The 51,801-nt window shown below is 37.2% G+C and overlaps 4 protein-coding genes and 1 long non-coding RNA gene across 10 annotated transcripts; 3 read left to right on the plus strand and 2 right to left on the minus strand.

Moving 5' to 3' along the window:
- Window positions 1–14,117: 14,117 nt before the first annotated feature.
- Window positions 14,118–17,167, plus strand: LOC113338951 (pentatricopeptide repeat-containing protein At1g08070, chloroplastic-like). The gene is made up of 3 exons (XM_026584344.1): window positions 14,118–16,114; window positions 16,314–16,387; window positions 16,499–17,167. The coding sequence occupies exon 1, from the start codon at window positions 14,194–14,196 to the stop codon at window positions 15,991–15,993; it is 1,800 nt and encodes a 599-aa protein (XP_026440129.1). The 5' UTR covers window positions 14,118–14,193; the 3' UTR covers window positions 15,994–16,114; window positions 16,314–16,387; window positions 16,499–17,167.
- Window positions 17,168–17,977: 810 nt separating this feature from the next.
- Window positions 17,978–20,909, plus strand: LOC113338948 (serine carboxypeptidase-like). Of its 2 annotated transcripts, none has more exons than XM_026584338.1 (8): window positions 17,978–18,460; window positions 18,972–19,140; window positions 19,261–19,380; window positions 19,505–19,648; window positions 19,736–19,886; window positions 19,961–20,043; window positions 20,138–20,396; window positions 20,496–20,909. In XM_026584338.1, exons 1-8 carry the CDS (start codon window positions 18,141–18,143, stop codon window positions 20,780–20,782), a joined length of 1,533 nt encoding a protein of 510 aa, XP_026440123.1. In that variant the 5' UTR covers window positions 17,978–18,140; the 3' UTR covers window positions 20,783–20,909. The 2 variants fall into 2 exon arrangements, with proteins under 2 accessions (XP_026440123.1, XP_026440122.1); XM_026584337.1 differs by having other exon boundaries at window positions 17,980–18,460; window positions 19,955–20,043.
- A 370-nt stretch (window positions 20,910–21,279) lies between these two features.
- Window positions 21,280–21,663, minus strand: LOC113338593 (GRF1-interacting factor 1-like). The gene has a single exon (XM_026583977.1). The coding sequence runs from the start codon at window positions 21,661–21,663 to the stop codon at window positions 21,280–21,282; it is 384 nt and encodes a 127-aa protein (XP_026439762.1).
- A 498-nt stretch (window positions 21,664–22,161) lies between these two features.
- On the plus strand, window positions 22,162–26,244 carry LOC113338949 (U11/U12 small nuclear ribonucleoprotein 31 kDa protein-like). 5 transcript variants are annotated; one of them, XM_026584342.1, is made up of 3 exons: window positions 22,162–23,330; window positions 23,672–23,816; window positions 25,182–25,741. In XM_026584342.1, the coding sequence occupies exons 1-2, from the start codon at window positions 22,664–22,666 to the stop codon at window positions 23,776–23,778; spliced, it is 774 nt and encodes a 257-aa protein (XP_026440127.1). In that variant the 5' UTR covers window positions 22,162–22,663; the 3' UTR covers window positions 23,779–23,816; window positions 25,182–25,741. The 5 variants fall into 5 exon arrangements, with proteins under 5 accessions (XP_026440127.1, XP_026440128.1, XP_026440125.1 ...); XM_026584343.1 differs by having other exon boundaries at window positions 25,191–25,741; XM_026584340.1 differs by lacking the exon at window positions 25,182–25,741 and adding an exon at window positions 25,941–26,244 and having other exon boundaries at window positions 22,165–23,330.
- Window positions 26,245–30,864: 4,620 nt separating this feature from the next.
- Window positions 30,865–32,090, minus strand: LOC113338707. Its single transcript, XR_003354822.1, has 2 exons — window positions 31,875–32,090; window positions 30,865–31,174 (listed from the first exon to the last, which is right to left on the minus strand). It is a non-coding gene; the product is annotated as an uncharacterized LOC113338707 (long non-coding RNA).
- Between the last annotated feature and the right edge of the window lie 19,711 nt (window positions 32,091–51,801).

Consider the following 51,801-nt stretch of genomic DNA (forward strand, 5'->3'; position numbering starts at 1 on the left):
AAGGGATTCTGTGTCGAGCCTCAGTTCCCAAGCGTGAGTTATGTGGCTCTATCTCTATCCGTAATGGTTTTTGCCATGATGAAGCTCTGGAGAGCAACAATGATTCTTGGCAGCAACTGTGATCATAAGAGACCGACGGGGAGAGGCGTGGTATCTACTTGCACAAACTTAGAAGTCTTCATAGAATAGTAGAGATCGTCTCATTATTAGAGGGAGAAGCTGATGATGGAATCGATAGCTTCCTTGATGTTTCCTCATGGAATGGAGAAGAGGGAGACAGTCCCCTGCCCACGAGTATCTATTGAGCTTTCAACTTGATAGATGCGCTGGGTTTCTAAATAAATAATTTGGAATAGAGTTGGAGTTGAACCCAATGTTGATGAAGATCGTACGAGTTGCTGATCATGATATCGTCTTTGCGTCTATGTTGCGTTTCATAGACGTCCAGGCATATCGCTGGTCTTTGACAATACTTCTGCTCTCTTGAGTATGTCCTCGATTTTGGACACCTTGGAATCATAATGATAACTCGCTTGCATATTTGAGATAGGTAATGTTGAGCAGTCCCCAGCCACACTCCTTTGCCTTTATCATCTTTGGTTCGTGTCTTTGAGGAGTAGGGAAGTTTCCTTATGCGGATGACTTAACTAACAGGTTGTGAAAATATGAAGAAGCTCTTGACATGGAGAGTTCGTATGTACCTCTTAAGTCCAGGGTGCGACCTCCTTCGGTAATGCAACTACTTCTTTTACGGGAGACGAAATTCTGAAAGCGTCTCTCACCGATTTTATTGCCATCAAGACAGATATGGTATATCTCAGACATTGTTTTATCATTGTGATAGTCGTACATGTGGTACTGAGGTTGGAGTAGGCGGTTTTGGACGCGCAGGATGTTGTATCTTGGTGGTTTTCCTCTTGCTTCTTCAGTGAAGCTGCTTACAGAAAGCTGAAGGTTGTATTGCATGTTGGTGAGATGTATGCTTCCACGAATATCATGAGGCTCTTCATTCCTGGCAGGACTGGTTCTTTCTAGCAGGGCAGGTGCTATTGTATCCGAGCGTTTAACAGCTTCACGAAGTTCAGAGGATGTCTAAAATTGCAGATTCTCCAGCATAGCACGATAGATGGGTACCATCCTATTAATGCATAATTTCACCAATTATTGTTCAATCATATTTGGATCGTGACAATCCGATGCCTGGATTTTGAACCTCTTGACATAATCATTTGGATGCTCATTGTTTCGTCGGAACATCCTCCCCGAATCTGAAAAGGTGATTTTCTCAGGTACGAAGAAATACTTCTTGTAGAAAGCAGTTACCATACCACACCAGTTGGATACACTATTTTGTGCAATGTTGTTGTACCAGGTGTACACTCTCCCGGTAAGTGACTTTGAGAAATCTTTCAAGCGGATGACATGATTGTATTCGTGCTCTCCTAACGACTCCAGAAAACAAGAGATGTTTTCACGAGCATTACCAGTTCCGTCATAAAGGAAAAATTGAGGAGAGGAGTATCCTCTCGTAAGAGAAACTCTTTGCACATCAGGAGGATAAGGAGGCTTATGTTGGTGCAGGTCTATTGGGTTTTCCTTGCCTCGATGCTGGAGAAGTCGTTCTAGATCCTCACGCGTGATGAAATTGAATGACTGATTCCTTTCCCTTGAGCGATCAGGAGCAACACGAACTTTTTCATCTATGAATGCACGCCATGTTGAAGTTCTTGCGCCGAAAGTGTTGAAAGTAATCCTCATTGGTTCTATGGGATGACGTGACTCTTGTTATAGTCACTCCATTAGCGTCTTGAGGAAAGTGAGTGCCTCTTTCGGAGTTGTAGCCATGTCCGGCTGAGCCTTAGCGAGAACTTCTCGTCTTTCCATCAAATCAACAATGGTGATAGAGGGTTAGCCTCCTCTGGATCCTTGGGTCTCTCATCCTGATGGGGAAGTAACAGTATCTCTAGTAACGACCGGGGGCGTTACGCTCGAAGAAATATTGGTGGCGGCAGCGGCTCTGTCTCAGGTGATTGGAGGTGTCACGCCTAAGGGAGTGTCTTTTGTGCCGCTGATGTTGGTGGTTGAGGATGTAGTACCGCGAGCTGCGTTAATCGTGTTGGTAGGTGGTACATTGGTGTCACCGGTAGGAATGTGGACACCAGGGCTGTTGTCAGCGCCAGTAACATCAGGATTTGTCGCTGATCCAGACCTAAGATCAACCATCTTAAATTTTGAGAAAATTGAAATGAAATCGAAAATTGATCTTGCAACTGAGAGATTAACCTCCCACTGTGGTCGCCAATTGTTTGAGGGGTGTGTTGATGAGAAACGAATCTAAACCCTAAATAAATGCACTGCACGGGAGTACTTTAGATTCGAGAGATCAATATGTACAATTCTGGCTTAAACCAAGAAATAGCCATTCCAGACTTGCTTCGGTCACAAAGTGAAGGAGAAGGGTTGATCTTAGGGAGGGAAGCGAAGAAGGTGTTGAGATCAAAAATATTGAATTTTGAAGGTGTGGCTATTTACGACTTGTATCAGAATGTGGAACTGGCTTTCATAATGTAAGCTATCAGTTTTGGGTGTTTTCTGGATACTGTGTTAACAACACTTGTGTTCCTCTGTTGTTGAAATAGGTTGAAAACCTATTTATACAAGTCATTTGAGCGCAACCATGATCTCGTAGGAAGTGGAGTAGTGGGGTCGTGTAAGAAGTGGTGATCATCACGTGGTCACATATTCCTCCACTACTCTCATCATTGTCAACCGTCCGTCCTTTCCTGACACATTCTCATAATGGGCGCGTTGCAAGCCGCATGTTGTAAACCGCCAGACCAATACCCCAGTAAGTATCCCCCAGTTTGTGACATGTTTGATGTCTCGAGTAAGTGGGACAAGTCGTGGGACTTTCCGCAAAGAATAACATACAGTGTTATTAGGTGAAACAACTAAGTTGTTTTGTGAGGCCGACGTAAAATATCGTATGTGTTCGATGCATGTAAAACATCGCTTTTAATCAAGCTTCTCAAGACAATCGACGTGCATGAAGCATAGTTGTCTTAGTGCTTATCAAATAAGTTTTGGATTGATCATCTTAAAATAGCATCATGTTCGACCACCTTCGGGTGATCGTTTGAAGGCCGCCTGAATGAGCCATCACTTGTATGATTGTTCCCTATGACAGAATGGAGGCCGGTGATAATTGAGGTACCTCATTGATCGCCTAATATCTAATCCAAACTGTCCGACCAAGCTGGCAAAGTTGTACGTACGAGATGGTTTGCGGCAGATTTTGTCGTCGTTGATATAATTTTAGGGTTTAGGGACGTGCGGACGTCCCTTCTTTGGATAGTCGAATCCAAGCACTGGGTGCTAATTCGAACGTACCGATTTAGCATGCGTGGAGACGAGCCGCCAGCGTGCATGCCTACATCTCTTGATCCATCAAAATCGGATCTAGGCCACTCTATTCGGTCGGCGAAGATGAGTGTCCACGATCAATTTGCGACAGAAATATATTATCGCAAAGCGCAAATTAGGGTTTTGGACAGCCGCGACTACTCCAGTTCGATCGAGAAATTCGATGCTTCATTGACCTCCTACAGGTAAGTCGATCGAACACGAATAGAGTTAGGCCAGCGGTGAACTCGTGTGCACTTCCCTGATCGTCCAAGATGCAATCTAAGCCATCCAAACAGGCTGGCTAAGTTGGATGGTCGTGATCGATTTAAGACGCTAATGTAATTTCGCGACCCAAATTAGAGTTTAGAAGCATAACGCCCCATAGTTTTGGCAAACGATTTATTGCCTTATGGTCTTGTCGTGGACAAACCGATCGAGTAGTGGGAAAGCTGGGCCGCCGGTGTGCGTGCTAGCACTTCCCTAATCACTCGTGGAGTAATCCAAGCCGTCCAACCAGACTAGCAAAGTTGGACGGCTGTGACGCTTTTAAGACTGTTTTAGACAGTCTATGCTCATTCGAGCTTCTTTCAACAGCGTGACCATCCTACTTAGGGTTGGCGTTTGACAATGCTGGGATGGTTTTAGGCAAGGTCCGGTCAGTTGGGGCGTTGGTGGTCTGCCGACAGTAATCATGATGGTTTCCTATTTACGCCGGGGCTTGGCCAGGCTTTTTGAATTGCGCGGACAAATTGTGTGGTCGTGATCGTTTCTGAGACTGATATGGACAGTCTAGATTCCCTTTAAGGAAATTAAACATGTTTGATCGAGCTGTCTTTAGTTAAAAACGTTGATACGAAAATCTCTTTGTCAGAGAGTGATGTAGCATGTGTGGGTATTTTCATGCAGATCTCAATACTGGCACTTCGGGAGATTCATGCTACTCTACTGAGAGTGAACACTTAATCGTCATGTCATGTAAATAATGAGGGTTCGGCTGGGAACATAGCATATACAAATACTAGGCAAGTCATGCATTAGTTGGTAATGCTGGAAAAAATAGAATTCACATAATATTTGGGAGTGCTAATACGGGAACCATTCTGAGTGAATTTCATATATATTGAATTGCTCAATGAGCGAGGAGGGATTTTTTCACTTGTCACTCTTCAAATGGCTTTACCCCTTGCAGGGTGATAGCGCATTAAATACCGGTTTTATAATTATATCTTTGAACTAAAAACCACCATCAACAATCGGTCATACCAGTTACAAGGATCGGTTCCATATACACATGGTATTACTTGTGATCGGTCACATACACACTCATGATCGGTCACATCAGTTACTAGGATCGATCACGCCTGTTAGAGAATTGCTCGGTCGAACTCGCAAGCATTGCTATCTCAATCTTGTTTGTCAAGTTTAGTTGATCAAAACTATAAGTCTTGATTTCTGGTTTATTTATAGCTATGTCTCGGATTAGGATAGAATGTGTAGTTGAGCTTTAGACTTCATGGCGTTCATTGATTGAAGACGAAGATCTACTAAAGAGAGCTTAGAGGAACTTCATCAAAAAAAGTTATGTGGAGACTAAAACTAATCTATCACTCAGAAGTCTATTCTATTATATCTCTTAATGAGACTAAGTCGTATAGCTATATAGACTTTTATATTTTACATATTTGATATTTCGAGCCGAGTTTATCTCGCTTATATATTTATCGAAATATGTGTTGGAAGCTTTTTGCTTTATCTACATTCATAATTATTCTTGACGAGTTTAGTTTGAAACAATTTATTTGTCGGAAACTAAATAATAAGTCAAAAGATCATCATGTGGAAATTTCCTTGAAACATCTTACATGATTTGTGTGAGACAATCATTTGATGTCGACTTGGAAAGTTTAGTATTGATCATTCGATCACTCGAAAATTACTTATAAGCTAATAGTTTGTGTGAGACATTTATTGTCGTCTTCTAAGGATGTTTCAATGATTGAAATGGGAGTTTAGAACAAAAATCTTTGTCTGGATACATCACAGTATGCGCACCTAGTATGCAAACTGTTTTGGTATGGTTCAGGTCCGGGAACCTTGTTTGATACTTAGTATGCAAACGTTTTTAACTGTTAAAGTCCGGGAACCTTGTTTTCATACCAGTATGCGAACGATTCTACCTGAGTTAGGTCCGGGAAGGATGTTTTCGTACCCGTTTGCAAATGGCTGGACAAGACTGAAGTCCAGAACTATAGTTTGCATACCAGTTTGCAAATTTAGTGGTTAAAAGTTCCAAAATCGATTATGTATGATTTTCATTGTTAGGGCATTGCTCGGTCGAACTCGCATGCGTTGCTATCTCAAGCATGTTTGTCAATGTTAGTCATCAAAACTATAAGTATTGATTTCTAGTCTATTTATAGATATCTCGGACTAGGACATAGATAGTGTAGTTGAGCTTAGATCTCTCGACGTTCATCTCTTGAAGACGAAGAACTACTAAGGGGATCTTTTGGAACTTCTTCGACAAAAGGTATGTGGAGACTTGAATTTATCTATTACTTGGAAATTATATTTCTACTATCTCCTATATTGAGACATAACTCGTGTTACGGTATAGTTTTCTCTATACACATTTGAGATTTCGAGTTGAGTATATATCGCTTACATATTTCTCAATATATGTGTTGGTAAGCTTTCGCTTCGACCAAGTTCATCTTATATCATGAGAAAATTTCCGAGTAACATCTTACATGGTTTGTGTGATACAATCATTTGATGTAGGCTTGGAATGTTTCGATAATGATTATTTCAATATCTTGAAAATTGCTTTGATGCTAATAGTGTGTGAAAACGGGTATTTCATTATAGAAGAATGTTTCAATGATTGAAATAAAGAGTTGATTATGTAACCATCTTTGGATATAAGCATATATAGTGTGTTCGCATATTAGTATATAAATCCATAAACCGGAAGCCAAGAGTATGCATATGTGTGTATACAAAATTGGTGAAGGAGACAGGTTAAGTATGCGTACCCTTACGCATACTGGCGCAAGTTCTCGAACCGAGAATTTCTGCTGAGTTAGGTTTTTGACAAACTCTTAACTAGTCATCTTAAGTATGCGTACCCGTACGCATACTTAAGCTGGTTACTTTGTTAATCGGTCAGTACATGGACTTAAACATTTAAATCATAAGGAATGCAATCTTTGCAAACCGTGGATACAATGTCCATGATTGATTCAAGTGAATCAAACCGATTTAGTTTCAATTGTGTTTTCTAAACAATTGAACGACTCTTTAACTAGTTTCATTTGAGTCATTTGAACTAGTTATGGTTAAGATGAATCAGGTTGATATGAGAGTAATCATATGGCTAACCTCGGTTAACTATTTGTGAACCAACCTGGTGTACACGTTTAGGTACGGTTACATAAACCTAAATGAGGGTACATTTCATTTGTATGTAACAAGCTAAGTTCGATCTAACAGTTGAAAGATATTAGCTTGGTTGAATCAGGTTTTTCATCAAACGGTGAATATTGAATGCATTGTTACCAAGGTAACTTGGATTGCAAACCCTGATTTGAAAACTGTATAAAGGGAAACTCTAGCAACTGGGAAAACTAATCCCCACACCTCTTGTGTGTTGCTAGTTTCATAACTATAGCCGATTCTCCTTTAACCTTAGGTTTCTTCTCGAGACCCTGTAGATTAACGACTTGAAGACTTCATTGGGATTGTGAAGCCAGACCCAACTATTATCTTTGTAGTTGCGTGATCTAATCTTGATTTTTCTATCATGTTGAGTGCAATTGAAATAATTGGCTCGAGATTTTATATCTCCGATAGGCAAGATAGAAAAGTATCACAAACAAACTTTGTCTCATCGTTTGTGATTCCACAATAACTTGTTTCGCTAGTCGATTAAGTTTATTGTGAGGTGATTGATAATACTAAGTTGTTAATAGGGAATATAAGTCCGGTTTATCAATTGGTTCCTGTTCACCTTGATTTATCAAAACACGGAACAAAAACTCTTGGGTATTTCTGTGGGAGACAGATTTATTCAATTCTAAAGACTTTTCTGTGTGAGACTGATTTTTCTATCAAGTCTTCGACTTTGGGTCGTAGTAACTCTTAGTTGTGGGTGAGATCAGCTAAGGGAATCAAGTGTGTTGTATCCTGCTGGGATCAGAGACGTAAGGAGCGCAACTGTACCTTGAATCAGTGTGAGATTGATTAGGGTTCAACTACAGTCCAATCCGAAGTTAATTGGTAGTAGGCTAGTGTCTGTAGCGGCTTAATACAGTATGGTTTTCAATCTGGACTAGGTCCCGGGGTTTTTCTGCATTTGTGGTTTCCTCGTTAACAAAATTCTGGTGTCTGTGTTATTTATTTTCCTTATTATATTTTGCTATATAAATGAAATATCACAGGTTGTGCGTTAAGATCAATCCATTAGAATATCCAACCTTTGGTTGTTGATTTACATTGATTGACACATGAACATTGGTCTTTGGTACCGTGCTTATATTCAATCAGGCTCGCAGATTTCTATTTGCTGATTGCGGATTAAATTAAGAGTTAGAGATATTTAACTCTTTGATATAATTTATTCTAGATTGTGTCTGTCCGTATAGTTGATTCTCTAGAAAGTGTATTGGAGTAAGTCCTTTCAGATTTCCAAACGAATTTTTGGGTGTGGTTATTAGACCCCCGCATTTTCAATTGTTATCAGAGCAGGCAAACACATTAAAGACCTCATAAGTCTGTGTTTGTAGCGATCTGATATGGACAAAGGTGATATCTCTATAAACGTACCACCAGTCTTCGATGGCTCTAATTACTTGTGGTGGAAAATTGCTATGCGTGCCTTTCTTCAAGCGCGTGATTTTTCAATCATGGGTTTATGTAGTTAATGGCTATGATGCTCCCGTTGTGGTAGTAGGGAATGCAAGCGTTCCAAATAACATTGTTGAATACAATGCTGCTGAGATACTTCCTGCAAAGCAAAAATCCGACGGTTTGAACGCCATCATACATGCCATTACCCTAGATATTCAGCACCACGTGACTACGTGCACTCGGTCTAAAGATGCGTGGGATATCTTAGAAACCGTATTCGAAGGAAATACCAGTGAGAAGGAAGCTAGGCTTCAAAACCTTAATTCCGATTGGAAAAACCTTTGTATGGCAGATGAATATTCATTTGATGAGTTTAATGACAAAGTGTCTGAAATTGTTAATGCATCTTTTGCATTGGGTAAGACTATTCCTGAAAAGGATATTGTGATGAAAATTCTCAGATCGCTACCATCTAGATACGATTCTAAGAAGCATGCCATCATTGAGGGAAATAACCTTGATACTCTTTCCAGAAGCACTCTTGTGGGAAAGATTAAATTACTTGATCTTGATCATAATACAGTCAGAACCTCTGCGTTCAATGTTGTAACCATTGCAAGTAAAGCTTCTAGCTTGTCATGGGCTGATGAATGTTGTCCTAATCAAGTTGATTTTAATAGATCACTGATTACACAAAAGATCAAGGACATGGCAAGGAAAATGAAAAGATCCAAGAGATCATCTTCTCTCTCTATTACTTCTGATGATCCAAGTCAAGAAAAAATATCACAGTATTCCAATTCCTTACATACTGTAGAAGTGAGTATGGAAAGTTCAGCCTTCTCGGCAGAAGATCCATGTAACTCAATTTTCAGTGAATGCGAGTCGGATACTGAAACCCTAGAACTTCTGAATAAATATGAAGAAATTCATCAAGAGAATATTCAACTGAAAGAATTGTTGAATAACCTTGAATCATCACTGCACGTGAAGACTCTTGAGGTTGACTATCTTAATGATGAATTCTCCATATTCTAAAAGAAAAAGAGATCAATTCTCTCAAGTGTGAACTGTAAAGGTTGTCAAGAAGCTCAGACAAAATTTCAGCAATATTATTTGGTCAAAAGGGTTTTGGAAACACACAAGGTTTAGGGTTCAAAAGTAAGACTATATGCACAACAAACTCAACCGGTTCTGGAACAAAAGATCTCGAGCGTTGTGATAAACAGGAGTCATCTTCACAAAGAAAGCCTCCTCTGCTCTGCTTCTTTTGTGGAAATTCAAGTCATGTCCAAAGTAAGTGTTGGAGATTCAAGAGAAACTGTAAAAGAATTACCAAACTTCAAATGACATGCAAAAGATGAATCTGACTCAGGGGAAACAGTCAGAGACGCCTGGTCACAAGAAGAAATCCAAAAGAATTAGAGCGAAACGAGGTAAGTCCGTTTACTCAACAAACCTTGAAACGTCATTCGGTGACACAAGATGTGAACACTCTGTTCACTCCATTACTATCTAAACCATAGTAATAGATTGTATCCTTATTTTTTGACTTGAAAAATAAGGATTACTTCAAGGTTGATTCAAGTCTTGTAAATCTTTTGTTGATTTTTCTGTTCTATTTTGAGAAAGTAAATATCTTTTTGTTAAAAAAGTAATAATGGATCATGAACCGTGGATACTTTTTCAGGGTTACTATCCTAGAGTCTATTTATATTCACCTGTGAACATTACTGTTCTTTACATTCTTATCTAAAGATACAATCTCATGGCTCTTATAACTAGAGGTGCCACGAAAAGAGATGCTATAGAAGCAGTTAATGTGTATCTGTGTAAAGGAATTTCTTCCGGTAAAGAAAATGAAGGCGAAGAACACAAATGATAATCCAGATTCCTCCTCTAACTTCCTATTGTAAGTTTGTCATTCTGATAATAACTTTAGGGGTATGGTGAAGGATTTGATCGGGAAAAGAAATGATTTAAAATCTCGAATTATTTCTTCTATAAGAGATATCTTTCACTATGAACAAATGTTGTCTTTAACAAAGAACACTCTGCGTGAACTGAAAAGAGAACTTAGTGAGTTAACTGATATTTATGAAGATTTAGAGGAATTGAGTGATCCCATTATCAATATCTTTTTCAATAATGAGAAGGAATTCTCTGTAGATGCCCTGAAAAATATCTACAGTGTCTAGTAAATCTTCTTTGTTATGTGTTTAGAAGAATAACTAGGGTTTGGAATAGCCATTATTGTGAGTACACATATCTATGTCCAATGATTTTTCATCTTCATGTTTTTAGATTTATTTATTTCAATTCTAAGTTTTTTGGAAGATGATTTTTTCAATTCTAATCTTTATGATTTTATATATTGCAAATTGTTATGGGATATGTTGTTTACGTTCGTGAACCTGTGACTGTCCCATACTTGTTCAAAATTTATCTCTATTATGTCTATATGAATGTATTGATGGAAGATAGAATGAACTTTTGGAATTACAAAAGTTAAAGCCTTTTATTTAATATTTTTATGGAAGAAAGGATAAAACTTTTGTTTACAAGGATGAAGCCTATCGTATGTCATTGTGAAAATAGTGATGGAAATAGAGATTTCATCGCTCGATGGTCTTTTCGTCGCTCGTTGGTCAGTCAATCGCCAGCGCTAGTCAAGTTGTCGCTCGCTTGTATGGTTATCGCTGATTAATTCATCACCCAACAGCTACAGTTTTCCACCTCTATAAATACCTAATTTCAAACTCATTTTAACTCACACAAGAATTTCTAAATCTCTACAGAATTTCTCAATTTCTCAATCTTTTTCAAATCTAAAACTATCTATATTTTCTTGTGAAATGGATTCACAATCTCAAAGTCAAGGGAAAGCTAAAAAAACCCGAGTCCGTGGTGCAAAATACACCATGGCAGAATATGAATGTATTTGTCGTAATTATGTTTTTTTTACCCAAGATTGTATCAGCGGTGCACAAAAACATGGTAACACCATGTGGGATAACATATTTAAGAATTATGAAGAACAAACCATGAACATCAATGGTCGTGATGCGAAAGGATTGTTAGAACAATTCATTGTAATCAACAAGGAAGTGGCCGCTTATGTTGCATTAATAATGCAATACAAGAGAAAAGGCGAGGACAGTGGTCAGACTGATGTTGATTTTGAAAGAGAGGTTCGTACAGATTGGCAACGAAGACATGGTAAACAGTTCGCTTTTGAAAGTTGTTATTATATTTTGAAGGGGTTGAACAAATATAATCCAGAATACTTGTCAAATAATCAACAAGTACCTGAAAGGTCACCATATAATTCTTCTCCCTCAACACCAAATTCTTCACCATTTTCTTCAGGTCCATCAAATTCTTCACCAGATACCCCAACAATCTCAAATGCCAACAAAGTTTTCAATAATTATGTTGAGGGTAATACTAAGGGAAAACTTCCAGGGAGGAACGACGCAAAACTGGCTAAAAAATTAGCTCTAGAAGGAGGGAGTTCGGAGGATTTAACATGGCAGAGTTTATCGAACATCAAAAGACCGTCGAGAAGCAAAGATCAGTTGATAGAAAATTTCAAAACCGGGAAAGTAATAAAAGTCGTCTTTCCCAAGAAAAATTTGGGTTTGACTATGACAAGCATAACATTCTTCAAGCTAACACTTCAATTATGAACGCCCAACAAAAATATGTATGGCAAATCGAATTTGACAGGATTCAAGCACATATTGAAAAGCGAGCTGGATATACTAACAACCAACTCAATGATGATGATGATGGAACTGATGATGAATGTGATGTAGTAGTTCCTCTGGATGATTAATGTATGAGTTTAAGTTCTAATGTTTTAGTTTAAATGTAGCAGTTTAAGTTTCTTTCCGATTAATTAATTAGAAATGTTTTTTAATTAAGTTTTGCTTCATTTAATAATAATAATACAACTTCAGGGGAAAAAACATAACTTAAATAACCTAAAGATTAAAAATAAATAACTAAAGAAAAAAAAAATTATTGTCTTCCATGCTCTTCCCAAAGATTCAATCTCAGATCATCTCTTAATTGGTCATACAAATTTCGATTCTGAATATAGTTAGTCATTTGACCATAATTCCTTGCAGGGAGGCCTCTTTCTGGTCGAATCTCCGGCCTCAAATATTCATCTTCATAATTAATCCAATCTGAATCATGATGGGTTTCCTGAATTACCATATTATGAAGAATTATGCAAGTGAGCATAGTATTGTGCATTTCACGAGGACTCAACCCACGATATGGGCCACAAACTATAGCGAACTTCCTCTTCAAAATTCCAAAAGCGCGTTCTACATCCTTCCTCAATGCCATTTGGGCATCGTTAAAATGTCGGTATGAACGACCCAATGGACCAACAGGAGGCTGACGGTAGCATTGAACCAAGGTGGACCATTTTGGGTAGATACCATTCGCAAGATAATAGCCATGAGGGTACTGATGGACGTTGATCATGAAACGGACAGATGGAGAAATTCCATACTTCAAATCTTCAAACAGGGGCGACTTGTGCAAAACATTAATATCATTTGTGGACCCGGAAGACCAAAAAAAGCGTTCTATATCCAACAATCATAAGAAGCAGCAGCTTCAAGGATAACTGTTGGTTTTGCATACTGACCCTTATATTGACCGGCCCAATGTACAGGGCATCCTTTCCATACCCAATGCATACAATCGAGACTGCCTAGCATTCCTGGGAATCCCCTGTCCTCATTCTCCCTCAATATTTGTCTAACATCTTCGTCGATTGGTTTTCGTAAATATGTTGGACCAAAATGATTAATCATTACTTCACAGAACAATGAAAGGTAAGTGTAAGAAGTTGTTTTACCCATACGAAGGTACTCATCGTTCGCATCCGCTGGAGTGCCATAACCTAGAATCCTTAAAGCCGAAGTAACTTTTTGTTCAGGACTATGACCTCTAATAATCAGTGCATCAAACTGATAATTGAATTGAAGTTCTACTCGACAAAGCTCTTCAATAATATTTTTCACCAGATGACGAGGCATGCAGAATCGACCTTGACAATTTTGATCAGAGTACACACAATTTGGAAGAAAATAATCGTGCGTCAGCTTTTGGTGGTAAAATTCCCCCCTCGATACGTATATCTTCTTGATAATACTTTTTTGGGTTATGGAACTCTTGGTATTTGGCCCGTATGTACAAGCATCAATATTTCGATTAGTTTATTATCTTCAGCTTCCTCATCATTAAGTTCTTGCAACCTCTTACGATACCTTTCTTGCTGTAATCTGAACCGATTCATAATAATATTCCTCTCTTCATTGAATCTCGACATTGATGATTATGAAATCTAAAATTCAGAATATAGGAAAGGAAATTGGTGAAATATCTGTAAAAGTATGGGTGAGTTATCTGGAAAAGTAAATGGGTGTATATATAGGAACCATTGGGGGGAAAATAGCCGTTGCAAAACAACTACTGATCGATAATCATAATATCGCTAGCGGTATTATTTAAATCGCTCGAGAGAAAGAACATCGCCAGCGTTACAAACTATATCGCTGGCGATATTATAAATATCGTCCGATAAAAACTCAATCGCTTATTGGTTTTCCCATAATGGCGCAAATGGTTTGCCATGCCACCTGATATGCCAAACACCATTTTTATGGCATGTGCATATGAATAGGCCTAACTGCAAGTCTTTAGCAGTGAAGCTTGTCTTTCTTGGTTTGTTTTTCTTCGTTTTCGGATTTGCATTTTTTTCTTCTTTCTTTAACATTTTATATTTTAGTTGATGTAAATTGTTGGTCTTTGACCATGATTTTTTGGCTTGGTCGCCCCCCACCCCACCGCGTGCGGTCATCCAGTAGTATGTCATAGTTTTCTGTCCCCTCCTTCTTGAAGACTATCTTTTCAAAAATGGCTGTCACAAGAGCTATCTTTTCAAAATCTAAAATTCTGAAAACTCAACAAAATCTCAATCAACCACCCACTTTAAGTATATGGAAGGAGTATATTCCACCAGAACGAGATCATGAGACTTTAAAATTAAGCCATCCAATTCTACAAGTATTAGAATCTTCAAACCCAACACTAAACCAATTCAATCAAATCCATACCCAGCTTATCATTCTTGGAATTTTTCAAAATTCTCTTGTATCCAGTAGAGTTATTAAGAAGCTCTGTTCATCTCCTCATTTGGTTTCACATGCTTTCACTGTTTTTTCACTTCTTGATCAACCTGATGCTTTTCATTGTAACACTATAATAAAATCTTGTGTTAATTTTAATAAACCAGGTATTGGTCTTAAATTTTATTATGAAAATATGTTTGCAAAATGTATATCACCTAACCATTATACATTCCCTCTTTTAGCTAAGATATGTGCAGAAATGGGTTGTGTTGAACAAGGAGAAAAGACTCATTCTCGGATTTTGAAGTTTGGGTTCGAGTCGGATTTGTTTGCTAGGAATACTTTGATTCATATGTATTCTTGTTTTAGGAGGATTAAGGATGCACGTAAGTTGTTTGATGATGCTAGTTTTGATCATTCAGACATAGTAACTTGGAATTCAATGATTGTTGGGTATGTGAAGAATGGTGAAGTTAGTGTTGCTCGAAGACTGTTTGATGAAATGCCGGAAAGAGATATTGTTAGTTGGAATTCGATGATTGCTGGTTATACTGGAGTTGGAGATATGAAATGTGCTGAAGAGATTTTTGATAGGATGCCTGTTAGAGATGTTGTTAGTTGGAATTCTATGATTGATGGGTATGCAAAATTGGGTAGTGTTTCGGCTGCTTTAAATCTTTTTGATCGGATGTCTAAGAGAAATGTGGTTACTTGGAATATGATTTTGGCACTTCATATAAGAATCAAAAGTTATGAAGAGTGTCTTAGATTATTCGATAGGATGATGATAGCACAAGGAACAGATGTAGAGCCAAATGAGGCAACTCTTGTGAGTGTCTTAACGGCGATAACGAATTTGGGTAGTCTCGAGAGAGGTATACTGGTTCACTCCTATATAAAAGAGAATGAAAGGATTAAACCTGATATCTTATTATCAACTACTATTTTGACAATGTATTCAAAATGTGGTGCAATGGAACTGGCAAGAGAAGTCTTCAACGAAATGGAGGAGAGGAATGTTGTGTCGTGGAATTCTATGATAATGGGATATGGGACTCATGGACATGGTGAGAAAGCCCTAGAGATGTTCTTGGAGATGGAGAAGAATGGGCCAATGCCAAATGATGCAACATTCATATGTGTCTTATCGGCATGTACTCATTCTGGCATGGTATTAGAAGGTTTGAGGTATTTCAAAGTAATGCAAAAGGTTTACAAAATTGAACCGAAGGTAGAACATTATGGGTGCATGATTGATCTACTTGGGCGTGCCGGATTGGTGAAAGATTCTGAGGAACTTATACAGATGATGCCAATGAAGGCAGGGCCGGCGTTATGGGGAGCTCTGTTATCTTCATGCCAGATACATTCAAATTCTGAACTTGGAGAACTTGTGGGGAAGAAACTAATTAAGTTGGAACCAAATAATGCTGGAGCGTACGTACTTTTATCTAACATATATGCCATGGCAGGTAAATGGGTTGATGTTGAAAAGGTGAGGAAGATGATGGAAGAGAAAGGCTTGCAGAAAGATTCAGGATTTAGCTTGATTAATCTTGTTAGCCCTAATGACACTTGTAAGTAGGTCTTCCTTTAAGGAGATGGATCACTGCATAAGAAGAATATGATGTACTCTATGTTAAGAGAGTTAGCTTCTCAAATGAAGATGGATCAAATTTAAAGAAGGTCTCCACATTAACCTCAAGGTTGGTTACTAGGTTACAACCTTAGGTACTACTTGAAATAAGTTATTCCTTTATGCCACTGGCTCGGTAAGTTTTTGAGGTTCACAGCTACCTCTGGAGAGTTATAAATGGTCACACATCCTCACCGAGTTGTTTCTCCTTTCATAATAAGGATTCAATCTGATTACCTGTATTCATACCGGTCTTTTGTATGGGGCAGGGGCAGGGAACTCAAGGTGGGCCATGAAATGGTCCGGTCAGCAAAATTGTTGTTCCTCCACTGTTCCATTTGTGGTAGGTGATCTCGTCAGCTTCAATTTCGGTTCTGAAGTTAGACCTGACTAACTAAATTGAATTGATAAATGACTGAGACGTAAAAAAAAAACATGTGTATATTCTATACAGGTTCATGATACTGGTCATATGGTCCCCAATCCCCATGGATCAGCCTAAGGCTGCTTTAAAGATGCTGAGAAGATGGATTCATGCAAAACTTGTCAGAAGAAGCTGAGTCCGATGATGGAGTGGTAGCAGATTTGTAAGTACCACCAGAGAGCAATCTCTATCTGAATCTCAATCTTATGTAGTGTCGTTGTCCCTTTGGACCAGGAAATCGTTTCAGCTGTCGATCAAATCTCAAGTTTCTTATGGAAACTCAACTTTCGTGTGCTTGTCTTTTATGGTATGTAAGGTAACCATATAAGGATATCACATGCATAATACATGAATGAGGACACATTTTCGCCATAAAATTCGAATTCCATGCTTGTACATGTTCCTCTGTTACGTTAGTTTGGGCATTTAGTTTCAACTTCAGAACTCGGTGAAAAGATGCAACAACTTCGACTTCGTAGGGAGCTGGACAATGTACCAGGGGATGATATCTCTGTTTAAATTCAAAGGACAAAAGTTATAAAAACAGACCACATTTTAGCATACTTCTGAATTGATTCCATGTTTCAAATTTACCTGCTTTCTGAAATCCATCCTTTTTTTACTTTTCTTGAAGACTAGTGAGAATTCTCACATAAACACTTGTACTGCTCATAGTAATTATTATGTCTAATCTCTGTTTCAAATATTTTATGGTTTTGTTACACTCGAGCCCATGGATCTGTCACTGTATACAATGCAAAGGGGGACACTAAAGGAAAAATATCGCAGCAGCGCGGCACAAAAAAAGCAGGACCTGCCCTGTTTGACGGGATCCCAAAAGCCACTACCAATATACGGTCCCTTGACATTTTCCGTGACGGAATTCTCCTCAAATTGTAGTACTTGTACATCTCAATTATCACTTTGCCTCAATTCGGCAAAAATATGAAACCAACAAACAGCTTCATGTCAACCTCAAAGTGTTGTAAACTTGCAACTCACAACCACTATGTCCCGTGATAATAACTTGGCTGTATTCCCTTGAATGACAATATTAATACTCCATTCCTACTTTCTTCTCCCAAAATGTAATCCTACACCTGTTTTTGCAGCTAGTAACTTTTTCCAAGTGGCTATCACCATCCACTGAATTGACATCCTCATTCTGAAAACAAATTTCCGTCACAAGTAAGTTCTTATATTTTTAAGGTCTGAAAAAGTAAAGAAAATATCCCCCTAGAAACAGAAAACAAGTCAAAAAAACCAACAAAAATCTGAAATTATTCTCAGTGTGACTGTGAGGTCTAGAAATTCCCACATACATATCGAATCAAGGGCAACCAACTGCCAATTCATCCTTCCTAGAGGTCCCATTTTTAAGACTTTTTTAATAGTGTACAAGAATTTCCTTTTCCTTTTTTTGCCTTTTTTCCTACCAAAAAAAACAAGAAAAAAGATTACTTTTTTATTCTTTCTTCTTTATCTACTAACTTTGAAGCTTCCCTTTGATTCAAAAAATAAAAATTCACTTGAAAAATACTCTGTCTCATTACCTTATCTGCTAAGTCACTTCTTCTTCTTCTTCTTCTTCTCTATATAAACCAAACAACTTTCATTCCAATTCTTATTCTAATTCTCTCAGTCATTACAAAAATAACAAGTGAAGATTACAATGAAGCAGTGTCTTAGTGGTTTTGTTCTTATTCTTTTTCTTCAATGTTTCTTTGGTAATTCTAATGCAAACCCAGTAAACTTAGAAGCTGAAAAGTTAATTAGGCAATTGAATTTATTCCCACAAGATGCAAAATCTGAATTCATGGAAGGATTGAATTACCAAGCGAAAAACACAGAGAAAATTGTTGAGAAGAAATTTAGATTTCCTAATCTTATTGAATCTTCTACCTCTTCTTCTTCTTCTTCTTCTTCTTCAAGTGTTCAAGATTTGGGTCATCATGCTGGTTACTACAAAATTCAACATTCTCATGCTGCAAGGTATTATTATCTCTCACTCTCTTTCTCTGTTATTTTTTTTTTCTGTTTTTGAAATTTCAATTTTATTATATAATAGAGAAATTTAGATACCAGTGCAAAGGCCATGGATTTTTAAATTGTTCAGTTCATAATCATCAAAGAAGTATGAGTTTTTTTTTAAAAAATTCTTGTGTATTTGTTTATTTACAGTTGGATTGTGAAAACTGAGGTGAATTGAATGAATGTTTTGCCTTTGCAATCTCAGATACCAAGAAAATCTTATAATGTCAGGATGTACTGCAAATGATTACTTGTTCCAATCAGAACCCTTCATTTTTTTTTTGATGGATTAGATTTGTGGGACCAAGAAGGTTATCATTAGACTGATATTTCAACCCAAGTTATTGTTGTGTACTAGTTTCAGCCCATCAGATGTCATGTTTCTTTTCTTGTGTGTACATCTTCACAGTTGTTTTTCTTGTGTATGTACAGCTTTTTCTTGTTTGTCATGTTGATTATTTGGATCTTGTAGGATGTTCTACTTCTTCTTCGAATCGCGAACGAACAAGAACGATCCGGTTGTGATATGGTTGACAGGAGGACCAGGTTGTAGTAGTGAATTGGCTGTGTTTTATGAAAATGGACCTTTTACTATTGCCAACAACATGTCACTCATGTGGAATGAATTTGGCTGGGACAAGGTATGATTCATTGTAATCACTTTGGATTCTCAAAGAAACAATGCAGAAATTTTGTTTCATTCACTTTAGTTTTCTGTTTGTATTCTGAACTACAAATTTCATGTTTGTGTCCCTGTGAAGGCATCAAATTTGTTGTATGTCGATCAACCAACCGGAACTGGGTTCAGTTATAGTTCAGATGAGCGTGATCTTCGTCAAAACGAAGAGGGTGTTAGTAATGATTTATACGATTTTTTACAGGTATATGTCTCTTCTGATAAAGTTGCACTTGATTTGTTAGATTTCATATGTACTTCTTCTTTCAGGGTCTTTACAAGTTTATCACACAGTACTTAGTGTAACTTGGTTTTATATCTTATAATAGGCATTTTTCGCAAAGCATCCACAATTTCAAAAGAATGATTTTTACATCACCGGAGAGTCATACGCTGGACATTACATTCCAGCATTTGCCTCTAGAGTGCACAAAGGAAATAAGAATAAAGAAGGAATCCATATAAACTTGAAGGTATTTTTTGTATTCAAGACTATTTTGTATTTGGATTCAGTGATGTTTCTGCCTCACTTTCTCAGACTATTATGGAATCTTACACAGGGATTTGCCATTGGCAACGGTCTTACTAATCCAGCAATCCAATACAAAGCATACACTGAATACGCATTGCAAAATAAGCTAATTGAAGAATCTGATTACGAGGAAATCAATCAGAGACTTCCAGAATGCGAAAGGACAATACAAGCTTGTGGTAATTCCTTGTTTTCTTCGTAGTCTATTAAACGTATTCCATATGTCTCATATTTACCTCATTTTCAGCTGTAGAAGGCGAAGTCGAATGCCTCAGAGCTTACTCCACGTGCAATTCGATATTCAATAGTATCCTCAACATTGCTGGAGATATCAATGTAAGGATAGCCTTTTGGTTTGATAATTGCGCTTTTGCTTTCGTTTGTTGTTTCACTGAATTTGAACTTGATGAATGTTTTTATTGGTCTTCAGTACTATGACATAAGGAAGCAATGTGAAGGGAGCCTCTGTTATGATTTTTCCAACTTGGAGAAATTTCTGAATCTGAAATCTGTCAGGCAAGCTCTTGGAGTTGGCAACATTGAATTCATCTCATGCAGCCCTACTGTGTACTCCAAAATGCAAGCTGACTGGATGAAGAATCTACAAGTTGGTATCCCAGCTCTTCTTAATGATGGCATCCAGTTGCTAGCTTATGCCGGGGAGTATGACTTGATATGCAATTGGCTTGGTAAGTGCCCTATTGTGCTGAACTCAGAATTCCACTTTTTGTGACTTTTAATTGGAAAAGTATCACATTTTGAGTAACACATCTCTCAAATTTGAACAGGGAACTCAAACTGGGTTCATGCCATGGAATGGTCTGGTAGACAAGACTTCATTCGAGCAGCCAACGCTTCATTTGTAGTTGACGGTGCCGAAGCAGGGAAATTGAAAAATCATGGCCCTCTTAGCTTCCTCAAGGTTCATGATGCTGGTCACATGGTTCCAATGGATCAACCCAAGGCTGCATTAGAGATGTTAAAAAGATGGACTCAAGGTAAATTGACTGCAGAAGCTGCTGCTGCACCTGCCCAAACACAAAATCATCCTCACTTGTTCCCATCTGTGTTGTAAATATGTTCCTCATATTTTTAACATTTTTCCTATCAAAATGGGATGATATTAAAGAAAAAGTAACATGATGTAATAATCCCTTATTGGGTTCTTAATATGAAAATTCAAAAGCATACAAACACTGAGATATTATTGTGTGTATACACCCTGAATCCCTTGGTGTATTGGGTTTCCGCCGCTTCCCCAATGACGGCCTTGCTTGTTGCGGATGATTCGCATCTCTTCCTTCTTTTAGTACCTCTTGATTTGACCGGTTTTTCCTGAACCTTTTCTGTTCCTCCACTTTTAGCCTTTGTTGCTTTGCCAGAATCTTTCAGGTTCTGCGTGTGAGGAATTGCCTCATTCGAAGCACATTTCGGATCCTTGTTATGATCCCAAAATTTGTTTAAGGTTGAAGTATTAGGGTCATAGCGGTAGAGTCTCGTGCCACTCGAATCAGGAAACCCCATTGACCCATCTCCTAATTCCATGCCTCTTTCAGTAATGCGAAGTCCATACTAGTTACCATGTATGCGTCCTTCCGTATGTATCATACCAAGTTGGCTATGCAGCTGTTGTGGCGTTGCGAACATTGGCTGCTGAGCATACAACATGGGGAAACGGGCAGCCGTTGATAACTGTGGTGTCAGTGCATGAGCTTGTTGGTGTTGCATATAGTGTGCACCCTGCTGAACCGCATTCAGAAGCTGAGTACGCGTGGTGGGTTGTTGGGGTTGAGAATAAGCAATAGCATTCAGGTATGCAAGATTTTGTTCTGCAAGCTCGCTGACATTTCCGGTGGTCTGGTTCTCAAGAATCTTGATAATCAAAGACTTGTTCTCATCGAGATACTGTTGGATTTGCTCCGATGTGAGGTTGTTGGGATTATAGGCTGCTGCCATCATAGGTTTTTTTTTCCCTCTCTGGCACTCACTCACTCACTCACTCGATTTCTTATTTACTTCTCTGCTCTCTTCTTATTGTGCTCAGATACAGATCATTTCTCATTTACACATCTCTAGATTCAGTGATTCATCCTTGCAGTAATAAATTCTTAAGATTTTGGGAATCAAAATTAATAGGTGTAAGATATTAACCGATATAATACAGGCTTGTTTAGGATCTCTTTACATGGTTAGGTTGCTATTATCTTGACTAGTGCCGCACGTGCTTGTGTCAGTGGTAATTAAAAGTTTAAAACACCTCTCGTAGGAAGGTACGAAATATGGACAGATACACCCAAATTACATAAATGCCCCCGATATATTTATTTGGGGTATGGAAAATAAAAATAAAATCATGGGTACAACGGGAAAGCACAATTTGCAGCTTCATTGCCTGTTGCAATGAGAGTTGCTTTTACATAATATATATATATAGATATATTTGCACTATTTTTTTGCGGCACAACTAATTACAAGCCACTAATTTATTTCGTAACTTTTATTTTAAGTGTGCACTTCAGAGACTCATTAAAAATCAATACATTTGGATACTAGTGTATCTATTTGATCTCAAAGCCATCTCGGCAGCTAATATAGCACCAGTTTCACCGCCAAGCTCAAGCAAAGCAGATTTCTCAGCTCAAGTAGCAGAAGAATCATTTTCCAGTTTTCTCAAAACAGCCGAAGAACCAATCGGCGTAAAAGGTGTACTCTTTCCAATCAGCAACCATTGCTCTGACAATCGATAATGGGCTTCCACTAGAATCAACAACAGCTGGGAATTTATCAATCTCGCCATCATCAATACAGGTGGTGTGGGTTTTGAAGAACTGTTGTTTTTGATTCGATACAAGGGTTTCTAGAAAGTTGACGACTTGGAAGATTTGAAGGTAACGTTTTCAAATCTGGGTTAGGGTTAGGTTTCGACCCATTGTTACTTCTTCTTTCCAAAATATAAATGGGGAAACATCCAAGTGATAGCGATGAAGACGAAACAATCTACTACCGTTACTCCTCCACCGGAACCCCTTCATCCTCCACCTCAAACCCCCAATCAAAACCCCAAAAATCCGGCAGCGGAGGCTTAGCCCCATCAAAATCAACCGTCTACGTATCCAACCTAGATTACACATTGACAAACTCCGACTTATTCACAATCTTCTCAACATTCGGCAAAGTAGCCAAAGTTACAGTACTCAAAGACCGTAATTCAAGACAGAGCCGGGGTGTTGCGTTTGTACTGTTCGTCTCTAAAGAAGATGCAAATAAAGCTGTGAAAGAGATGCAAGGTAAAATTCTGAATAAGAGAATTTTGAATGTGAAGATTGCTAGTGATAACGGAAGAGCAGCAGAGTTTATTAAGAAGAAGGTGTATAAAGATAAGAGTAAGTGTTATGAGTGTGGCGAAGATGGGCATTTGAGTTATGAATGTCCTAAGAATCAATTGGGGAATAGAGAGAGACCTGTGCCGAAAAGGGTGAGGGGTGGTGGCGGTGGTGGTGGTGGGAATGGATTTTTGAGATTGGGTGGTGTTGGTGGTGGGGAGGAGGAGGAGGAAGAGGATGGGGGGAATGGTGGTGAGAGGTTTGAAGATGATAATTGGGCATCTGTTGTTGATACTAGAGGTGTTGAGGAGAGATTAAAGAAAGAGGAAATGGGGTTAGTGGAGAAGAAAGCTAAGAGAGCAAAGAAATCGAGTTATTTTAGTGATGAAAGTGGTGATGATGATTAGTTCTGGTTGTGGGGGTTGCGAATTGAAAGCATTTAAAGGTATTTTTCGATGCAAAGTGCATTTGGTTTAAATTTTGGTTGTTTAGCTTTGTATTTCGGTGTAACTTTGATATATGTTGTCCACTGGTATATTATTTAACTTGCATAACTTTCATATTTTGGTTCTGGAAGTACTGGGAAAAGGTTAAGTAAATTTGAAGAAGGGCTTACATAGGTTCTAGTGCGTTAACTAGAGGTGTTGAGGAGAGATTAAAGAAAGAGGAAATGGGGTTAGTGGAGAAGAAAGCTATGAGAGCAAAGAAATCGAGTTATTTTAGTGATGAAAGTGGTGATGATGATTAGTTCTGGTTGTGGGGGTTGCGAATTGAAAGCATTTAAAGGTATTTTTCGATGCAAAGTGCTTTTGGTTTAAATTTTGGTTGTTTAGCTTTGTATTTCGGTCTAACTTTGATATATGTTGTCCATTGGTATATTAGAGAACTTGCATAACTTTCATATTTTGGTTCTGGAAGTACTGGGAAAAGGTTAAGCAAATTTGAAGAAGGCCTTAAATAGGTTTTCTAGTGCGTTAACTAGCTTAATACAATCCACCAGTACATATTTTGCATACTGGTAAAAATCATGAGAAATTTACATGCAGCTTGTTATTTTGGGTTTCAAAGACAATGATACATCACTACATAACTCCTATACCGGTGAAAAAAATAGATTATGCTAGAAAAAGTCATGAAAAAGTAACATGCAGCTTGTTATTTTTGCTTCAAAAGACCATGACCTACCAGTACATATCTGCCATACTGTTATATTTGAAATAATCATTATGCTGCTTGTTATTTTTGGTTTATCAGACAATGATACATCATTACGTACCTCCCATACTGATGAAATAGGCAACTTAAAACAATTGTTTTTATTTACTTGTTTAGTTTGCGGTTTGAATTTGATATATACTTCAGTATCTGTAATTTTGGTTGTTCATCCTGTTAAGCTCAGCGGTAATTACTAGGTTGATGGATTCATGATGGATAAATATGTAGAATGCCTATTGTAGAAATAAAATGTGTTGGTTGGAATGCATTCCAGCTGCCCATTTCTTTAAATTATGTTTATTGCATCAAATTAATGGTTTTTGGGTTAAAATCAACACTTCCACAAATAATTTGCCATGAGATTGTAGATCTGAGGATATACTAGTGTAGTGCTGGTTGTACATCACTTTCGCAACTCTTTACCACTGCCCACATCTCTTTGATCTCTCAAGCCTTAGGCCTTAACCCACCTTTACACTAGCTATAACTGATACCATCTTAACTTTTCCATTAAAACAAGTCTAGGACAGACTTAAGAATGTAATAGTTCTCTAATGGAGTTATGTAATAGTATACCAATTCCTTTGGCTTACCGCTGCTTCTATTGCTATGATGGAGTTATGGTTTCTAAGAAACAAAAGTGTTTGAAAAGGCTAGTGCTAATGTGGAGGTTATGAAAAGAAGAATTCTTAAGTTTACTGGAGATTGTGAAATAGAACGAAAGGGAATATGTTCAATTCTCCATATGACCTTCAAGTTCAGAGGAGTTTTGGCATGAAATGTATAACAGTTCATAATGTAAGAATAGTTGAATGTTTTTTTGGTTTGCCAAGGGAACACCGTCGTCTTCTTTGCTGTGACGGTGCATCCAGAGGCACTCGTGGAATTGCAGGCTATGGGTTTTTGGTAGAAATAATGGTGGTGATTTTGTTGTAGCTGTTTCAGGGGTGTAGGCATTGCCTGTAAGTATTTGGCAGAGACTAGGCAGTTATATGTGCTGGTGAATGGGCTCTCATTTAGCATTTCAGCAGTGTTTGCTTCAGGAATGACTCTGGAGCAGTTATTTCAGCCTGCCCTTCTAAGAAATTACCTTTGTGCATCATCTCTAGATTGGACTGCTTTTGCATCTGTCAAGTGTTACTTTTGTGCATAGCTTCGAAGAAACAAAATTTCTGCTGATAAGCTCTAAAAGGGGATCTGGTTTATGCAGAGGAGATAAGATTGCCATTTGGTTAGGCCTCATTTTTAGTGCATTGGAGTCCCGTAATCAGTCTTATTATTCTGTTGGAAATTTTGTTATTTGTATTTGAGTGCGCCCAGGTTATAAGGTTGCCCTGAGCGGAACTCCTATTCTTTTACTTGTGCTTTTTATCTTGTGGGTGTCTCTTGTAAAGTTTTCGGTTGTTGATATATTGCTGAGCAAAAAACAACTCAGTACCATATATGGCAATTCATCTAGAAATTGCTTCAAGTATTTTCAATGTTCCAATTGTTGTATGAAAATTATAACCTTGTCGTACTTGCTATCTTTGTGTAGAATCTTCACCTGCATATCAACATTAGGGAGCATTGGTGTCATATAAACAGTTTGTCCTTGGTTACTTTACCTATGAGTTTTCCTACCTTGATTTACTCTTCGCTTTCTATCTTCTCTGTACCTAAAGGTTGTAACTTTCTTTTCTTCTTTTTTTGCAGAAATGACAAATGTAGATCTAGAGGGAAAGTTAGAATACACATCCTGTAAATTTCTAGGCATATGTAGCAGCAGAAGGTATAATGTACGATGACAATTCTCTTGATAAGCATCCAATGGTGCCTCTTTAACCTGGAGGAATAAATTTTTACTCTGAATGTAAAATGTGTAAGATTTTTTATGGTCTGTGCACAATCTCTCTCCGTATCGAATAACATGGATAAACCTGTGAAAAAACAAATAAAGATACTCTGAGGCTCTACTAAGAAAGAAATCTATGCAAACATTAAAGTTGGAGTCACAATTTTTGGCATACAATTGACACCCAATTTTTGGCTCACAGTCTCATGGCTCAAGTTTTCTAATTGATTCATAGCATTCAGTGGTGCAGTGGGTCTCCAGAACACTAGAACCTTTTGTAACAAGAAATGCTCACCAAAGTAGACCAGCCTGGCTTATAGATTTGTTTCTAAATTGTGTCGGACATGCTTCAATTTTTCCCGGTTACACCATTTTTAATCAGTCACAAGTTCAAGTGGCGGCTAGCAGCTTTGTTTTGTTCCTGACATACTTGAATAACTTCCTACCGTAACAGAACCAAATTCCATGGGATCTGGAAAGTTGAGTGACAATGGAAATTATAGAATATAGTGCTCAAAAATAGAAAATCTGAAGGTTTAAAGCCCATGTTACAGTCGCTATGTCAATAATTACTGTTAGCTTTATGAAGTCGAAACTAACAGTAAGTAAAATTATGGTTGGCTAATTACCAACAAAAACCAACCATAACCTTTTTCTTTTTTTTTTTGAAACTAAAGAAATGAATTTATTAAGAATGGTTGATTACATAGTTTGCCTCTTCCTGCACTTTCGCAGATACTTCATCAGGCGGATTTAATAACCAGACACTACTTAAACGATCTACTCTTACAAGTTTAGATAGTCTACCAGCTACTTGTTTTTACATTTTGGCACATAAACACATTTCCAGGATTTAAACAACCTAAAAAGAACTTTAAACTCTAGAATCAAATTTCTCAATCTCCAATCGATGTTGAAGTTATTATTAGTAATTGCGTCTACCATTATCTTCGAATCCATTTCAAAAACGACTTGATGTAAATTCTTCTCTTGCGCCCAGTTTGTAGCTTCCCATAGCGCTTTACTTTCTGCATGCTCTGCACTTGACAGCCTCCTCAAGTAGATGCATTTTGAACCACAGTGTGCACCTGCAAAATTACGAATGATTAGTCCAACTCCACCAGTGTTATCAGATCTTAAGTAAGAGCCATCAACATTTATTTTAAAGAAGTTTCTATAAGGAGGAGTCCAATGCAGAATTTCTGCAGAGTGAATACGAGCCAACTGGTTTGGCATTAATATCGCGGTTTCTTGCTCTGCAATCTCTTTCCTGCATCTCTGAATGAGTAGTTCTGGAGAGGTATTGTTGTTATTAAAAACCTTGTCACACCTAGTATTCCATATGCACCATGCGATGATTGCTATCTTGCATATTAATTTCTTTTCTGTCTGATGAGCTATAAGACTGTCGAACCAGCCACAGAACCAGTCTTCTAAGACTGCAATATTTTCCGTATGAAGACCCAAAATAGCATACCATACCAGTTTAGTGAATGAACAACTTAAGATACAGTGCGCAAGTGTTTCAGTTTCTTGTGCACGGAAAGGGAAAGTAGAATCTCCATCATGAATGATGTTTAGCAACTTCTCTCTAGTTGGGAGAATGTTTTTGATACATTTCCATGTGAACTATCTTACTCTAGGAAGGACTGGTAACTTCCACAGTTTCTTGAAAATGCCTTGCATTCTTGTCCCAACTGATTCATGAGCAATTTTCTCCTCCATCATCTTCATGTATGTAGACTTAACTGAAAAACTACCATTTTTCTCAAGCAACCAGATCAGTCTATCACTTATATTTTGGTGCACTGAAATTTTCAGAATGAGTGAAATAGTGGGTTCTTCAAAGAGATGATTGAGAAGGTTGACATTTCATCCTCCAGTTTCAGTATCAAAGAGCTGGTGAACAAAGATGAAGTCTTGATAGTTTGTTGCTTCATTCCTTGGTGCTGGTGGTGTATCCATCTCTTCTATCCATTTGTCATACCATATTCTGATTTTTTTACCATCTCCCACTGACCATCAACTAAACCTTCTGATAAAGTGGAGCTCAGAACTTATGCTTCTCCATGACCATGTGGAATTAGAATTATCCTGCAAGTTAAAGAGATAACCATCTTGAAAATATTTTGCTTTGAGTGACCTGGCACATATAGAAGAATCATCAGAACTAAGTTTCCAAGCTGATTTAGCTAAAAGAGCTCTGTTAAAAACTTCAAGATCTCTGAAACCCAATCCACCCTCTTCTTTAGGCTTGTTAACATGTCTAAAAGCTATGTAATGCTTGCCTTTGTTAGATTTCTTATTTCTCCAGAACATTTGTTGTGTTGAGTTCATTTTTTTGATTGTACTGTCAGGAAGCTTAAAGATTGTCATGTGATGCACAGGGATGGCATTGTTGACATTCTTTATCATAACTGACCTCCCTTCTTCAGACAGATTAGTACCATCCCACTTTGAGAGTCTTGTTTCCATCTTTTGAATAAGAGATGAGAAAGGTATTTTCTTTTTTCTCCCCTATAAATAATGGCAGACCAAGATACTTCTCATCAAAAATATCCAGCTATCTGACTTGAAGAATGCCACTTATAAGCTGACAGTTTGAAGGATGCATGTTGTTACTGAAATACACTGCTGACTTGTGAAAATTGATGAGTTGTCCAGAAAAATCACTGAATTCTTTTATAACATGAAACAGATTATTAGTATGAACTTGATTTGCCTTGCAGAAGAGAAGATGATCATCAGCAAATAGTAAATGATTGATTTTTGGAGCTGATCTAGAAATCTTCATACCTGTTAACTTGTTCTTTGTTTCATAAACATTAAGTTTCCTTGAAAAATCTTCCATGGCAAGGATGAACATATAAGGGGAAAGAGGATCCCCTTTCCTAATGCCTCTTGTGGGTGTGAAATCTTCTGAGGGAGATTTATTTACCATAAATTCAAACTGAGTAGTGCTAATGCACTGCATGATGAGATGACAAAATTTCTCGCAGAAACCAAAATTTCTCATGACATCCATTAGAAATGACCATTCTAGTCTGTCAAAAGCCTTGGACATGTCCATCTTTAGAGCTAGATGACATGTTCTTCCTTTTTTTCTTTTTCATAGCTTTAACTAGTTCTTGAACTAAGAATATGTTCTCAGAGATTAGTCTTCCTGGTACATATGCAGATTGCATAGGAGAAATAATGTTTGTCATATGTCTTTTCAGTATGAGAGCAATAACTTTGGATATTAACTTGTAGATTGTGTTGTACAAGGCTATTGGCCTAAAATCTTCTGGTTTTTGAGCTGAAGTGGTCTTGGGAATCAAAGTTATTCTTGTATGATTTAACTTCTTGAGGAGAAAACCAGAACTGAAAAATTCTTCATAGTACTGCAAACATCTTCTTTAAGTAATTGTCATTGAGATTGATAAAAACCTGGTGGAAATCCATCAGGTCCAGGAGAAGTCCAAGGCTCCATTGACATTAATGCTTTATAGATTTCATCTTCAGAGGGTACTACAATCAGATCTTCATTATCTTGTGCAGAGATGCAGGAAGGGATGGACTGAAGAAAAAAGGTGTTGTCAGTTGGTTGAGAAGTAGTACTCATTTTTTTAAAATGTGATACCAACAGTGCTTCAATGGATTTTCTTTCTTGACACCAAGTACCATATGGTGCTTGTAGAGAGTTAACCGTAACCTTGACTTGAGCAATTTAGCATAACTCAGGATCTTTTATGATTTAACAAAAAGCAAAAAAGAAACGTATCAAAATTACGGTTGTTTATTTTAAATCAAACCGAATCGTAATTAATTTTAAAAACTTCAAAATGTCGTTATTCAAGAATATATAGGGTTAGGTTTTATAAGGTTCGAACCCAAAGTATTTACGGTCAGTAAATTGAACGTATCTAACCATAATTGGTTCTAAAACCTAATTTTCTACTTATTTCAGTAAATCAAACTATTTCAAACACAAAACTGGAAAAAAAATAGATGAATTTATGTCGAGTCATACCTAACATACCATTAAGTGCGGTTGAGGAGTTTGAAATTGTACACCGACTTTTCTTGGTTTTCTTGATTGGGTTGTTGAATTTCTTTGTTGGATTATTTTCAATTACCATCACTACTTTGATGAGGAGAAGAGATGAAAGAAAAACTGATTTTGATTTTAGTTTTTTTTTTTTTTTTGAAGCATGTAAAACAAATAACAAAACTAGACAGAAATTACACGTTGATATCTTGTACCCACTGAGTCTTCTGAATGAATTTGTCTGACAAAAATTGGGATCCTCTGGTCCTAAATAGTTGTCGATAAGTTTCCTGCTTGGCTTCTATCAGCTCCGTAGTTTGCTAAACCATCTGCCACATGATTTCCTTCTTTGTAGTTGTGCTGAATAATACATTGTGAAATTTGTCGCATTTTTTGTTTGATTTCGGAAATCGTTTCTGCAATATATCATGGGGCTTCTGTGTCGGTTTTTATGAAGCGCATCAAGCTTTCTGAATCTGTTTCGAAGATAACCTTTTGCTAGAGCTGCACAACGGGTAGGGTGGGTAGGATATGGCTTATTTCGCCACCCTACCCGCTAAATGGCGGGTAAGAAATTTTTTACCCGCCACTAAATGGGTAAGACCCTACCCGATCCATCAATTGGCGGTTCGGATAGGATAGGGTAGCGGGTATAACCGTTGTTTTTTTTCTTGTATGTTGTGGTTCCTACTTCCTACTATGTTCTGGACTTTCTGGTTAATATTTACTACCTTGACTGTGTATACAAAAAGTGCTTCCCAAAAAGCAAAAAAAAAGAATAATCTTGCAACAGCCTATCTAAATATGTACCCAATGGTATTGCCAATATAACTAGGGAAAAATGAACAAACAAAAACATCCTGCCAGGCACAAAGCCATTTATAGTCTCAAGAAACAAGAGTTCCATTCTTTTCAAAATCGACGATGAATCCCAGCATAATTTCATGTTCTTCACGTAACCTTGTTCTTCATATAGCAGTATCATCACCAAAAGATCTTCGTATGACCTTCTTCTTCAATCATCATCTACGAGGATGGAATACGTACTAAGATCACCAAATAAATCTGCATAACAACAGTTGAAACATGAGTGGTTAAGGCTAAGTATTCATAGTTAAGAGAGATTCTAATTTTTTGCATTGTATACACTGCAGCTTATCCAAAAACCAACAACAACAAGAGGCTGAAGCAAGGGAAGAAACGAAACACAATGTGGAAGTGATTAATTGTACAAATTGCAAAAAAAAATTGAGACAGTAATTTTGACAGGGTAGGCAGACCTGCAAACTTCTTAAGGAAGTACAGGAACTGCAGACTAATGTTTACCAATGTTCTATTTCGCATTATACTACGTGCATGTTGCCTGTTGTACGCTAAACTAGCATAGGGGGAAAAGTTTAACTAAATGTATGGGGTAAATCCCCTGTGACTAGGGCTGCACATGGGTCGGTTTGGGTTGGGTTTGGCCTCACCCACAACCCAACCCACTGATGGTGGGTAACAGAAGTTGTCATCCGCAACCAGCCCAATATTATAATGGGTCCGTTTTCACCTGACCCACATTACGGTGGGTTGGATTGGGTGGGTGGTGGGTTACCCACCATAAAATACAATGAACATTACACTACAGTTACAGTATTGCAGCTTGCTGCGAAGAAGAAACAAAATTGAAATAAGAATTAAGAACCCAATCGAAATAAGCCAACCAAAATCAATATTAGGAAACAAAAACCTAATTATTAATTACAATGATTCCTAGACTCACCTTCGGTTGTTGGTTTGATACTGGTGACGTTGTTGATTGATTGTTGTTGGTGATGTTGTGATTTGATTTACAAAGCGAAGAGAAAGTGAAGAAAAGACACTGAGTCTGAGAGGGAGAGAAGAAGATGCCTCTGAAGGGATTCAAGGGAACTTAAGAGAAGTTAGCGATAATTAGGGTTATGGCATTATATATCATTACTTCAACGGCTGTGGTTCATCTAGGATAGGTAATCTAAGGGTTAGAATTAACTTAGAAATAATTAAGTGGGTGGGTGGGTTGGGTCGGATGAGGGAAGCTGTCACCCACAATCGACCCACCATACAATGGGTTTTGATGTTGTGACCCATAGTCGACCCGCTCCTAGGTGGGTTGGGTCGGGTGTGGATAACTTCAGGCGGATATGGGTTGGGTGGGTGGGTTGAGTCGGTTTTGTGCATCCCTACCTGTGACAATTCATTAAAATCCAGAAAAACAACTATTCATTAGATGTATAAAATGAAACCCCTCCGGTGTAAGTTCGCACCCGCGTGCTTCAAGAAAGGTCAAGGACTGTGCACACCCTAGAGATCCAATAACTGTTATATTGCTACATTGATCAATATTAAGCGAACTCAGTTCATAACAACATTCCAAGTAAACCCATTTGAGTTCTCAATATGATTTACAATGTGAAACAGATGGTTTAAATGAATGAATTGAGCAGTTGAGAAAAAATGTACGAGTTTATTTGATGCATATGTATCTTTGATAAACCCTGAAACTACCATTTGACAATGAATATGATTAAATGCACTCAAATTCATACATTTATTCAGACGGGCTTCTAAGATTGATACATTTATTTAGATGGCGGAACTAAACATTTATAAAGTCATTATGTGAAAAGGTGGTATGCAATCTACTAACAACAAGTTCCATACCTGACTCTAAGACGTCATCCTCCTTCTATTCAGCTCCAAATGTAGATGGATCCATATCAATTGGTGTCCTCAACCAGTTTTGTAGGAGAATCAATGCTTCTACATTTCGGGGTCTTAAAGAACTTCGGAAATGATCAAGTATTCGCTTTCCAGTACTAAAAGCGGATTCACTTGTAACTGAAGAGATGGGAATAGCAAGTATATCTCTTGCTATAAATGATAGAATATCAAACCTTGCAGCATTGTTTTTCCACCAAGTCAATATATCAAACTTTGAACCTTGCAGCATTGCTTTTCCACCAGGTTGCTAAAATAGTCAAAATACATACATATATATGTAAACATTCAAACTAGCTTACATACACATATACATACAGATAATCAGATGAGATTCTTCAAATAATCCAATAACACTTGGTTAAGTTGAAAATCCATTGACACGGACAGATGAAATATGGTATTCAAAAGTTACCAAACAATATAGCTTAAAGAAAGCAATGATCCTTCACAAAAACAAGAATAAGAAACATACTCAAGACCTTTGCCCAGATATATGTTCAAGATTCACCATGGAATTATTGTAACCAGTTAGAAGTACAGGTTCACAGACTGACACAATCAAGAACATAGTCATAGTCATAGACCTAGATGATATATTCCCATAAATAATCAACAACCAAATAAATCCATGCCAAATTCAATATCATGTGACTAAATCATCCATATAACCCCACTTTACTCCTATCAAAGTGTAAAACTAATTCACTCAGACATGTCGTCAAACCGTAAAAAACCAAGAAAAAGAAAGAACATAACAAATTACCAGAAGGGACATGATTGAGAGTTATGCCGGTGCTAGAAAGAGCATGTTGAACAGAAGTAGGAATATGGTATGTATCACCATAAGCAGATATAAAAATGGGTCCTCTGTAATTCATTTTCTTTAGTGCTGAAGCTATGTTATGTGCTATCGGATGCGAAGAAGATGAATATGATGAAGAAGAAGATAACCCTCGAATGAGAATGAAGAAACGGAACAGGAAAGTTCTCAATATCTAAGCTATGTTATGTGCTAAAATTCTAAGGTAGGTAGTGTAGCCTAATTCAAAAAACATTTTAAAAAGCTAGAAACTCATAATTTCTACCCAAAAGTCCTAAAATCAAAATAAGATGAATAATTCCCACAAGTAATGTTATCAAAATGTAAAATTAAAGATAACCCAAATCGATTTTCTATGTAAATTTTCGTTCAATCTGAGTAGCTTAACTTCCTAACAACAAAATGAGCAACCCCACATAAAAATTACTTCAACTACACAAAACCCTCCTAGTCTTTGGGTAAAAAAATGGAAAAGGAAATCTGGGTTTAGTGAATTTTCACCTGAAAATTAGTTTGGATTTCAAATCAGGAATTAATTGGGGAGGAGGAGGAAGAACCACTTATTAAACCCTTTATTAGCTTTGCAAACTCAAATTCCTCGTATTCTGCAACAAATTCATATCAAACAATGTACATCAATAATCTCAATTAAGATTAGCTATGATTGGAACTATGTCTAATCAATCATATATTGGAACTGTCCTGATCAATTAATATTACCTAATATCGTATCCTGCAACATACGTGAAATTGTAAAACCCTATGATTTTTTCAATCAATTTAACACAAAAAAAAATAAAATGAAACAAAATAAAATTTGAAGTTAGATCTTACCTTGAATCAACAGAGTAAAGGGTTCTAAACGAGATCCGTTAACAGCTTTGAAGTTGAAATGTAACTTGAGAGGTGTGAGAGGTACTGGTAAATCAGATAAACAAGGGTTTTATGCTTTTGCGTTATGGCTTCACAAGAATAATCCTAAAACCATAGCTATTAATCTCAAAGCCATGGATGATTTCGGGTACTTCAAAGATTTACCTGAGATTATATTGAAAAAGAAGAAGGTGGAAGAAATGGTTGAAGGAGAAAACGAGAAAGGTTAATTTTCTATATTAGATGATTTAGATCGATTTGACAAAAGACATGAAGTTAACATTGTACCCCTAGTTTGTTTTAAATAACGGAATAATGGACACGAGACAAAAAAAAACAGAGATTATTTGGTCTTTTACATATATTAGGCGGGTAAGCGGGTAGGGTAGGATAATTTCGGGTTTTATCCGTCACCCTACCCATTTGACGGAGGATAAAATAATGTTTAACCGTCACCCTACCCGTCAATGGAGGGTAGGATAGGATACGGGTAAAAATTTTGACGGGTAGGATAGGGTGGCGGGTAAGGGTAGGATATGTGCACCCCTACCTTTTTCCATTGTCTTTCCGTTGCAGTCCTTGTATCCAGAAGAGTTGTCCACGTTTCAGCTACTAGGGCTGTAGTTATTCCTAGAGGTTATGCTAGAGCCATCACAATCTGAGAACTCGAGTCCATGCAAATAAATCCCGCTCCCGCCATTCCTGGGTGTCCCCTCGCAGCCCCATCTGTGTTGATCTTTAACCAGTCTTATTCCGTTCTTCCCCATCCTGCTAATATTTTTGTTGATCTGGTATTTATTGATGTGGTTGTAACCAGTGGATCTCCAGGTAAAACTGGTGGCATTACTTTTTTTTCCCATTCGAATTTCTGTTATTACCGTCAATGCCAGAATTTTGTCGGGAGTTGTATATTGATGGTTGAAAACCATATCATTTTTGGATGTCCATAGGGTACGGAAGAGAAAGCAGAAGGTTGATATTGATGGGGTTTGGTTTGCTTGTTGTATAACCTGTGAAATGGTTTATTGATTGTTTATGGATATGTGGGGAAAGATATTTGCTTGGGTTGTTGATATAGAAGCTAAAAGGTTGTTCCAGGTAGCTGTTGGGCAGTGAATAAGCATGTGTTATGTTGTTTCTGGTTCAGTGTTGCAGCAGGGGCATCGGTTAGAGTTGATGAGATTGATACGATGTAAAATAGAATAGGTCGGCAGACCTTCGTTTATATCTTTCCACAAGAAAAGCTTAATTTTTGGTGGACAAGGAAATTTCTAAATGAATTTGGTGGGTGAGAGGGAATTTAGGTTTCTTTTTATAGATTCGGTTTAAACAGGTGGATGGACAAACTAGGCTTTTTAAATGCCTTTAGGAAAACACCTAACCAACTAACTAGATATTAGGATCATGGGTGAAGCCCCCTGTATTGGAATGTGAAGCACCTGTATTAAGTCTCTTAATATAAAGAATTGTTAATTAGATAATTTAAGTTGTATTGGTAATAATCCATATTAAGGTGTGTTTACGGTAAATTCATGCACTAAGACTAGCTTAAGGTAAATTGTTAAATCTAGTTAAAGATTATTGGTGAGTTGCAACATGTAGCCATAAGGTGTGTCTCTTCAACTCATGATTGAAAGGTTAGAAAGATATATGGCAAGTATAACTAAGACTCCTTTATAGCCTCATGCATAAAATAAAAAAGATTACTCCCTACGTTTTAAAAAATAGGCTTGTTTGATTTGCACAAAGATTAAGAAAACTAATCATCGTAGTTAGTTTTTCATGCTTTTCCCTAATTTATCATTGGATCCACTCATTTGATATTAGGGAAAAGGGGAACGAGAATTAGTCCTATTTTTGTGTTAATAGAGAAAAGGAAAAGATAGAGAAGTGGTCCTTCTATGGGTAGACTAATAAAAGCATAACATTTGACTTTCCATTTATGAAAATAAGCCTATTCTTTTGACATACCCAGATAAGTAAACAAGCCTATTTTTAAGAAACGGAGGAAGTATGTTGTCTCTACCAATTAAGCGTGAGGAAATTGAAATAAAAGTCCAAGTCATTAACTTATCATTATCATAGATATTATCTCTTTATTTCTCTTCTGGATCAGTTTTCGCTAATGGTGTTGAAGCTGTAGAACATGTTTGTATTGTGAAGGTTGTTTATGAATGTATTATGCTTGTTATATGTGGAGTTTATGTGATCCACTGACATCGTTAATATTGGGTTACTCAATTTTAGCATTTGGTAAAGTATATCATGTTTAAGCTTGATTAATCATAATAAAAATGATGAAATCCTAATATATTTATTATGTTAGATCACTGCTCCATTGAACCCACAAGTATTGGTATATCAAGATGGAATTGTGAATTTTGATTGTTAAATAACCAAAACTATTTCTTTTCATGACTCTACTAAAGTCAGTTTCAGACTAGGATTAGATTAGGTATTTGAGTCTGAAAAGTCACCGATAACCCTTTAAGATTGAAAACTAAAGGTCACACGAAGATATCAACGAGAAATTCATCAACAGAGGTAAGTGAAGACTTAATTCTTGTTTGACTCATTGTTTTCTACTTATCTTTATTTTGAGACAATGTCGTTAGCTCTAGTAGTTAATCATGTACAAGGAAAAATCTTATCACAAAATTAACTTTGTGATATTATCTAGTGGAGTTTCAAGTTGAAACTCGTTCTTGACTGTTTTCGAAACTAGGACTCAAGCAAGAGAAGTTCAAAGGAGTTACTGCATTTGCAGTTGCAAACAACTCTAATTGTTCAACAAACTTTGCTTGCGAAGTCCCTAAAACTCTAAGCTAGATATTGAGTTTCTGGATTGATTTGTAATCATACAAATTACTTATACAAGAAACAATTCATGAACATTAAGCCACGGTTTGCGAGGATTGCATTCCCGGACTTTAACAGTTAAAACCATGAGCATACTAGGTACGCAAACAAGGTTCCCGTACCTGAATCATTACAAAACAGTTTTCATACTAGGTATGCATACCGTGTTGTATCCAGACATGGTTAATTATTCTAAAGTCCCATTTCAATCATTGAAATATCCTTAGAAGACGACAATAGTTGTCTCACACAAACTAATAGCTTCAAGTAACTTTCAAGTGATCGAATGATCAATACCAAACTTTCCAAGTCGATAATAATTTGATTGTGTCATACAAATCATGTAAGATGTTTCAAGGCAATTTCCACATGATCATCATATTTTGACTTAATATTTAGTTTCCAACAAATAAATTGTTTCCAACAAATAAATTGTTTCCAACTAAACCCGCAAGAATAATGATGAACATGGTTAAAGAAAAAAGCTTCCAACACATATTTCTAGAAATAGATAAGCGAGATAAACTCAGCTTGAAATATCAAATGTGTATAATGTAAAATTCTATATAGCTATACGACTTAGTTTCATCAGGAGATATAATAGAATAGACTTCTGAGTGATAGATAAGTTTTAGTCTCCACATACCTTTTGTTGATGAAGTTCCTCCAAGATCCCCTCAGTAGATCTTCGTCTTCAATCGATGAACGCCGTGAAGTCTAAAGCTCAACGACACATTCTATCCTAATCTAGGACATGGCTATAAGTAGAATAGAAATCAAGACTATAGTTTTGATCAACTAAACTTGACAAACAAGTTTGAGATATCAACACTTGCGATTTCGACCGAGCAGTGCTTTAAAAATCTCCCCCTTTGTCAATTTTAGTGACAAAACTATCAATACATATGGATTACAAAATAAATAAACTTTGTAGCTTCTTATCAATCATGCTTGATTTCCTTGGATCTTCAACATTCCTTGAATTCTTCGCTACTCAAAGTCCTCCAGCGATTCTGAATGTTCTCAACTCAGTATCATTGTTGTTGAAGTTTCATAGACATAACAATAAGAAAACAGATGTTCTCAATCATTGTTATACAATGTCATAGTATTATTACACAGCATCAAAGTCCAATTGCATCACAACTTTGACAATAATACTATGGTGATATGTATCACTTCCCATTAGTCAATACTTCTATCTCACAATGAAAACCACTCCCCCTTACAAAATGATCCGTAAACCATATGTATGTAGTGTGAACTACCAAATAATTCTCCTCCTTTTTGTCAATATAAATTGGAAAAGGTACGAAACTACGGGATCATAATGAAATTCTCAAAGAGATAATTCATGACTAAAAGAGAACATATCAAATTTTTTTCGATGATTTTAGTCAAAACTTAGTTTATTGATAAAGGAGTTTATAAAGATACAAGATAACACCTACAATTTTCCACTGCCGCACTTCTCACAAAGATTTGGAAATTAAGCACAAGTTCAAATAATAATTCTCCCCCATAAAATGTTATTCCCGAAAGAACAACAAGAGCGACCTTACAAGAAAATAAGGATTTCCTTGGACATTAAAAAATCACATGTTTGTATCCAAAAAACTCGAATAAGTTAATCACAAGAGACCTTATTGATTAATTTAATCGTAATGCTCAACATAAGAAAACATACAGAGCCATACAATATTTCACATAGAAGTTGATCAGTGAAACATCAATACTGCGGAATATTCAAAAGTTCATTCTATCTTTTATAAATATTTGCATAAAAACATAATAGACTTAACTTTTGAGCATATGAGATAATCATAGTTCACGGACATAAAAACACATACCTAATAAAGTATTTTTACAATATATAAAACCAATAAAGATTAATACTGCAAAATCATATTCCAAATAACTTTGAATTTAAATAAATAAATCTAAAAACATTGCAAGATGAAAATCATTGAAATATCTATGTGTAATCACAATATTTGCTATTCCAAAACCTAGTTATCCTTCTTGAAACATAAGAATAAATTCTCATAAGAAGTTTCTTAGACAAAATAAAGCAAGAAACAAATGGAATTTTACTTACTTTGAAGACTCTTCCCATATTCCCTATATTCATCAAGCTAATCTTCGATTAGATCAATCCTAGGTTCGAGATTATCCATCTTGTCCTCAAGTCTTTTGGTTGAAGATTCAAGTTCACTTTTCAAAGCACGTACTTGTTCCAAGACAAGATTCATGGTTGGTGAGAGCTTTTTAAAATCATAGATAGTAAGATTCATATTTGAGGAGGAATCAGATTTATCTTGACACATCTCATTATCAGAAGAATCAAAACGAATTTTCTTAGAGGGAAAGAGAACATTCCATACATCATCTTCTTTACTAGAAAGAATTATGAGGACATGATAAAAAAGTAAATGAAATGCTTTCTCCAGGGAATGTAATCTCCCACTCTTAAAACAAGAAGATATGAAATAAATTCCCTAAAATAACTTTGACCAAAACCCTAACACAATTTTGGATATCCCAAAGGGACTTTACTAGGAAAACCGTACATATACCCAGGACGTGTACATGCAATTTTAGCAACCAGAAACACAAGGAACGGTTCTTAGCTCAATAAACGAATTTAGAGCACAAGAAGGAGACACAGAAACTCATTTAACTAAAGAATTATGAAACATCAGAAACCTTTTCACACCCATCTTGGAGATTATGGTTCTTGTCCAGGGGAAAACAAGAAAAATCTCAGAAACAATTACAACTTGCAATTTCTTCCATCCAACGCAGGATCAGGTGGTTTCTCAGAAGATGGGGATGATTTCTTTATTCCTTGTTTCTGATTTCTCTTTATGGAGGGAAGGTCAAAAGAGGACATCTTCCTTTCCCACAAAGTTCTGAATGCTCTGTTTATTGATTTTTGCAGACTATGAATGGTTATGAATATTTCTTTCAAACGTGATGTTGATTTCTTATGATATGTTCTTTTCTTCTTCTGATATATTGAATTAACAAAAGAAGACTTTTCAAGAACCTTTGTGCAATCCATCTTTGGGTGATCCTGGTTTTTACACAAGGAAGATCTAGGATTTGTTGTGTCCTTGTATTTTATTACATCCTTCTCTTTACACGAAGAGCTTGAACATGACAAGTTTTTAGGAGCAGTATGTTGATTGGGTTTAAAAGGGTTTTTAGAAGAGAATCGATCCTTCCTCTTGTGACCACGATAGCGAGACATCGCATTTTCTTGTCTTAATTTTTCCAGTTGACATTTCAGATTTTCAATCTTTTTAATCCAGGCTTCCTTGTCCAGTTGAAAATACTCTTCATTGAGTGCAGATCTTTGGTCAATAGATCAATTTTCTATTCTAGGGAAGTTAGATTGTTTATCATGGAATAATCAGAGTTGTTGGAGAGACAAGTGTGATTATCAGCAAAGCAAGTGAAAGAATTTTCACAGGCTTCTTCCTAAGGACAGTAGACGAGAGTTTCCATCCATGCTTTGGTTTTTTCACTAACCTCATTATTAGGACAACCAGAGATATGGTGATCATATTTGTAGCATTGGAACGAGTTCCATTATCATAGTCTTTGTGAACTTTCCCATCCATTTCATTGATTGATGAAGAAGTTTTTTTTACGAGACTTTGTTTTTCCCTGTCTAAGAGTTTTCTTTAACTATTGTACAAACAGTGACTGAGTCGAGTTAAAGCAATTCTCATCCTTCATATTAATCAATTCAGGACATAGAGAATTTACATCAGGCGTGGCAACAGAATTACTAGACACGAAAAGTTTTTCTCTTTTACTTAGTTCAAGATCAAAAATATTTATCTTTCCAACAAGAGTATTTGTGGAAAGTGTTTCAAGGTTATTTCCCTCAATGATGACATGTGTCTTCGAATTGTATCTAGCTGGCAGCGATTTGAGAATTTTCATCGCAATGTCCTTTTCAGGAATAGTCTTACCCAATGCAAAAGATGCATTAAAAATTTCAGACACTTTGTGATTAATCTCATCAAATGAATCTTGATTAGCCATACAAAGGTTTTCCTAGTCAGAATTTAGGTTTTGAAGCCTAGCTTCTTTCTCATAGGTATTATTTGCAAATATGGTTCGTAAGATATCCCAAGCATCTTTAGACTTATTGCATGTAGTCACATAGTGCTGAATGGTAGCTCAAGGAATAAGTCCTAAAACTATGTTTTAACCTAAACCTGCAAGTATACAGGATCTAAAGTAGTGAGTGAGCAAATAAGGGGAAGTCCACAGGGACAAGGAGGGAGCTGGTGTTGTATTCTAAATCTTTCTAGTGACTAAAAGCACTAGGGCATTTGAATTCACCCAATAATCCTAAACTAAGGCAATACCTATTCAAATTGTGTTCTTGTTCCTTTCCAGATAAAGCTACAATGAATGATCTATCGGTTAATCTCCCTAACTCACCCCTAGTATAAGCTGTCTTCTTACAGCACAACCTATCACAGGCTCATTTGGTTTAATTAGCTACCTGTCATTCCTAAAACAATGAAGCACATTTCTTCTTCCAGAGAGGTCTCAAATGGAAGACTTATCAACCAACTTCACTAACTCACCCCTAGTATAAGCTGTCTTCTTACAGCACAACCTATCACAGGCTCATTTGGTTTAATTAGCCTCCTGTCATTCCTAAAGCAATGAAGCACAATCAAGAACAACAACATGAACATGAATTATCTTAACATATGATTATGAGTTTCATCAAAGCCCTAGTTATTAAATTATAACATGATGACCACTACTGAAAATAAACTACTACAACTTGGTGCACCGGCTACTCCGGGCCTGTCCACAGTTACAACCCCTAATACCCTTTTATAGTTACAACCAAATAAATCACAAATCCCCCAAATCAGTAAAATTAGGGTTGTTGAACATCACCTAAATTGATGCAATTTCTTCCAATTGATGTCGACCCATACCTTGTAATCTCTTCCTGCTCCATTCCCACGCGCCAATTGCTTCTCTAGACTCGCCTAATCGATTGATTTTTCTTCTAGGGTTTCAGAGAAAGGTGAGAAGAAAAATCAATCAAATAGGGGGCTAGAAAGAGGGGGGTGATGATGGTAGTGATGGGTTTAGGTCTAGGGTTGGTTTGGTGATGATGGTGTTCGTTGTGGTGATTGAGGCAGTGGAGTTGGTGGAGTTGGTGGTGAAGGTGATGGTGGTTCTCTGTGACGGGGTGGAGGAGAAGATGGGTTCGATGGAGAAAGGGGAAGGGTGCGTTTGGTTTGGTGGGATATAGGGTTAGGTGTTATAGTGTGTGTCGGGATCAACAAGGTTTGATGTATCGCAAAGCAAAACTGTGGGATGATAACTTCTGAAACGGATCTAACGGAGAAATTGAGACAGATCATGAGCGACCGTTGGATGCAAAAATACAACGAAACTGACGGCTCAAGATGGAGTTAGGTGCTGTAGTGTAAGGCGGAGATATCAAACTTCGATGCACAGCAAGGGAGCGACCGTCGGATGCTTCTGAGAACTGATCTGACGGCTGAAGACGCAAGCGGGTATGGATTTGGGTTTTAGGCTTTTGGGTATAGAATATGGGTTTGGGAAATGAGTTTGGGCTTGGAAAACCTTGAGCCCACTTCTTCTTTAAGAACAACTTTCTTCTTCAAGCCCATTTCTATCCTTTTTTTGGTCTTCCGCACATCACTCTTCGCGGTTTCCTTGCGTAATTCCTCCCGGCTTTTCACTACTTTTCTGCTCTTTTCGCTCCGCGACTCATCCAAGCTTTATTTATTACCTAAAAATGCAAAATTAATTAATAAAAATATTTATTCTTGAAAACAATGAAAATACAGAATATGGGATAAAATGTAGAATTAATGCATAAAAGATGAGTTAAAATGCCAACAAAAAGGGATAAATATATACAATATTTGGCACTCATCAAATACCCCCAAACCTGAATTTTACTTGTCCTCAAGTAAAACAAAACTAAGGAAATCCTAACTATACCACTGTCGCTGGTCTCTCGAATGCATTTAGCGTATGCACTAAGCCTTTTAAACCACTAAGTGTCCCTAGTGGACGAGTTGAAGTCTCGTGAAGGTTTGCTTAGAACGTACCTACAAAGTTCTAGGTCAAAATATAAGCTCAGATTCCATCAAACGTGACATGTGCAAAACAGTTTAAGCTCACAGCAAAATGGAGATGTCAATCTAGCTATCGAAGGCACAATCCTAGCACTGATAACAAAAAAGACATGTGATAAGAGTGTAAAGTGTATCTACACATGTGTAAAGAAAGATCTGAAGTCATGACTACTAATCACCAAGAGATAGTTTCTCAGGCTAAGAACTGAGGTCGAAATCTAGCTAGCTGTCCGGACTTTACGAGAATTGTGAATGAGTTGGAGGTATTTCACAATTTCGCGTTGTACATCAATGGCATACACCCTCCTTGCTTATTACAAAAAACAACAAAATGACTCTTTACATGACTCTTATTTACATTGACTATTCTCTTTTATTTTTGGAACAGAGATGATGGAATTGAACAATACTTGACTTTTTTTTTTTTTTTTTTTTTTTTTTTTTTTTTTTTAAAGAAGGAAACACTTTTGATACAATACAAAAGGAAACAAAATTACATGACACTTTGCAAGAGGTAGCCCTTTTTGATGCACCCAGTTAAATTCGATGGTTGTCTTTCTTAATGTAACCTCCACCTTCTATCCCAACCAACCAAAGAACAAGCTAGTCAAGTTTCGTTCAGTATTCTAAAGTGATTGGCAATCGTAACTTCCTATCAACACCTTGAAGATCGAGGCCATACATGTATTGGTAGATCGTGCGCGTGCAAATTTCTTATCACTATGTGAATTGTGCTAGAATCAGGGTGCCTAAATATCTAGACTAAGACTCCTAAAAAAATACATATTTGCACAAGAGTCAACATTTCAAGGTAAATGAGCTCCATTTTTATGTTTTTTTCAATTTTTTAATTTTTTTGAATTTTTCATTTTTTCAAAAGAAGGAGTTCGTTTTCAATTATAGCATATTATCATGGTATCCATACCTCCCCCTAAACCAACAAACTAAACATTGTCCTCAATGTTTCAAAATGGAACAAATTAAATGCAACATATGGAAAGGAACATGCTAAGTAGAGTAAAAGGAGAGAGAATACCCGATTCGTCGAACACGAAAAAAACTCCATTATTCAAGGCAAATCCAACATTTTCAATCATATTGGATTAGCAAAATATATACAAAAGAAACAAAAATTTTTAAAATTTATCTACTGGATTATATACAAAAAATTCACCATACACCAAAATCTAAAGAGTTGAGGATCAACCCAAAAGACAAAGTGTAGCGGTTTCAACAACTTCACACATGAAAGAAAAGCACGTGAAGCTGTGAAACAAAATGAGCTACCCCCAAACCTGGATTTTTCAACGGATAAAATTTTGGAAACAAAATCTCGCAGTTTTGGGGGTTCATCATGTACAAGGTCTAGCTCAAAGTGAACTGTGCTAGGGACGGGCAAACATGCTAATTCCAACTGTGGTTCCTCAAATGTATTATACTTAGAAGCAAAATAGTCCAAGAGGACTTGGGAAGCACACAGTTCCAAACCTAGATTAGGGACTCTCAGAAAAGTCGGTTTGACAATATGGGTACAAACCAAATCTAGGTTGGGTGGAAGGCCATCAGATTGTGACTTATGTAGGACGATAGGCACATCATTATTAATCAAATCAAAATCTCCTAAATCATCTACACATGTCACATCATGCTCACAATCATCAATCAAATTAGCAAGTTCACACTCAGAATCATCAACATCATCAACAAATTTATTCTTATGCATTGGCAAATCAGGAGAAATATCACAATGTGACCTAGGTAGAGAATCAGACACATCAAATATATTTTCATGCATATTAGTGTCTACAGAAGATTCAACTATTCCTATGTCATGCTCATCTTCACAGAATAATTGTACGAATCCCATGTCAATATCAAAATCATATGAATTACAATGAGTATCAGAAAAAACAACATTCATGAAGGTCGAGGGCGAGAAGCCATATGTTTTTGAACCAACAGGTTCCACAATATTTTCATGTTCTTCTAACATATCATCATAATCATCATAATCATCATCATGGTAGCATGCATATTGGTCCTCATTAACAGTGGTGGTGTCGTTAGTCAATTCATGTTCCTCTAAATTAGGTTCATATTCAACATCATTTACATGAATGGGACTAGACACTTCATTAGGGACAACATACATTTCCTCATGAATTTCCTCCTTTTGTAGGTGAAGCAAAATCTGATCTAAATATGCCTGAATTCGTGATGTAGATCTATCGAAGTTTTGCTCACTAAGTCTTAAAGCTTCTGTGGTGGAGTCTAAATTCATGGGAGTACAAAATTCTTCATGTTCAAATTGTGGTGAATGGTACATGTATGCATGGTCATTAGGGTCTACAAAATATTGATCGCAACCCTCAAAGGATTGATTATGGTCCCAATGACTACCATTCTCACAATTCATGGGCATTTCATACATTGGATTTTCTCTTGATGGCCTAAAATTATGCAAAATATGACAATGCTCAACAGGGTGGTCTAAACTACCACATGCGGGACATGCATAGATTTCAGGTTGCCTAAGAAAATTAGATGTGACAGATTCCTCATGTGATTGCATTTCTAAAGCTGCGATTCGAGCTTCTAATTGATCCACAAGAGATGATTGTGTGAGTGAGGCACTAGCAAAATGTTCATTTTCACGTTGTGGCAAACGATGCATGTGCGAATAGTCAGTAGGGTTCATGTATTGAAGCTCGGGACTTTGAAAATGTCCATAATAATTCCTATGACTATTGACATCATGGTCTATGGGAGGTTCATAACGTGAAGTTTGTCCATACGCAAGTTCTCTAAGGGATTCGTTGTATTCCCCAACTGTAGAAAAAGATCTATACATGATTGGGCTCAAAGCTCAAAATTTGGTTTTTAAGGGATTGGACTTTTTGGGAAGAATTTGGTTTTTATGGGTAACATTTGGTTTTGTCGGGTTTGAAAAGAAATTTGGTTTTTAATGTTGGGAGCAAGCCCACATTGGTGGGAGAAATTGTGTTGCCAAGGGAAGGTGAACTAAGCCCACAATGTGTATGCAAACTGAAGCCCAATGTAGCTTTTGAAATAGCCTAACTGTTGCTTGTTTGGTCGGAGGCCCAGTTGGGCTTTCAAAAGTTCAGTTTTTCTAATTTAAAACTACAGGCCCAAATCAGTCTAACATCACAAGCCCACAAGCAATTAAACAAACAAGCCCACAAGTAATTAAGATTACAAGCCCAACAGAAAAATGGAAAAAATTATTACAAGCCCACAAATTAAAAATGGAAGCCCACAGGTTGGGTTCTCTTAATGGGTTTAGGCTTACTTGCTTAAGCACAGCCCAGCTGCTCAGTTTGGTTGCAAAAGCCCAGTTGGGCTTTGGATCATCCTAAGCTTTGGCTTTTCTGAGGCCCAGTTGGGCTTGGCTCAACTTGTTAAGCTTGGCAGCAACTTCAGCAGGCCCAGTTGGGCTTGTGATTTGCTACTGATTGGCTTGTGATTTTTTTTTTTTTTTCAGCAGCACAGTCCTGTTGGGCTTGGTCTTCAGCAGGCTCACCAGCTCAGGGCCTTGCAGCAGGAGCAGATCAACAGCAACAGGTGCAGAAGTTCACAGGATTCTTGGCCTGGCACCAGCAGGAGCACCACAGCAGCACAAGAGCACCAGCAGCAGCAGGTGGAGCAGCTCAGCAGCAATAGCAGCACCACAAAAAAACAGCAGCAGCACCAGAGGCTGGCTGTAACAGCATCTGTTGGCTCAAAAGAGAAGATCAGTCTCTTTGAAGCGAAGCATAGCACATCAAGATGGATATACTAACAAAGAGAAGGTGCAGCTGACTACAGGGAGACAACTACAGCTAACATAGACTCAATGGTAGTTGCAATGATAAGACTCAATGCTTAAGTACAGGTGATGTTGCTAAGATGCACACCAATGCTTCAGATGTAGTGATGCACACCAATGCTAAGATGCACATTAGTAGTTTGCAGATACAGGGCTAAGCAAAACTACAAATGCAGTGACCAAATATGCAGACAATGAGCAAAGCCAATGTCAAAATGAGAAAATCACAGACAATGAGCAAAGCAACAGGGCAATGCTACAGATGCAGTGATGATTTGCAGGTATGCAGTGATATGCAAACTAAGATGCAAACTAATATGCAATATGCAAGATGCTAATGCAAGTTACACTAAGTTACACTATCAATGATGCAGTGAGATAAAACAATGATGCAGCTAAAACCACAACTAACAGTACAGCTAACACATATATACAAGTAGTATGCAAATGATGCAGAACTACACAGTTGCAGTAGCAATGACTGAAAAGAAAAAAAAAAAAAAAAAAAAAAAACTAAACAAAATATGTACAGGGTAAAGTAAAGAAAAAGAAAACAACAATGGCACCGCTACCGAGTCCCCGGCAGCGGCGCCAAAAACTTGGAGCTCAAGGAATAAGTCCTAAAACTATGTTTTAACCTAAACCTGCAAGTATACAGGATCTAAAGTAGTGAGTGAGCAAATAAGGGGAAGTCCACAGGGACAAGGAGGGAGCTGGTGTTGTATTCTAAATCTTTCTAGTGACTAAAAGCACTAGGGCATTTGAATTCACCCAATAATCCTAAACTAAGGCAATACCTATTCAAATTGTGTTCTTGTTCCTTTCCAGATAAAGCTACAATGAATGATCTATCGGTTAATCTCCCTAACTCACCCCTAGTATAAGCTGTCTTCTTACAGCACAACCTATCACAGGCTCATTTGGTTTAATTAGCTACCTGTCATTCCTAAAACAATGAAGCACATTTCTTCTTCCAGAGAGGTCTCAAATGGAAGACTTATCAACCAACTTCACTAACTCACCCCTAGTATAAGCTGTCTTCTTACAGCACAACTTATCACAGGCTCATTTGGTTTAATTAGCCTCCTGTCATTCCTAAAGCAATGAAGCACAATCAAGAACAACAACATGAACATGAATTATCTTAACATATGATTATGAGTTTCATCAAAGCCCTAGTTATTAAATTATAACATGATGAACACTACTGAAAATAAACTACTACAACTTGGTGCACCGGCTACTCCGGGCATGTCCACAGTTACAACCCCTAATACCCTTTTATAGTTACAACCAAATAAATCACAAATCCCCCAAATCAGTAAAATTAGGGTTGTTGAACATCACCTAAATTGATGCAATTTCTTCCAATTGATGTCGACCCATACCTTGTAATCTCTTCCTGCTCCATTCCCACGCGCCAATTGCTTCTCTAGACTCGCCTAATCGATTGATTTTTCTTCTAGGGTTTCAGAGAAAGGTGAGAAGAAAAATCAATCAAATAGGGGGCTAGAAAGAGGGGGGTGATGATGGTAGTGATGGGTTTAGGTCTAGGGTTGGTTTGGTGATGATGGTGTTCGTTGTGGTGATTGAGGCAGTGGAGTTGGTGGTGAAGGTGATGGTGGTTCTCTGTGACGGGGTGGAGGAGAAGATGGGTTCGATGGAGAAAGGGGAAGGGTGCGTTTGGTTTGGTGGGATATAGGGTTAGGTGTTATAGTGTGTGTCGGGATCAACAAGGTTTGATGTATCGCAAAGCAAAACTGTGGGATGATAACTTCTGAAACGGATCTAACGGAGAAATTGAGACAGATCATGAGCGACCGTTGGATGCAAAAATACAACGAAACTGACGGCTCAAGATGGAGTTAGGTGCTGTAGTGTAAGGCGGAGATATCAAACTTCGATGCACAGCAAGGGAGCGACCGTCGGATGCTTCTGAGAACTGATCTGACGGCTGAAGACGCAAGCGGGTATGGATTTGGGTTTTAGGCTTTTGGGTATAGAATATGGGTTTGGGAAATGAGTTTGGGCTTGGAAAACCTTGAGCCCACTTCTTCTTTAAGAACAACTTTCTTCTTCAAGCCCATTTCTATCCTTTTTTTGGTCTTCCGCACATCACTCTTCGCGGTTTCCTTGCGTAATTCCTCCCGGCTTTTCACTACTTTTCTGCTCTTTTCGCTCCGCGACTCATCCAAACTTTATTTATTACCTAAAAATGCAAAATTAATTAATAAAAATATTTATTCTTGAAAACAATGAAAATACAGAATATGGGATAAAATGTAGAATTAATGCATAAAAGATGAGTTAAAATGCCAACAAAAAGGGATAAATATATACAATATTTGGCACTCATCACTGAAGATCTGGAGTAATGGCATGGATAATAACATTTTAAACCGTCAGAATTTTTCTTTGCAACGAGAATCTCGACAGGCTCATACTCACCAATATCCTTTGGAATAGTTACACCGTCTACTGTAACCATTGGAGGATTATAGCCATTAACAGTGCGAACTCATAATTGAAAATCACGTGCTTGTATAAAAGCACGCATAACAATTTTCCACCATATGTAATTCAAGCCATAAAATACTGGCGGTACGTTTATAGAAAAATCACTTCTGTCCATAGAGTCAGATTGCTACAAACACAGACTTATGAGGTTTTAGCGTGCTTGCATGCTCTGATACCAATTGAAAAGGCGGGGGTATAACAACCATACTCAATAATTCGTTGGGAAATCTGTATGGACTAACTCCAACATTATTCCGAGAGAACCAGCTTGTAAAGCGAGCTCTATCAAGAAAGATATCAAAGAGTTATATCTTTTTTTCTCAATTCAATCAGCAAATAAAACATATAGAAATCTATGAGCCTGATTGATATGAGGAATACTTGGACGGTACCAAAGACCAGTGTCCAAGTGTCAATCAATTTATATCCAACAACCAAAGGTCAGATTTACCAATTGGTTGAACTACGTACAACCTGTGATATTTGAATTATATAAAAATATATTACGGAAAAGAAATAACACAGACACCAGAAATTTTGTTAACGAGGAAACGGCAAATGGAAAAAAAACCCGGGACCTAGTCCAGATTTGAACATCACACTGTATTAAGCCGCTACAGACACTAGTCTACTACAAGTTAACTTCGGGCTGAAATTTAGTTGAGCCCTAACCATGTCACCGATTAAGGTACAGTCGTGTTACTTACGCCTCTGGAACCACGCCGGATTCTGCGCACTTGATTCTCTTAGCTGATCTCACCCACAACTAAGAGTTGCTACGACCCAAAGTCGAAGACTAACAAACAAATTTGTCTCCCTCATATAAGTCTATTCTGATAGATAAATCTGTCTCCCACAAAAGCACCTACGAAGTTTTGTTCCGTCTTATGATAAATCAAGGTGAACTGGAACCAACTAATAATCCGGTCTTATACTCCCGAAGAGCAGCCTAGAAATATTAGTCACCTCACAATAACTTAACTATATGGTAGTATAAGAAGTTACTGCGGAACCACAAAGTCTAAGACGAAGAACTTTATGATTACTTTTTATATCTTACCTATTGGAAAAAAATCTCGATCAAATCTTAGAGAAGATAGTACCAATACGATAGAACAAGTACGATCAGAATACGCAACTACATAGAAAATAGTTGGATCTGGCTTCACGAATCCCAAATGAAGTCTTCAAGTCGTTAAGCTAATATGGTTTTGGAAAAACCTAGGTTAAAGGAGAATCGACTCTAGTCACAACTTGGACAGACCGGGATTAGGTTTTCCAGTTGCTAGAGTTCTCATTTATATAGTCTTTCAAATCAGGGTTTGCTTATAATCAAAGCTAAGATAGCTTAGTAACAAAGCATTCAATATTCACCGTTAGATGAAATCCTGATTTAAGATTCAAGCTAAGTTTGCTTAGAAATAAAGCAATTAATCTCCACTTTTAGATGATCTTAGCTTGTTACACACAAATGAAATATACATTCATTTAGATATGGGTAACCGTACCTAAATGTATATATAAAGTTGGCTCAATAACAATTAACCGAAGTTAGACATATGAAAGATATTGTCTTAACCATATTCATCTAACACTTATAGATCAAATATGATGATCATCAAATTGTGTTTCAATAGAGTTTTTCAATTGTTCACTATCTCATAGAAATATATATGAACAAATTGAAACAAAATCGGATTGATTCGTAATCGTACAAAGTACTTATACAAGAATCAATTCATGGACATTAAGCCATTGTTTGCATTCCTTAATTCATAAATGTTTTTGTTCATGAGTATGAGAATCTACCTGGCCGATTTTAGAACTTGAACCCATGTGTTCGCCAACCAGGTACGCGAACAACAGCTCCGGACCTTGGCTTGTCCTGCCGTTC

This window comes from Papaver somniferum, unplaced genomic scaffold (genome assembly GCF_003573695.1).
Source record: "Papaver somniferum cultivar HN1 unplaced genomic scaffold, ASM357369v1 unplaced-scaffold_19, whole genome shotgun sequence".
NCBI classification, from domain to species: Eukaryota; Viridiplantae; Streptophyta; class Magnoliopsida; order Ranunculales; family Papaveraceae; genus Papaver; species Papaver somniferum.

Excerpts from the sequence above, each read along its gene's own strand:
- LOC113338951 (XM_026584344.1), top strand. The coding sequence starts at position 14,194 with ATGGCTGTCACAAGAGCTATCTTTTCAAAATCTAAAATTCTGAAAACT.
- LOC113338948 (XM_026584337.1), top strand. The coding sequence starts at position 18,141 with ATGAAGCAGTGTCTTAGTGGTTTTGTTCTTATTCTTTTTCTTCAATGT. Across the intron at positions 19,381-19,504 it reads ATTTATACGATTTTTTACAG|GCATTTTTCGCAAAGCATCC; the intron begins GTATATGTCTCT and ends ATCTTATAATAG. Across the intron at positions 20,044-20,137 it reads ACATTGCTGGAGATATCAAT|TACTATGACATAAGGAAGCA; the intron begins GTAAGGATAGCC and ends ATTGGTCTTCAG.
- LOC113338593 (XM_026583977.1), bottom strand. The coding sequence starts at position 21,663 with ATGGCAGCAGCCTATAATCCCAACAACCTCACATCGGAGCAAATCCAA.
- LOC113338949 (XM_026584342.1), top strand. The coding sequence starts at position 22,664 with ATGGGGAAACATCCAAGTGATAGCGATGAAGACGAAACAATCTACTAC. Across the intron at positions 23,331-23,671 it reads ATCTGTTGTTGATACTAGAG|GTGTTGAGGAGAGATTAAAG; the intron begins GTGTTGAGGAGA and ends CGTTAACTAGAG.